The sequence below is a fragment of the Anguilla anguilla genome, chromosome 12 (assembly GCF_013347855.1).
Source record: "Anguilla anguilla isolate fAngAng1 chromosome 12, fAngAng1.pri, whole genome shotgun sequence".
Lineage (NCBI taxonomy): Eukaryota > Metazoa > Chordata > Actinopteri > Anguilliformes > Anguillidae > Anguilla > Anguilla anguilla.
This window is the reverse complement of record NC_049212.1, coordinates 2950055-3002500: the sequence shown is the minus strand read 5'-3', so window position 1 is coordinate 3002500 and position 52446 is coordinate 2950055. Positions and strand designations below refer to the sequence as shown.

The window sequence follows — 52446 nt, the reverse complement described above, 5'->3', positions numbered from 1 at the left end:
TGATGTGGTAGACAAGGAATGCTGGGATATATATATAGTACACATATATAAGGGCACATTCTCAGCTTTTTTTTGAAGGGTTTACTTATACACTTTGGCTTCAGCATGTAATGATGCACGTGGGGGTGACATAGCTCAGTAGGTAAGAGCGGTTGTCTGGCAGTCGGAGGGTTGCCGGTTCTGTCCCTGCCCTGGGCATGTCAAAGTGTCCCTCAGCAAGACACCCAACCCTTAACTGCTCTGGTGAATGAGAGGCATCAATTGTAAAGCGCTGTATAAATGCAGTCCATTTACTTTTTATACATATCTCCTATTTCATGCCACCATAATGTTTGCAACTTATAAATGAAAGTAGACATGTTTAGTACTTTGTTGCATATCCTTTGCATGAAATTACTACTTTAAGTTTGTGACCCATAGACATCACCAGGTGCTGAGTATCTTCTCTGGTGATGCTCTGCCAGGCTTATACTGCAGCCATCTTCAGCATTCTCTTGTTGAGTGCTAGTTCCCTTAAGTTTTCTCCTCATTTAAAAAATCCTGTTTGGGATCACTATCTTGCTGTAGGATGAAGCACTGTCCAATGCGTTTGGGGGCATTTGGTTGACCTTGAGCAAATAAGATGCTTCTGTACACTTCAGAATTAATTTGATGGTGCTACTAGCAATTACAACATCAAGGAAGAGAAGTGAGCCAGTACCTGTGACAGCCACACGTGCCCAAACCGTAACACTTCCCAGACCATATATCCAGTATATATATATATATATATATATATACTGGATATACATATATATACAAAATCTCCCATAGGTGTTCAGTTGGGTTGAGATCTGGTGACTGTGAAGGCCATAGCATATGATTCACATCCTTTTCATACTCATCAAACCATTCAGTGACCCCTCGTGCCCTGTGGATGGGGGCATTGTCATCCTGGAAGAGACCGCTACCATCAGGATAGAAATGTTTCATTATAGGATAAAAGTGATTACTCAGAATAACTTTGTATTGATTTGCAGTGACCCTTCCCTCTAAGGAGACAAATGGACCCAAACCATGCCAGGAAAATGCCCCCCGCAGCATAACAGAACCACCAGACACCCTCACTGTAGGGGTCAAGCATTCAGGTCTGTACCATTCTCTTGCTGTACGCCACACATTCACTCACCCACATGTCGAGAATATGGTGAAGGTGACTCATCTGACCATATCACTTTTTTCCACATCTCTGTAGACCAGTGCCTATGGCTTTTTGCACCACTGAACTCTCAAATGTGCATTTGTCTTTGTAATAAGGGGTTCATGCACTGCAACCCTACTATAATATCCCTCTCTATGTAGTTGCTGGCAAACTGTTCTTGCTGACACATTTTGCTCAGTCCTGCATTGACATTCTCAGTCACCTGAGGAAGAGTTTTTCCTTACATATCGCAGTAATGCGTATGCGTCACGGTCACTGAATGTACGCTTTCCACCACAATTTCCGACCCTATTTACTGATGTATTTCCCATAGATCTAAATGCAGATGCGACTTTAGTCAATGTTCCTTTTGAAACACTGGCCAGTTGAGCAGTTTTTGTGACTGAAGCTCCTGCCATTTGTGCCCCAATAATGAACCCTCTTTCAAAGTCATTTAGATCTTTTCCTCTTGCTATCTTGATCTAAAATCGATGTAAGCTGGGTCTGCTCAGAATTTTTATACATGCCACAGAGCTTGACAGCATGTTAATTGCTTAATTGTATCATGCAGTACACCTGTAGGGAAGCATCTGCATTCGTTATGTTTCACCACTCATTTATTCAGGTTTTTCCTTTAATTTGTCACCCGTCTGCTTATCGCCCATCCTTAGACTAGCCCTCCCTTCCCTGCCCTGTTAGCATTAGCACTGCCCTGTTAGCATTAGCACCTACCTGTTAGCATTAGCACTGTCCTGTTAGCATTAGCATTGCCCTGTTAGCATTAGCACTGTCCTGTTAGCATTAGCACTGGTCTGTTAGTATTAGCACTGCCCTGTTAGCATTAGCACTGCCCTGTTAGTATTAGCATTGGCCTGTTAGCATTAGCACTGCCCTGTTAGCATTAGCACTGGTCTGTTAGCATTAGCACTGCCCTGTTAGCATTAGCACTACCCTGTTAGCATTAGCACTGCCCTGTTAGAATCCCTGTCTCTTTGATGTCATATGCCCTAGGCTTACTGTGCAAGCAGGCTGAATACAAGCAATGTGCCCAGAAGCTTTTTCAATAATTAATAGCACCCCATGGTCACTAAGAAGCACTTTAATATCAGGCCAGGCAGATTTGATGAGGCTTATTAATAAAAGGGGCAGTATGACTGTCTCCTCCACATCTTAATGTACCTAGATGAAAGTGTACTCTATGTGTAAATTGTTTCAAATTCAGGTCACATATCAATTAAATTTAAAGTGCACTCAGTGTAATATTAAATTCATGTAATGGGGAATCAAGATGTGTGCATGTCATAATCTCAAAATAAAGAAATATACTGCCATTTAAACATATTTATCTTTCATGTAGATAGGCAATGATGTCAATCCATCAAGTTAATTTTATGTTGCAATGCATGTAGCTCTACCCAACTTTAAACTTCCTTCCTGGAGGACATAAAGGATTTAATGTGTCCCATAATCCTCTGCATCAGAAATAAGTAGATAATCCCAATAATAGGCATAAAAACTTGATTTTCAAGGGAGTCATTGTTCATTTGACTTAAAATGAGCCAGTGGATATGTGGTTCAAATAGATTTAATCTACTGGGTAATGTTTTGATAGTGTGTCCTCTTTATTTTGCCTTCTGCTGAATTGAGGAATTTCTTAGCTCCAACTCAGTCAGTTTAAATTTATCTGATTTATTGAAAAATGCTGTCAAACTGTTAGTTAAGTACAAACAGAATTTCATATATCCAGTAGCTGTTTGCTACTGTGAATTCCTAATGTGTGTGTGTGTGTGTGCGCGTGCGTGTCTGTCTGTTTGTGTGTGTGTGTGTGTGTGAGTGTGCATGTGTGTATCTGTGTGTGTCTGTGCGTGAGTGTGTGTGCGCGTGTGTGTGTGCCTGTGCGTGCGTGTGTATGTGTGTGCGTGTGTGTGTTGTATCTGTGTGTGTGTGTGTGTGCGTGTGTGTATCTGTGTGTGTATGCGCGTGTGTATGCTTGTGTATGCGTGTGTGTGTGTGCGTGTGTGTGCGTGCGTGTGTGTATATGCCTGAGGTATGCCTATGAGTAGAATTTGTGGGTAAGATTTACTGTATTTGTGAAGCCATCAGCCTGTTAAGCTCCCAGGCTATATGTTATTTTAAAATACTGAAAGATCATGAGAAACGAACAGTAAGGTTCTCAAGGCTTACCCGCGCTCTCACTTGTCCCATAAGGCACTTGTTGGAAATCAGTGAAGCCGTCGTCCCAGGACGGCTGTTCCCCTGCCTGTACGAAAAGCCCAAAGTCATCGTCCCCTTCCAGCTCCACATCGAGGAACCTCTGCCCGCTGGCCACCGCGCCACCCTGCTCGTCCCGGTGCTTCTGCTCCCCCAGCGATGGCGAGGACGCCCCATCCTGACGCCCGTCCAGGGGTGAAAGGGCTGTTGCCATGGCTCCTGGGGGAGCTGGATTAGGCGGCGCGTGAGTGTCCAGGCCTCGTGAGAGGGAATTATCCAGCTGCCAGATCGAGTCCCTGCTCTCGGCCTCCCTCCTCCGTCCCCCCGCCACGGGCCCGTCCCGACCCCCGTGATGCCCCCCACCCCAGACATCTGAGAGCCCGGACTCCTCCATTAAGCTCGCCCCAGGCCAGCTTTCACAGGAGTGCTCCACATACTCGGGAGGGTGAACGCTGGCAACAGTTTGGGTGCCTGCTCTGTCAGGTGACTCCACCGATGCCCCGGTGATCCGCACCCCCTCCCCAATCCCTGTGCCATCCAGGGGCCTGTCTTTCTGACCCCCCACCTCACCAGGACCAGCATCAGACAGCACAGACTGCCTCATCTGCTCTGGGATGTCCTCAACCTCGGCAAGGGAACCAGGGTTCCCCTTGGAGCCAGCAGAAAGGTGTGTACATGGGACCGTGGAACTGGCCAGTCCATCCTCTTCATAACTGTGACTCTGTGGACCCTCGGTAGCTATGTGTGCACGTGGCACCCCACCTCTCACTCCCCTCACCCCCCCCACACACCACACACTGTCCCCTCCCCCATTGCTTTCGGGGTCCTTATCAGGAGGACTTCCTGCCTCCTTCAGTGCTTTGGCACCCACTGTGAGGTCTGCCTCTGAGTTGTCGACGTTCCTCACGGCTCCGATGACCTCGCTCTTACTGCCGGCACCCAGACGGGGGCTTTTGTCCCCCAGCAGGTCCTGAAAGCGGCCGATCTTCTGCGGGGACGATTTGGGCCGCAGACCATCCTGCATTTCTGCACTGATGGGCCCCTCCTGGCTCGCTGGGCCGCAGCCTGTTTCTGGGTCGGTGGGATCTGGATCCAGGCGGCAGACAAAGGAGCCTGATACGGGCGAGGTCGTCTCCTGTTCTTCCACACCGCCGCTCGACCGGCCGCTATCTCCCAGCATCCCCCTGAGGCCAATCGCTGATCTGTCCCTCTCCCCTCTGCATTGTGTGCAGACCTGGGCGGTCCCATCCATCTCTGCAGCTGGGCTCTCCTGTCTGCTTGTCTGGGCATCCTGTGCTGGGGTCTGGGAAGCGAGCTGGGATCCGTTTTCCTGGCTTGGCCCCGGCACTGGGAACTCCCGGTCCTCGCAGTCCCAGGGGATTCCCTCCTTGACGGAGAGAGCCACCTCGCAGGATGTCCGCCATTTTCGGACAGGCTTTGGCTTGTCCTTCCCCTCCCTTTGTTTGCTACTCTTTCCGCTTTCGGGACGCTTCTCAGAGGAAGCGGCACCCCCCGGCCCCTGTACCGCTGGAGCGGGGGCCACCTCGGTGAAGGGTCCCGGGACAGCGGCCCTGCGCCCCCTGGCCGTGCAGAGGTAGCTCTGCCCCTTCGCCTGCAGGAGGAGGCACTGCGTCTGCGTCTGCCCGCCCCTCTCCGAGGCCTTCAGCGTTGCCACGGTGACCAGGGCGCCCAGGGTGCCTTGCCTGCTCCCGCAGCGTCTGTTCCAGGACCTGGCGTCAAGCTGGAGCCCCAGGCCGATGGCGGGCCGCCCGTGGGCCGGCCGGCCCGTCTGCGGGGGCAGGACTCCTGCCACGGGGGCCGCTGTGGCGTCGGGCCTCTTAAGGAAAGGCGCTGGGTTGGCGGGGGGCAGAGCAGCCCACCTCCGGCTCCTGGCGCACACGCCGCTCATCGCCCAGGCCCTGAAGCCTCTGACGGGGGCCCGGCGGCTGACGTCCCCCAGCTCAGGGAAAGAGCCCATCTCCAGGAGCCTGGCGAAGGGCAGAACGCCCCTTTCCTGCTCCTGAAGGGCCTCCCTGCTCTGGATCGCCCTCTCCAGGCACGAGTAGTTGTTGTTGTTGTTTTCCTGGAGCATTGCTGTTGCCTCTATGGGCTCAGCACAGCGAAGAGACGACATCAGTCCCGCGTCCGACCCAAAGTGCAGCCCATGCTCTCCGTGGTCCAAAACAGAGAAAAGAGAGATAATACAAGCAGAACTACTACTTTCCCTCAACGACCACACCCTGTTTCTTCTGTGATGCTTCTCAGTAGATTTGATCTCATCCTCCTTGCAAATGAGGTTTCTGTGAGCTATAATGCCACCCCGTTAGTCCAATGCCATGGGTCATCACTGCTGCACATTAAGGATTATGCCACAGCCATTCACCTGGAAACAAACAAAGGGGATAGTTTAAGTGAGTTTGAGTGTTTTTCTTCCCACTGGGGAGTTTTTTTTAATTTTATTTTATCTTTTTTTTACCTCGGTTGCTCACTTTTTGAAGGTTCAGGCCCAGATTTTTGCCCAATTTTCTTTTGTATTTCCACTGTAAAACAAGCTTGTGTAAAAAGCGCTATACGAATAAAGTTGGATTTAAATAAATCAAATCAATTAAGTGAGAGAATGCATTAATATTAATAACCACTATACCCAATTGTATAAATTAAACTTCATTTGCAGTAGTTGCACTAGTTGTTCAACTTATGTTCTGTAGGACCAAATTATATTTCTTACATATAGGGAAATACGTTTAATCTCCATCATTGTTATTTTCCAACATAATCATTTGTTCTGAATATTAACAGTGTTTCACCATCGAATAATAACAACAACCATAAAACATGTGATTATTCATATTAATATTAACTCAGAAACATGACAGATTGTAAGGTATTGGGCTTAACTAATTCGTGAACTAGTAAAATACGCAGAACTCTGAAAACGCTGAAAACTGACCCAAAATGACACGTTTTCGGTTAGAACGGCTCGTTTGGGAAGTCAATTGCACGCTGAATTTTAACTGTACTCCCGAACATCGAGTAGGCCAAGCTACTTAGATACTTAGCCACATGGAGTCCATTATTCCGTCTGTAATAGCATACAGTAGGCATTTGGTTTATGATAGGGTGACCAAAATAATGGCGATGATCTGGAAATATTTATCATCATTAGAGTCCAATTATGATAGCCAGCCATGTGTTTTGCAAATACACGGTTGCTGTGAATCCACGATAGGAACAACAGTATCTGTATATTACGAAATATACCGTCTATACAGTTTATAGTGTCCACTGCACGTATTTTACTGGCGTTTGAAAGGACAATACAAAGGACAATATAGCCTACATATCTCCTCGCTTCTTTTCCGTTAGACCCCGCAGCACGTTCCTCAAGCATACAAAATGTGCTACGCATTGAAAGATAATGTGCTGTATTTTAAAAATGTAACTGCCATAATCGATCGATTTCTATTTATTTTCACTTACCTCAGCAAATTCTCCGGCAGAAATTTATTTAACTGTTAAATTTGTATGTACCGTTTTGCTTTAACCTTGCTTAAATTCCCCTTTCCTTCCTGTACTGATGCTCGACTCGTTTTGTTGACCACTGATGAACACGATGACTGATTCTCATAGACGACATCCTAAATGTTTTTTGTTCGTCGAGAATGGTGCTGAATGGTCGCATGCTATTTAGACGTTGTCATTGAACTGTCTTATTCCCCCGTTCTCTCAGCCTTGGGCGGCGCGCTTGGAAAGACCTCCAAAGCCGTGAGCAGACGCATAACTGCTGCAATAGCGTGCGTGCGTTCAACAGCCGGGATACAGGCTGCCTATTTGACTTTCATCCCACACACTCAGCATTACTGTACGAGTGAACACGTTCTGTTTGGAAAACTCGCCGGCGTTATGTTGGTGAATTTCTGTTTAATTGACATTGACAGTTACCGAAAATAGTTTTTGATTGTTATTTTTGATGTGCTTTCATATTTTCAGCATGTTGTTTAAAATACTTTGGACCTCTCTCTCTCTCTCTCTCTCTCTCTCTCTCTATATATATATATATATATATATATGAAGGGGGGGGGGGGGGGGGGGGGGGGTCTGGCTGACTATTAACTACATCTGATGAAATATGAATCACTGTCTGATGGATAGGTACACACGTGAGGAATGCCAAAATCTCATGAGTCGTGACTGGTAAAATGACAGTCCATAGTTTACACCTGGCGCCATATTACATAGCATAACATAATGTAATGACGAGAACAGGCCATTCCTCCCAAGAATGCTTGCTATTTCCTACCACTAAAGAGTACCTACTAGTGCTCACCATTTACCTACAAACTAGATAGAATTTAGCACCGTTTCAGACCTGGTCTTGAAACACCCAGTTTCTGCCTCTACTAGATGGCCAGGCAAGGTATTCCGCACAGGGAATACTTGTTGTGTGAGGAACTACTTCCCGATGTATGTGTGGAATTTACCTGTAGCTAATTTCCATCTATGCCTCCTTGTTCTACTGACAAAACTCAACCTGAAGAGTCTCTTGTAGTTCACTTTCACATATTCCCCCTTGGTGTTCTTGAATAATGAAACTCACAAAACTAAAAAGTACAAAGCCATTACCCCTGCATGGCTTTAAATGAATATCTTTCTGTTGTCAGGACTATTCCATTGCATTTAAGAACATACCAAACAACAGCATAGAAGCATAATGTTTTGAGACTACCAACAAAATGTCTGAAGTGTATTTCTCTATAAAGACAAGAAAAAACAATGTGGCAGTTGGATGTTCCTGGCTTCTAAAGAACATGTACATTTAGCAAAACTTTTCAGACCACATGTCCAGATCATATATACTCCATAACATTTGGGACAATTACATATTTTTGGCTGGACCGCAACAGCGGGGACAGCCCTATAAACACGAATGTCTGTGACTGGGTGACTGAGTGATGAAGTTACACCATTGGATAGCCAAATTATCACACACCCATACACGGTCCAGCCATACACTAGGTTTTGACCTGGTCTTGTTATTTTTGATTTGGCTCTGTTCTCTACAATTTTTGATGCATATCAAATAATAAAAATTCTGAGCTTTTATTAAAGGGTATTTTTATTCATTTTGGTTTCATCATGTGGAAATTACCACACTTTTTATACATAGTCTCTCCCCCCAATATTCAGGGCACCATATTGTTTGGGACAAATGGCTTCACAGGTGTTTCTAATTAGCTTCCTTAGAGAGATTTCAGTATCTATTCTTTATTCTAGACTTTTGACCTGCTTTGTAGTCTGTTATTAGTGTTTGTCACCATGAGGACCAGTGCTGTGTCAAAGAAATGCAAGGAGGCCATTATGAGGCTGAGAAATAAGAAAAAAACAGTCAGAGACAGGGCAAACCTCAGGCTTCCCAAAATCAACTGTTTGGAGCATCATTAAGAAGAAAGAGAGCACTGGTGAACTCCGTAATCACAAACGGCCTGGTAGGCCAAGGAAGACCTCTATGGTTGATGACTGAAGAATTCTCACCATAATGAAGGAAAACCCTCGAAACACCTGTCTGACAGATCAGAAACACTCTTCAGTAGTCAGGCTGTGTCAGTGACTACTGTCCGCAGAAGACTTCACGAACAGAACTAAGGCTAGACTGTAAGATGCAAACCACTAGTTAACTGCAAAAACATGATTTGCTAAGAAGTACCTAAAAGAGCCTGCAGAGTTCTGAAAAAAGTCTTGTGGATAAATGAGACCAAGGTTCACATGTATCAGAGTAATGGCAAGAGCAAAGTACGGATGTCAAAAGCAACTGCCCAAGCTCTAAAACACCCCCTCATCTGTGGAACATGTTAAGTGAATCATCTTATCTGCTTGTGTTCAAACAAATGCCTTCCCACACATGCGACACGCTTCATCCTACAGCAAGACAAAGATCCTCAAAGCAACTGCTAAAGCAACAGGAGTTTTTCAAAGCCAAAAACTAGTTGACTGGCCAAGTCATTCACACAATCCACATCCAAATCAGCATGCGTTTCATATGCCGAAGAGAAAACTTATGGCAACCAGCCCCCGAAATAAGCAAGAGCTGAAGATGGCTGCAGTACAGCCCTGGCAGAGAAGATACTCGGCAGCTGGTGATGTCTATGGGTCTCAGACTTCCAGGCAGTCATTGCATGCAAAGGATATGTAGCAAAGTACTAAACATGACTATTTTCCTTTCCTTGACCTGAAATAAGGGGGCTATGTATAAAAAGTGCTGTCATTTCTACATGGTGAAATACCCTTGAATAAAAACAGAGGACGTGCACTTGTATGATTACAAATCTAAAATTATGGAGTTTGTCTTTGTCCCAAACATGATGTCACTCACTGTAAATACCTCTGAAGCCCTCTGCAAAATGCGAGGGTGTCATTTTTGGAATTAATGCTTGGTTGGCCATTAGGTGAGAATGAAAGGTGCAACAAAAGCTGTGACACAAATGTGGTTCACAGACCCAGCTGCAGAGTAACCAAGATCAAGTTTAATTTGGCAGATTTTCTTTCAGAAGAATGTTATGCACCAGTGGCTCCTGCTGGTGTTCAAGTGCCTCTTTCTCTCCCAGGTGTTTTGGAGCCCCAACTTGATGAGCTGCTGATGGCTGGATTGTCTCCTTCTGTCTGTGACCCTACATACTGTGAGCCCCATTGCAGTGGAAGAAGGGAAGTTTAATCTGTTGAACAGGCTTTTGTGGCTGAATCCTACCAGTTAATGCGGGTTGTTTAGGGTTCCTTGTTGCTTTGCTTGGTCAGGTAGTGTTTGCTTCTCATTTCTGTGCACATTTTTTGTTTTTGGTCAGAGTAGGAAGTCTGCGAAAGGTTCACCATTTTGTGTTTCCTTGGGAGGAAGATTACAGACTACTGATGATAGATAAGGGCTGTCCAAATCTGCCTCCTAACTACTGTGTCCTCAAAATATGTAATGTCTCCTAAGCACGCTACATTCTATTCAGTGTTATTAGTATTCAAGACAAAGATTTAGACAGAAGATTTAAACAGAATCCAGAAGTGGGCAGAAACCTGGCAAATGAAATGAAATATAACTAAATGTAATGTTCTACATGTGGGGAATAAAAACATAGGGCAGGATTACTTTATGGGTGGTACAAAATTAGAATGTGCATATGTAGAAAAAGACTTTGGAGTAATAGTTGATCAAAGCCTATCAAGGTCTGGTCAATGTGCTGTAGCAGTAAAAAAAAGCCTACAGGATGCTGGGATACATAGCCAGGAGTATTGAATATAATTCTAAGGAGATCATACTCACCTTATACAATACCCTTGTCAGACCACACTTAGAGTATTGTGTGCAGTTCTGGGGACCGTACTACAAGAGAGATATAGAGGCGCTGGAAAAGGTCCAAAGACGGGCAACCAGATTGATTCCGGGTGTAACAGATATGTCTTATGAGGAAAGGCTTGAGATGCTTGGACTTTTCAAGCTTAGTAAGAGGAGACTTAGGGGAGATTTGATTGAGGCATTTAAATTTATTAAAGGGATTAACAAAGTGAACTACAGGAAATTATTCAAGTTGAGTTCGGTTAGCAGAACGAGGGGGCATAAATGGAAACTGGCAAAGGGTAAATTTCACACAGACATTAGGAAATATTTTTTCACACAGAGAGTGGTCAATGTGTGGAATAGCTTGCCTGGACATGTAGTGGAGGCAGAAACACTGGGGGTATTCAAGGCCCTAACAACTTCTTTCGTTTTGGGCACATGGGACTTTGTTATGTCTAAACCATTGTTCCCCAGGTTAATATAGGTGGACTTTGGGACATCGCTGGGAGCAGAAGTAATCCCTTGTGTTCTCTTTTTGAGAGAGGCTGATAGAGTATGTATGCTTTGACTAGAAAAAACCTGCATAAAAATGGTCTCCACCTGAAAAAATATTTCATAGTTCATAAGCAAAGAAAGGACACAATACATTAAGAATATTAAGTTTTAATACTTTGTATTCTTTTTTTAATGTTATTTCAAAATGCCACTTAAATTACATATTGCTTCAAAAAGTGCCTTCCATGAAAAGCCAGTACACAAAAACGCTTTCAGAAACATGCTACTGAGCATGAAAGCACTTGTAATAATCTCTCTATACATACACATACTGTTAAACTGTGTTACTGAACTGCATGAAATCCATTCCCACAGTTGATCATACTATTTACTAAGTCAACGCTGATGTTCAGTTTCAGTGTAAGTGTTCAACAAGGTTAAGAGCGTTTGCTGACTGGAAGATGAAACAGGATTACAGAGCTTTCTCTTGCACGGTTCCACTCAGTAAAGATACTGATTATCCTGCAGTCTCCAAGTGAAAAAGGAAAAGAAGGCAGCTTGCGGCGTGATACAAACTGCATTTGAGTAAACAAAGTGTGCAAACTTTCTTTTTAAGTTCATCCTGCAGCCCCAAACATGTCCTACAAGACTCAAGAAATCTTTCATATTTGGCAAATTAGCCTTTTATATGAGACATTAAGAAGGCACAATACTGTATTTAAGCAAACACTTTACCATAGAGAAAAGACCAGTTGCATTTTTACAATAACAAATATGTTCCAAGACTCACTGTGTCCATGATGGCTTATAGATTGATGTTAATTCCAAAACAAATCACACCAGGGGTATCACAGTACAAAGCCTCGAAACTGCATGAAAACTGAAGTTGTGGCTCACCTCATGATATAATCACATGGAACCTTAAAAGGACTACTAAAATAGAACAGAATTTAAGAGACATCAAATAAATCAAAATCTTATCAAAATTACATGATAAAGCTCACATCATTGTCTATTTTCAGAGCAATGACCATGAAGACACACTGTTTATAGGTCTCTATGGATTTTCCTAGTATATTAAATTAAAGCACACACCACTATTGGTTAATGCCACAACATAACACTCCTTCAAAACTCATCTACTCATCACTTAATCACTGCATTTGAGTTTGGAGTTTATTCTGCTTATTTATATTTACAATTTAATGTATAAATCATCATCAAATTCATGTTTCCAAAGAAGCACATATAGTAAAGATCAGTAGCGGTCATAATAGGTGAGTGTGTATGTGTGTACATGCGTGCACGTATACGTGTGTGTGCATACATGTCTGTATAAAAGTATATGTGTGTGTACACACGTGTATGTATGCATGAGCATGTGTGTGCCCATACATGTATATATACATGAGTGTGTGTGTGTGTTTGTGTGTGCATACATGTATGCATGAGTGTGTGTGTGTGTGCATACATATATGTATGCATGAGCGTGTTAGTGTGTGTGTGTGTGTGCATACATATATGTATGCATGAGCGTGTTAGTGTGTGTGTGTGTGCATACATACATGTATGTATGTGTTAGTGTGTGTGTGTGCATACATGTATGTATGCATGAGTGTGTTAGTGTGTGTGTGTGCATACATGTATGTATGCATGAGTGTGTTAGTGTGTGTGTGTGTGTGCATACATATATGTATGCATGAGTGTGTTAGTGTGTGTGTGTGTGTGTGTGTGCATACATATATGTATGCATGAGTGTGTTAGTGTGTGTGTGTGTGTGTGCGTGCATACATATATGTATGCATGAGTGTGTTAGTGTGTGTGTGTGTGTGTGTGTGTGCATACATATATGTATGCATGAGTGTGTTAGTGTGTGTGTGTGTGTGCATACATATATGTATGCATGAGTGTGTTAGTGTGTGTGTGTGTGCATACATATATGTATGCATGAGTGTGTTAGTGTGTGTGTGTGTGTGTGTGTGTGTGTGTGTGTGTGTGTGTGTGTGTGCATACATGTATGTATGCATGAGTGTGTTAGTGTGTGTGTGTGTGTGTGTGTGTGTGCATACATATATGTATGCATGAGTGTGTTAGTGTGCCACAGGCTCCGTACAGTTTTTTTTTGTAAGATTGACATTGGCACAAGCGAGCAAACGGCAGCAAAACAGTACAAATTAAAATAGAAAAAACATGAGGAAAAAGAACAAAATAAAGTGGTCGCTTATTTTTTTTTTTTCAGAAAATGAGAGCATGTTATTGCTCATTTCTTCATATTCTCTTTTCAGAAATGCCAACGTGAAGGTGAACTTTCAGCTTGGCTAGTCCCAGGTTCCTTTTTTGTGTGTTTGGACGATTTTGTTAGCACCGCCACAGTGCCTTTCTTAGATGTGGGGGCAGCCTGTTCCTCAGAGGTGTGGGGGGAGGAGAACCCCACACTGGGCAACTGTATCCTGATTCCTGTGGAGGCTTCATCTTCCCCAGAGCACTGGAGGGAGGATTTGCTCCCCTGGGGTGAGCTTTCTGGAGTGATGTGCAGGATTCCTGTGGACAGAGGGCTCAAGCTGAACTTGGGGACCTTAAACTGCGGTGACTTTTTGCTATCAGTCTCCCTCCTGCTTCCACTCGTTCCATCCGCGTCAGCGCGCTCAGCCTTCGCCTGCCCTTTTAGTCTCCCAGAGACAAAGCCAATGGAGATCTTGGGAACAGGTGACTCTGAACCTTCTCGGTCTCGGAGCATCTCCATCCTGGCTTTGGAGGACACCACTTGATCTGGTTCCTCCTCCTCATTTTTCCCTGCCTTTTTCTTGAACCCGGGTAAAGCAATTGTGGATGATTTGTTCTTGCTTCCATTTTGCTCCTCATCAGTTCCCAAGGAATCATCCTTTTTGACTAGCTTCATGTTCATCTCAGTGTCGTCTTCTGCCCCGCTGTTTCTGGAGTACGGGGAGGTGAACTCAATCTTGGGGAGCTTGAGCTTCCCAAATTTGGTTTTGTCTTCCTTGGATCCATTCTGGAATGCAACATCTTTCTCACCATTGACACTGGGTCCAGCAGCCACATCAAAAGAGCCAGTCTTTCCTGAAGAGAAGGTTACTTTTGGCATTTTTATTTTGCCTCCCTTTGACTTCCCATCCTCATCTTCCTCTCCAATCATGGCTTTGTCCTTTGAGCGTGATTTTTCAAAACTTGGCTTCATTTTGATCTTTGGCACTCTCATTTCTTCTGGAAAGCTTACAGATATATCAGACTCATCTGTGTTTGGGTTTACCAAAACAAATACTGCTTTCTTCACTTTTGGCATTTTAGGACCTTCATATTCATTTTCATTTTCAGGTACTTTCATTTTAACAACAGGTCCTTTTACTTTTGTATCTGGCACTTTGATATTCGCTGTTGCCTCAGGTCCTGTGATGGTAGGCAGAGCAACCCCAAACTTTGGTATTTTAATTTTATTTTTCTTGTCCGCATCACCATCTGTATCTTCATCTTCAACTTGTGAGGGCCTGATGTCAAAGTCTAAAATCTTTGGGGTCATAATTTCAAGTTTTGGAAATGAAATCCCATCCTCTGAATCAGAATTAGGGGCTATCAATTCAGTTGAGCCAGATTTATCTTTGAACCCCACAGTTGGCAAGGAGATTTTGGGCATTTGAAGCCTAATCCGTTCTTTATCCTCTAGAGGGCCCAGGTCAATATCTGTACCTTTCATGTCAGTCTCTCCTTTTATCTTAGGACCTGAGATCTCCAAATCAGGTACTTTGAATTTGGGCAATTTCCCGCTTATTTCTGGACCATGTATTTCAGCTTTAGGTGTAGAAAAACCCACATCTGGAAGATTAATTTGTGGCATTTGGAATTTAGCTTCCCTGCCTTCCTTATCAAAATCTTCTCCAGGACTCTCAGCAGCCTTCATCTTTGGCATTCCAATTTTAAACTTCGTACCTTTAATCTTTGGACCTTTTATTTTACCATGGCTGGTAGATGTGTCCATGTCTAAATCAGGCAGTTCAATCTTTTTCCTTTGTTTTCCTCCATCAGCTTTTGGTAAGTTTATGTCTAACTCTAGATTGCCTTTTGGACCCTTTATGTCTATCAATGGCATTTTTATGCCTTGATGTTCTGCCTTCCCTTTTGCTAAGTCAATCTGAAGTTCACCCGATCCATCAGTATCAAGAAGCTTTCCTTTTGGAACGGATATATCTACCTTTGGCGTTTTAAATGTAGGCATTGTAAATTTGCCTCCATCTCCCTCAACTTCCATGTCTGGAACATTAATATGTCCAGATTGTCTTTTTGGAACTGATATATCTACCTCTGGCATTTTAATTTTTGGCATCTTAAATTTGCCACCATCTCCACCACCTTCAATGCTTGGAAAATCAATATTTCCAGAGTGTCTTTTTGGGACTGATATATCTACATCTGGCATTTTAATTTTTGGCATCTTAAATTTGCCGCCATCTGCCTCAGCATCCATGCTTGGAGCATCAATATCTCCAGATAGTCTTTTTGGAACTGATATATCTACCTCTGGTATTTTCATTTTTGGCATCTTAAATTTACCCCCATCACTCTCAGCATCAACATCTGGAACATTAATATCTCCAGCTTGTCCTTTTGGAACTGATATGTCTATTGTTGGCAGTTTAATTTTAGGCATCTTGAGTTTACTTTCATTGCCCTCAATATTTACATTTAGCACATCAGTTGAAACCTTTGGTTTTGAGACATCTATTTTTGGACCTTTTATTTTGATATCCTTTTCAAAATTATTTTCTTTGGATCCAGAGATGCTGACTGTAGGTAAAGTGACTTTGGGCATCTTCAGCTTGAAGTCAGGTTCATTAAATCCTCTTTCAGCTTCAGTGCCATGTGTTTTGGGAAGGGCTACATCAAGATCAATTTTTGGGACTGATATGTCAATAGTGGGCATTTTGGGGATTTTCAGATGACCTTCATAACCTTTAATATCAGCTTCAGACACATCTACTTCAGCTTTCGGGAGTAAAACCTCACCCTCGGGTAGCTTTGTTGTTGGCAGGGAAATCTCAACAGATGGCATTTTTACCTTCCCTTTGGTGTCCAATTCTGCATCAGGTGCACATATATCAAGGCCACCTTCCTTATTTCCAGATTTAGGCATAGAGAACTTCGGCATTTTGATCGTGACATCTGGAGCTTGAAGGCTACTTTTAAATTTGTATTTTGTTTTATCCTCTGGTAATTCAAAATCTATCTCTGGCTTTTTAATTTTCACCTTTTCATTGAGCTTAGCTTCTGGTACACTAATTGTGGCTTCTCCCTCTTTCTTCAATATCCCAAAACCTGGAATTTTCATTTTAGGCATCTTAACTCTACCTTTTACCTTTCCGTCAGACCCTATTTCAGCTGATGGTTCTCTGACTTCACTTTCTAGCCGCGGAGGGCTAATTCTAATGTCTGCTCTGGGACCTTGACCTTCTATGTCTAAATCTCCTTTCTTCAATTTGCCTCCAAATTTGGGAAGAGAAAACTTTGGCATTTTTAGGGAGACATCTGGAACTTCAAAACTTGCTCCAGAAGAGGGCCTGCTGCCTTCAGCTTTTAGCAATTCTATCTCTTCCCTGTCATCACCTTTAGATTTAGATAATCCAAAATCCAGGTTAACTTTAGGGGCAGTTATGTCTACTGTTGGAAGTTTCACAGTGGGTATCTTGAAATTTCTACCAGCACCATCAATGTCTACATTAGGTCCTTGTAATGTGATCTTCCCTTTGTGAGAATCCTTTAAATCCAAGTCTGGACTTTCAATGTCAAGTTCTGGAGATCTGAGCCTAATTTCATTTTCATTTCCAAATTTGGGAAGTTTTGGCATGTTAATTTCAAGACTTGGGCCTTTTGGAAATTTCAAATCTCCTTTGAGCTTGAGGTCATCTTCCACCTGCGTGTCTTTGCCTTTAAATCCAAAATCTGGCATGGAGATATGAGGCATTTTTAGATCAATGTCAGGAATGTCAAAATGACCCAATGGTTGGGAGGCACTCAATCCCTTTTCCAGGCTTGCATCTTGTTTGCCTTTTGGCAGGCTTAAATCAAGGTTGAACTTTGGCATATCAATATCAATCGTCGGCATCTTAACAGATGGAACGCTAAGTCTTGCATCAGTTGTGTCCTTATCCCCCATGTGAATCTTGACGCCTTTGATGTCAGGTCGCTCCAAGTCAATGTCTAAATCTGGTGACTTGATTTTGGGAAGAGAAATATCAAATGTGGGCATTTGAAATTTACCCCCTTTACCACCATGGCCATCAACATCAATTTCACCTTCTGGCATTTTTCCTTTTGGAAGTGAAAGATCAATTTTGGGCATGTGCATCTTGCCACCTTTGATGTCAGGTCCTTTCATGTCAATGTCTACATCTGGTGCCTTGATTTTGGGAAGGGAAATATCAAATGTGGGCATTTGAAATTTACCCCCTTTACCACCATGACCTTCAACATCAACTTCACCTTCTGGCATTTTTCCTTTTGGAAGTGAAAGGTCAATTTTGGGCATGTGCATCTTGCCACCTTTGATGTCAGGTCCTTTCATGTCAATGTCTACATCTGGTGCCTTGATTTTGGGAAGGGAGATATCAAATGTGGGCATTTGAAATTTACCCCCTTTACCACCATGGCCTTCAAAATCAACTTCACCTTCTGGCATTTTTCCTTTTGGAAGTGAAATATCAACTTTGGGCATGTGCATCTTGCCACCTTTGATGTCAGGTCCTTTCATGTCAATGTCTACATCTGGTGCCTTGATTTTGGGAAGGGAGATATCAAATGTGGGCATTTGAAATTTACCCCCTTTACCACCATGACCTTCAACATCAACTTCACCTTCTGGCATTTTTCCTTTTGGAAGTGAAAGGTCAATTTTGGGCATGTGCATCTTGCCACCTTTGATGTCAGGTCCTTTCATGTCAATGTCTACATCTGGTGCCTTGATTTTGGGAAGGGAAATATCAAATGTGGGCATGTGAAATTTACCCCCTTTACCACCATGACCTTCAACATCAACTTCACCTTCTGGCATTTTTCCTCTTGGAAGTGAAATATCAACTTTGGGCATGTGCATCTTGCCACCTTTGATGTCAGGTCCTTTCATGTCAATGTCTACATCTGGTGCCTTGATTTTGGGAAGAGAAATATCAAATGTGGGCATTTGAAATGTACCCCCTTTACCACCATGACCTTCAACATCAACTTCACTTTCTGGCATTTTTCCTTTTGGAAGTGAAAGGTCAATTTTGGGCATGTGCATCTTGCCACCTTTGATGTGAGGTCCTTCAAAGCCAATGTCTGCATCTGGTGCCTTGATTTTTGGAAGAGAAATATCAAATGTGGGCATCTGAAATTTGCCTCCTTTGCCCCCAAGTCCTTCAACATCAATTTCGGCTTCTGGTGTTTTTCCTTTTGGAAGTGAAATATCAACTTCGGGCATGTGCATCTTGCCACCTTTGAAGTCAGGTCCTTTCATGCCAATGTCTACATCTGGTGCCTTGATTTTGGGAAGGGAAATATCAAATGTGGGCATTTGAAATTTGCCTCCTTTGCCCCCATGTCCTTCAACATCAAATTCGGCTCCTGGCGTTTTTCCTTTTGGAAGTGAAATATCAACTTTGGGCATGTGCATCTTGCCACCTTTGATGTCAGGTCCTTTCATGTCAATGTCTATATCTGGTGCCTTGATTTTGGGAAGGGAAACATCAAATGTGGGCATTTGAAATTTACCCCCTTTACCACCATGACCTTCAACATCAACTTCACCTTCTGGCATTTTTCCTTTTGGAAGTGAAAGGTCAATTTTGGGCATGTGCATCTTGCCACCTTTGATGTGAGGTCCCTCAAAGCCAATGTCTGCATCTGGTGCCTTGATTTTTGGAAGAGAAATATCAAATGTGGGCATCTGAAATTTGCCTCCTTTGCCCCCAAGTCCTTCAACATCAATTTCGGCTTCTGGTGTTTTTCCTTTTGGAAGTGAAATATCAACTTCGGGCATGTGCATCTTGCCACCTTTGAAGTCAGGTCCTTTCATGCCAATGTCTACATCTGGTGCCTTGATTTTGGGAAGGGAAATATCAAATGTGGGCATTTGAAATTTGCCTCCTTTGCCCCCATGTCCTTCAACATCAAATTCGGCTCCTGGCATTTTTCCTTTTGGAAGTGAAATATCAACTTTGGGCATGTGCATCTTGCCACCTTTGATGTCAGGTCCTTTCATGTCAATGTCTACATCTGGTGCCTTGATTTTGGGAAGGGAAACATCAAATGTGGGCATTTGAAATTTACCCCCTTTACCACCATGACCTTCAACATCAACTTCACCTTCTGGCATTTTTCCTTTTGGAAGTGAAAGGTCAATTTTGGGCATGTGCATCTTGCCACCTTTGATGTCAGGTCTTTTCATGTCAATGTCTACATCTGGTGCCTTGATTTTGGGAAGGGAAATATCAAATGTGGGCATCTGAAATTTGCCTCCTTTGCCCCCAAGTCCTTCAACATCAATTTCGGCTTCTGGTGTTTTTCCTTTTGGAAGTGAAATATCAACTTCGGGCATGTGCATCTTGCCACCTTTGATGTCAGGTCCTTTCATGCCAATGTCTACATCTGGTGCCTTGAATTTGGGAAGGGAAATATCAAATGTGGGCATTTGAAATTTGCCTCCTTTGCCCCCATGTCCTTCAACATCAATTTTGGCTCCTGGCGTTTTTCCTTTTGGAAGTGAAATATCAACTTCGGGCATGTGCATCTTGCCACCTTTGATGTCAGGTCCTTTCATGTCAATGTCTACGTCTGGTGCCTTGATTTTGGGAAGGGAAATATCAAATGTGGGCATTTGAAATTTACCCCCTTTACCACCATGGCCTTCAACTTCAATTTCACCTTCTGGCATTTTTCCTTTTGGAAGTGAAAGGTCAATTTTGGGCATGTGCATCTTGCCACCTTTGATGTCAGGTCTTTTCATGTCAATGTCTACATCTGGTGCCTTGATTGTGGGAAGGGAAATATCAAATGTGGGCATCTGAAATTTGCCTCCTTTGCCCCCAAGTCCTTCAACATCAATTTCGGCTTCTGGTGTTTTTCCTTTTGGAAGTGAAATATCAACTTCGGGCATGTGCATCTGGCCGCCTTTGATGTCAGGTCCTTTCATGCCAATGTCTACATCTGGTGCCTTGAATTTGGGAAGGGAAATATCAAATGTGGGCATTTGAAATTTGCCTCCTTTGCCCCCATGTCCTTCAACATCAATTTTGGCTCCTGGCGTTTTTCCTTTTGGAAGTGAAATATCAACTTCGGGCATGTGCATCTTGCCACCTTTGATGTCAGGTCCTTTCATGTCAATGTCTACGTCTGGTGCCTTGATTTTGGGAAGGGAAATATCAAATGTGGGCATTTGAAATTTACCCCCTTTACCACCATGGCCTTCAACATCAACTTCACCTTCTGGCATTTTTCCTTTTGGAAGTGAAAGGTCAATTTTGGGCATGTGCATCTTGCCACCTTTGATGTCAGGCCCCTCAAAGTCAATGTCTGCATCTGGTGCCTTAATTTTTGGAAGAGAAATATCAAATGTGGGCATTTGAAATTTGCCTCCTTTGCCCCCAGGTACTTCAACATCAACTTCACCTTCTGGCATTTTTACTTTTGGAAGTGAAATATCAATTTTGGGCATGTGCATCTTGCCACCTTTTATGTCAGGGCCCTCAAAGCCAATGTCTGCATCTGGTGCCTTGATTTTGGGAAGAGAAATATCAAATGTGGGCATTTGAATTTTGCCTCCTTTGCCCCCATGTCCTTCAACATCAATTTCGGCTCCTGGCATTTTTCCTTTTGGAAGTGAAAGGTCAATTTTGGGCATGTGCATCTTGCCACCTTTGATGTCAGGTCCTTTCATGTCAATGTCTACATCTGGTGCTTTGATTTTGGGAAGGGAGATATCAAATGTGGGCATTTGAAATTTACCCCCTTTACCACCATGACCTTCAACATCAACTTCACCTTCTGGCATTTTTCCTTTTGGAAGTGAAAGGTCAATTTTGGGCATGTGCATCTTGCCACCTTTGATGTCAGGTCCTTTCATGTCAATGTCTACATCTGGTGCCTTGATTTTGGGAAGGGAGATATCAAATGTGGGCATTTGAAATTTGCCTCCTTTGCCCCCAAGTCCTTCAACATCAATTTCGGCTTCTGGTGTTTTTCCTTTTGGAAGGGAAAGGTCAACTTTGGGCATGTGCATCTTGCCACCTTTTATGTCAGGTGCTTTCATGTCAATGTCTACATCTGGTGCCTTGATTTTGGGAAGAGAAACATCAAATGTGGGCATTTGAAATTTGCCTCCTTTGCCCCCATGACCTTCAACATCAATTTCGGCTCCTGGTGTTTTCCCTTTTGGAAGTGAAATATCAACTTTGGGCATGTGCATCTTGCCACCTTTGATGTCAGGTCCTTTCATGTCAATGTCTACATCTGGTGCCTTGATTTTGGGAAGAGAAACATCAAATGTGGGCATTTGAAATTTGCCTCCTTTGCCCCCAAGTCCTTCAACATCAATTTCGGCTTCTGGCATTTTTCCTCTTGGAAGTGAAATATCAACTTTGGGCATGTGCATCTTGCCACCTTTGATGTCAGGTCCTTTCATGTCAATGTCTACATCTGGTGCCTTGATTTTGGGAAGGGAAACATCAAATGTGGGCATTTGAAATTTACCCCCTTTACCACCATGGCCTTCAACATCAACTTCACCTTCTGGCATTTTTCCTTTTGGAAGTGAAAGGTCAATTTTGGGCATGTGCATCTTGCCACCTTTCATGTCAGGTCCTTTCATGTCAATGTCTACATCTGGTGCCTTGATTTTGGGAAGGGAAATATCAAATGTGGGCATTTGAAATTTGCCTCCTTTGCCCCCATGTCCTTCAACATCAATTTTGCCTTCTGGTGTTTTTCCTTTTGGAAGTGAAATATCAACTTCGGGCATGTGCATCTTGCCACCTTTGATGTCAGGTCCTTTCATGTCAATGTCTACATCTGGTGCCTTGATTTTGGGAAGGGAAATATCAAGTGTGGGCATTTTGAATTTACCCCCTTTACCACCATGGCCTTCAACATCAACTTCACCTTCTGGCATTTTTCCTTTTGGAAGTGAAAGGTCAATTTTGGGCATGTGCATCTTGCCACCTTTGATGTCAGGTCCTTTCACGTCAATGTCTACATCTGGTGCCTTGATTTTGGGAAGGGAAATATCAAATGTGGGCATTTGAAATTTACCCCCTTTACCACCATGACCTTCAATATCAACTTCACCTTCTGGCATTTTTCCTTTTGGAAGTGAAAGGTCAATTTTGGGCATGTGCATCTTGCCACCTTTGATGTCAGGCCCCTCAAAGTCAATGTCTGCATCTGGTGCCTTAATTTTTGGAAGAGAAATATCAAATGTGGGCATTTGAAATTTGCCTCCTTTGCCCCCAAGTCCTTCAACATCAACTTCACCTTCTGGCATTTTTCCTTTTGGAAGTGAAAGGTCAATTTTGGGCATGTGCATCTTGCCACCTTTGATGTCAGGCCCTTTCATGTCAATGTCTACATCTGGTGCCTTAATTTTGGGAAGGGAAATATCAAATGTGGGCATTTGAAATTTACCCCCTTTACCACCATGGCCTTCGACATCAACTTCACCTTCTGGCATTTTTCCTTTTGGAAGTGAAATATCAATTTTGGGCATGTGCATCTTGCCACCTTTGATGTCAGGGCCCTCAAAGCCAATGTCTGCATCTGGTGCCTTGATTTTGGGAAGGGAAATATCAAATGTGGGCATCTGAATTTTGCCTCCTTTGCCCCCATGTCCTTCAACATCAATTTCGGCTCCTGGCATTTTTCCTTTTGGAAGTGAAAGGTCAATTTTGGGCATGTGCATCTTGCCACCTTTGATGTCAGGTCCTTTCATGTCAATGTCTACATCTGGTGCCTTGATTTTGGGAAGAGAAACATCAAATGTGGGCATTTGAAATTTGCCTCCTTTGCCCCCATGACCTTCAACATCAATTTCAGCTCCTGGTGTTTTCCCTTTTGGAAGTGAAATATCAACTTTGGGCATGTGCATCTTGCCACCTTTGATGTCAGGTCCTTTCATGTCAATGTCTACATCTGGTGCCTTGATTTTGGGAAGGGAAATATCAAGTGTGGGCATTTGAAATTTGCCTTCTTTGCCCCCAAGTCCTTCAACATCAACTTCACCTCCTGGCATTTTTCCTTTTGGAAGTGAAATATCAATTTTGGGCATGTGCATTTTGCCACCTTTGATGTCAGGGCCCTCAAAGCCAATGTCTGCATCTGGTGCCTTGATTTTGGGAAGGGAAATATCAAGTGTGGGCATTTGAATTTTGCCTCCTTTGCCCCCATGTCCTTCAACATCAATTTCGGCTCCTGGCGTTTTTCCTTTTGGAAGTGAAAGGTCAATTTTGGGCATGTGCATCTTGCCACCTTTGATGTCAGGTCCTTTCATGTCAATGTCTACATCTGGTGACTTGATTTTGGGAAGAGAAACATCAAATGTGGGCATTTGAAATTTGCCTCCTTTGCCCCCAAGTCCATCAACATCAATTGTGGCTTCTGGTGTTTTTCCTTTTGGAAGTGAAATATCAATTTTGGGCATGTGCATCTTGCCACCTTTTATGTCAGGGCCCTCAAAGCCAATGTCTGCATCTGGTGCCTTGATTTTGGGAAGGGAAATATCAAGTGTGGGCATTTGAATTTTGCCTCCTTTGCCCCCATGTCCTTCAACATCAATTTCGGCTCCTGGCGTTTTTCCTTTTGGAAGTGAAATATCAATTTTGGGCATGTGCATTTTGCCACCTTTGATGTCAGGGCCCTCAAAGCCAATGTCTGCATCTGGTGCTTTGATTTTGGGAAGAGAAATATCAAGTGTGGGCATTTGAATTTTGCCTCCTTTGCCCCCATGTCCTTCAACATCAATTTCGGCTCCTGGCGTTTTTCCTTTTGGAAGTGAAATATCAATTTTGGGCATGTGCACCTTGCCACCTTTGATGTCAGGCCCCTCAAAGCCAATGTCTGCATCTGGTGCCGTGATTTTGGGAAGAGAAATATCAAATGTGGGCATCTGAAATGTACCCCCTTTGCCACCACGGCCTTCAACATCAAATTCTGTCTCTGAAGTTTTTCCTTTTGGAAGTGTAATATCAACACTCGGCATGTGAAATTTGTCTCCCTTGATGTCCACTTTAGGTCCTTTGATCTCTCCTTTGCCCTTGCCTTCCATTTTAGAGTGAGGTAAGCTTGCTTCTCCTTTTCCAGTGGGCAGCCCTAAAGAAAATTCAACTTCAGGAGGTTTGAACCTCAACCCTTCTTTTTCCTTCACTTCCTTATCAGGCAAGTCTGCGTCCTTTCTTCCAGATGGAAAACCAAATTCTACTGAAGGTGGCCTAAATTTACCTTCGGGTGGCTCTATGTTCCCCTCTGGTGAAATTAAGTCCACTTTGGTTTTCTTGGTTTTTGGAAAGGTGATCCCAAACTTTGGGGCCTTCCCTCTGGCTTTGACATTGCTTATAGGCTCTTCCAGCCTAATCCCGCCCTCTGGTACTGTAACATCCACCTGCCCCTCTGAGGCATCCACACCAGCACTATCCTTCATCCTCATTCTGGGGAACCTAATCTTCCTCTTCTTCCTGCCTGCAGTTAACAATCCTCCTGACAACTCTGGCTCGGACAGTTTCAGCCCTCCTTCTGCTGAGGCCTTCCCACCCTTCTTCAACTTGTTGAATTTGGGGAAGGCAAACTCCACATCCACAGGACTGAGCTCTGTCTTGGCTGGGAAACCCTCTGCCTCCAACTCTGATCCAGCGCTTGCTTTCTTGTTTTCTTTCAGTCTCTTCAAGCCAAATCTACCACCTCTTTTTTTCTTCACCTTGAAGGGCTTGATGCTCTTGACGCTCTGCAAGACAAATTTCAGTATGTGTAAAACTTATACTACCTGAATCATGGATTGCAAGAACTTTGATGATACCCCCCATTTTTATCACTGTAAAACTCTGCTAATATACAGCATAATAAAACCTGGATATATATATATATATATGTACGTACGCACACAACATATACTGTGATCACACAATGCACCTATGGTAAAGTACAGATTCATAGCTTTTATTATCAGGTATTTTAATACATTTTGGTTTCACCAGGTCAAAATAACAGCACATGTTATACATAGCCCCCCCCCCCCTTCCCATTTCATCGTGCCATAATATTTGGGACAAATGGCTTCACAGGTGTTTCTGGTAAGTCAGATGTGTTCAATTGCTTCGTAGTGCAAGTTTAAGAGAGCTTTCAGTATCTAGTCTTGATTCTAGGCTTTTGATTGCCTTTGGAGTTTGTTATTAGTGGAAGAAATAACAGTAGACAAGGCTCAGATAAACATTAAGAGTACTGAACGTCTTCAAACACAGTGTTTCCATATTCTGTGCTAGTACTATGTGTGTATGTGTGTGTGTGTGTGTGTGCTTAATCTTTCATTTTATTTTATCTTCACTGAAAGTTCATGTGAAATAATTCAAATGTATTAAACAGTGGACTTAAAATTATTCTTACCATTTTAGGCATCTTGGGTTTGGGTCCTTTCAGCTCAAGGTTGGCAGTGCCCGGAGATACAGCAACATCAGTGCCTGCTACTGTCCTCTTCAGTAAGAAGGAAACCTTGTATGGTTCCGCACATTGTAGGATCTTCAGAGCATCCTCGTACTTCACGTTGTCAAAGTACACTCTGGCACTCAGTAACTGATCCCCTGAAAACATACGCACATCATTACAAAGAGTCAAAGGTTCCTACTTCATGTGTCAGAGGCATGTCACAAACATGTGGATGCAAACATGCATTATATTTGTACCAAAAATGCACCAATAAGCTAATTTCACTGTTATTTCCGGATCAACAGTGATTGGTCCATGGGACTGCTACCACATCCCCTGGATCAGGACCTGTAGTTCAAGGTAAGTCTGCCATGCAAGCTTTGTTGTTTGCTGGAACAAAATTCCATTCACGAGGCATAATGTAGAACATGTGGGCCTTGAGAAGTAAATGAAAAAAAAAGCCTGTACAAAACGTTTGAAATGTTTGTTAAAAATATTTACTCAAACTGTTTGTGAGAGTTTGCCTTGCACAAATAGGGTATATTGTATCTTTTGTATGAGTACAGAAGTCCATGTGCGCATTTGCTATTATCTTTGTTGTTTCCAATATGAAGTGAATGTACTATTCACCCCCTGCTCATCTCTAGCAGCTTTCTCTCACAGCTAGTCCATCACTGCAGTTCCACTGCTCTCGTACCTTTCTGCAGACTCAGGTGTTTGGCTGCAAGTGAGTCTTTCAGCACTTCTTTCACAAAAATGCCCCTCTGCCCCCCTCCTGTCACGCTGTAGCCACTGGCCCCAGCCTCCGCCTCCGTCTCCACGACAACCTCCACCAGTTCCTGCTGAAGACATGGCTGTTAGTAAGAGGCAGTGGACCAGACCAGTGGACTGCCATGTGTGGTGTCACTCCGTGTGCCAGCAGCTCAAGCAGTCAGTAGGGGGCGCTGTGTTCACAGTCCTTCAGAGCAGAAATTGCTGGGATCATGGGAATTATCAGATGGAAACTGGCCTGCGTTCGGTTCCACTGTCACACATTCTCTTCCCTTGCTCTCTTCCCTCCAGTGAGCTATTTTCTGAGTACATTTGTGATTTGCAACAAGTGAGTAAAACAGATGCACTGCAAGGGAGGATAGAGGAGGGACAAACCAAAATGGAACAGAATGGCCCTCGCAACCTATAAGTGCTACCCCATAGCAAAATCTGTGCCATGGGAAAATAATTTTCTTATATGATTACTTTTATTCGTAGGAACGTTTATGAATAATTCATAGCAACCTTACCCTAATTTATGTTGAGCGATGATTAAAACGCACCAGCTGGTCTTATAAAAATGCTATCACCTGTCTTTGTGGTGCCTGCAGTGATTTAGAAAACCTCACTCAAAAACATAAACACCAAAACATGTATGCTAAAAGATCTGACAAGGTTCAATTCACAATTCTTAATCCTCCCTCCCCTCCCCCAACATGAGCTCATTAATTATTCACAAACCTTCCAAACTCATCCTAAAAAAAATCACCTCCTCCATGCACACTGACTCATCCCCTCCTTTTCATGTGTGGAGCATTGCATTGTGGGATTCCCTTCTTCGCTGGAACCTTGCATTTTATACCTTTGGTGGGAGGGAGGAAAAATGAAGGATTGAGGGAATGTAATTGCTCCCTCCTCTTTCATAAATTGGAACTGAACACCACTTGGAGTGGCTGCCATATTTCATCCTGCCATTTTGGGGATTCCCTCCTTGAAGCAAGGGAAGGGAATTTCAAGAAGAAAAGATAAAACTCAGATCCAAATGCAGCCCAACCCTTTCTTTGTGTTCCCTACAGTGTTTGGCATTAATACTGTAGATATGTAAAGTGCATTTTAGTTTTTGGATGGTAAATAAATATTTTTATTGATGTCTAATATCCAAATATGAACAACGCTCCTGAATAGAAATATACATGGCTCCCTCTAAACCTCATCAGATCTGGTGACTAATTCGATAGGTTGACAACACTGAAAAGTCACATTGTGTTGATTGGAGAATATTAAATGCACTATGTGGGGACCTGGTTTCTGGGACTTTATGGGGTGTTGTTCTGATCCTAAATTCTAAGTGGCAAGGTAAACTGACACACTGCTGAAAACCAGCGTGAAAGCACTAAGGGAAGAGGGTTTCAGGCTGAGAAAAATATGTGAGCAATGTGCAAAAGAAAATGTGATCCACAATAAAACACATTTTTGTGTTGGTGTTTATAGAATGGCTGCCAGTGCTTCATACATGATTTGCAGTGTGGAGGTTTATATTCTGGGACCATTCCCTGGTCTTACCTGGGATCCAGTGCCCTGCGTTGGTGGATCCATGCTGCCTTCAGACGCCTCTCTTAGCTGGTTTCGTTTCAGGCGCAGAACCTGCTTCAGCTCAGCATGCAGCTTCTCCTTCTGCACCTGTCATGCAGATGAGCAGCACAGCAGTTAGCACTGTGAGCGCACTGATGACTCACTGTAACTAACTACCTGACATACACTACATTGCTAGAAGTATGTGGACACCTGAACATCACACCCATATATACCTGTTGAACATCCCATTCCGAAACCATAGCCATTAATATGGAGTTGGACCCCCCTCTGTGGCTGTAACAGCTTCCACTCTTACGGGAAGGCTTCCCAGTAGATTTTGGAACATGGCTGCTGGGATTCACTTCCATTCGGCCACAAGAGCATTAGTGAGGTTGGGCACTGATGTTAGGTGTAAGGCCTGGCTAGCAGTCGGCATTCCAATTCATTCATGGGATGAAACACCTTTGGGATGTATTTCATGTTTCAGAGTTCAGGAATCTGTAAAGGCCAGTCAAGTTCTTCCCCACCAAACACAACAGAACATTTCTTTATGGACCTTGCTTTGTCCATGGGGGCACTGTCATGCTGAAACAGGAAAGGACCTTCCCAAAACTGTTGCCACAAAGTTGGAAACGCATAATGCTCTAGAATGTCACTGTATTCTGTAGCATTAAGATTTCCCTTCACTGGAACTAAGAGGCCTAGCCCAAACCATGAAAAACAGCCCCCAAACGCCATCAAACTTTACAGTTGGCACTATCAATTCCGCCAAACTCAGATTCGTCCATCAGAATGGCAAATAGTGAAGCGTGATTCATTACTCGAGAAGGCGTGTCCACTGCTGAATAGATCAATGGCAGTGTGCTTTACACCACTCCAGCCAACGTTGGCATTGTGCATGGTGATATTAGGCTTGTCTACAACTGCTCAGGTATGAAAACCCATTTCATTAAGCTCTTGACAAAAATTTATTGTGTTCTGACATTGTTTCCAGAGGTAGTTTTGAACTCTGTAGTGAGTGTTGCAACCGAGGACAGATGATAGCCTATGTGCTACACCAGTGGCTCTCAAACTCGGTCCTGGGCGCCCCTGTGTATTCTGGTCTTTGTGCTAAACCACAATTGCAATCCCAGAATTTTAACAAGCTGTTAATTGTGGGTGTCTTTTGTTTCAACCAAGCAGTAAGACACCTGATTCTACTACTCAACAACTAGAGTCTTTGCTAAGCACCTTGATTGGTAGAATCAGGTGTGTTACTGCTTGGCTGAAACAAAAGCCAACACCCACACTGGCCCTTTCTGAAGGTGTACTTTTAAAAGCATATATTATCTTAAGTGTACGCTGTTTCACCCCATGCCATGTCCCTGTTGTAATGTAAGCTAGAGGAGTGTATAGCCTAAATAAAAGCGCTTAAGGGGATTAAAGGACCTCTAGGCCCGCATGGTCAGTCTTGGTATGGACTTCCTGATCCTAACTTATGATTGGCTAGTAAATGAAATCTTTGCATATGGTGATTAAATGAATCTCATAGGCTGGAACAACAGTTCTTCATCTCTGAAAACTAGGCTATATAAACTCATGTATTGGACTTTATATTTTTGAAGACTGTACTTTTGCCTCTTCCCTACCGGTCATATTATTAAATTATAAAAGGAGCTCCTGACTCTGTCGTTTGTTATCTTTATCTTCAACCCCATCATTTTTGTTAAGAAATTCCTACAGTATTCATTCATCAGTATTCAGACCTGTGCTTGTGCTGTCCTCGAAAGCATGTGATGTCAGCAGTGGTGGTAAAAGTACTCAAATATCATACTTGACTAAAAGTAAAGATACAACTAATAGTGCAAGTCACCTATTTTAACAAATACCTGAGTCAAAGTCTCCAAGTATCTGGGTTTTAATGTACTCACATTTTCAAAAGTACAATTTGAAAAAACATTTTGCAATAAAACAAAACCAGCCATTTTATACCATTCTAACATCTCTGTATAATGTAAAGAGGCAAGGTGTCACATTGCCAGTTGAAAAAAGGGGCAGGCATGTTTGAATTCTCTAGTGCCTTCTTTGTTTACCCCGAGATGGGAAATAAGTGCCTTCACTTACTGTAGTGGGTAATGCCCCAGGCTCTGCTCTCTATAGCTGCATGCGAGTAACAAATACACCAATACAAATGGATTGTATACGTAAGTATTCCTAATAAAAGTAAACTCAGTTTCCTAGCTTTTTTGTAAGGGGATTCTTATTTCAAAAAGGAAATAATCTAAACTCAATGATAAATAATTTAACAAGACAAACTCATCATAGCCAAATGAACTGGAATGACTGTCATATGCGGGTGCGAGCCAAGCCACTGACTGCACATTCACACTTCATGTGCCCCCAACAAGGTAAGGCGGGTTGTGACAACATTATGTTTCATTCCTTCATTAAGTCTACACAAACGTAACGTTAGCCTAATGTTAGCTAGCTAATGTTAGTTGAGATTGCCTGGTGTCCCCACAACCTTAACAAGTTAATGTTTGCACTACTGTAAGTTAAAAAAAACGTACGGTCATCAATGGATGTGCTGTACGTTAAAGGCAATCACCAGACTAACTTTAATTCTAATCAGCTTAATGTTTTGTAGCAAATATTTTCATGGTTATAGATAGCAGCAGCAAACACGTTTCTGCTTGGCTAATAACAGCAATCTAACGTTAGACTAGCTAGCTAGCTTAGTTAATCTTGGGTTGAATTAGCAGTTGCTGTAGCTAACGTTATTTAGCTTACCTCGGTGTGCTTCCTCAAATTTGATGGCACTTATTTCCCTGGGTTGTGGCAAACAAAGTAGATACTTCATCTTGCTTGAGTCGTTTTGTACACCACAAAAGGTAAACGTTTCTTTTAAATAAGGCCATGGATGGTCGTCAGTGCACTGGCACTGTAAATGGTGGGTTCATCGTCGCTCTCTGCAGCCATCTCCACTTCTGCCTTTTCGAAGTCCCTGACTACTGACTTTAGCGTATAGCTACAATCAGTGACTTCTAGCTGCTAAACCGACACACAATGAGATTTGCTAGCCAACGTTGGTGCTGTGTGTACTAGCTCACGTTGGCGCTGTGCAGCGTATGCCACTGAAAGTGAAATCAGTGTACACCATTTACAATTGGTGTACATGATGGCGCACAACCTCAATTTACCCCCTTTCCACCAACGCGAACCTACCGTTCTGGGCTGGTGCTAGTGCTGGTTCTTGCGAACCTTCTAAGAACGGATTTGCTTTTCCACGGGCTAGAGAGCCACGTTATTACATCACTGATATGCCTGTATACGTCTCCGCTTTCCCAGCAACATTGTTACCTATTAAAATGTAGGCTATGTCCTGTAAAAATACACATAATAAACTGTCTATGTAAAAAAAACGACTTCATACATATAGATTTAGTTATATTATTACAGCCTTATTTACTATATCAACTTAAGACAAGAAACACGCTCGGAATTATCTCATCGCGACCCATTAAATCCAATGGCGCAGACATTGCTTCATAATTTCAAACTGCTTTCCTAATGGCTATTTTGCATCCTGCAACTTGGGTTACAACAGTGAACATGTACGGATTCCTAGACGTGCTGATAGCGACCACCCTTTCTCATATTACCCTCAAATACGCAAGACAAATACGTTAAGGACACTTAAACAGTATGCTAGCAAATGTATGTCAATTTTCCATTCATTAAATATAGGGTGGTCGATACACGTTCCCTTAGCAACCAAAAACTAGCGCTGGACCACCACTGACTCATTTGCCTGCACATAAAAAAATTGTGAAACTACTGAAAAAATAACCACTGGAGGATAACAAGGACATTTTTTCTTACATAAGTAGGTACAGGTTGTTACCGATATTTCGCCTATTTCATATACAGTTGCAAATTAGTTTATGTTTTCCTGTCTGTCGAACGAAGGTGGTCGATAATAGGTGTTCTTACTCTACCTGCCGGTCACAATTTTAGTTGGTCTTGGTTGGTCACGATAATCCCGCCCCCAGCCCCTTATGTAAGCAGTTCTTGGTTCTAGACCAGCCAAGTGTTGGTGCCACTTTAGAACCAGATTTCCTGGTCGAGAGCCGGTTCTTTTGCTGTCGAAATGCGAAGAACTGGTTCGAGATTAGGCACCGACTCCGAACCGGCCCTCGAAATGCCTTGGTGGAAAAGGGGTAAATTAAGTCCTACTGGCACTACTTATTGTATACTAATACAATGCCCTGTAGATGGCGGTATCACACTTTATCAGCCACCAAATCATTTTTAAAAGGGGGGGAAATGACCATGCCAGACCATGGGATCCATCTACATACTGGAACAGAGCATTGGCAGATACCAGCCTGTGGGGCCCACCCGCACACTGAAACAGTGCCTTAACAGATAACAGACCATGAGGCCCATCCACACACTGGAACAGTGCCTTAACAGATACCAGACCATGGGGCCCATAAACACACTGGAACAGTGCCTTAACAGATACCAGACTGCGGGGCTCATACACACACTGGAACAGGGTGAACACACTCACTATTCGTTCCGGGCTCTCCTGCTCCTCCGCTGTGGCTCTGTGAGTAGGGTGTGGGGCGGCCGGGGGACTGTCCGAAGGCGGGGATCGCTTTTTGTCCTTTAGCTGATTGGTCATGGTTTGATTGGCCCAGTGGGACAGATACAGATTGAAATGTTTGGGAAAATGGCTGACACATTACTCACACTGGGTAAAATGGCTGACACATTACTCACACTGGGAAAATGGCTGACACATTACTCACACTGGGTAAAATGGCTGACACATTACTCACACTGGGTAAAATGGCTGACACATTACTCACACTGGGAAAATGGCTGACACATTACTCACACTGGGTAAAATGGCTGACACATTACTCACACTGGGTAAAATGGCTGACACATTACTCACACTGGGAAAATGGCTGACACTTTACTCACACTGGGAAAATGGCTGACACATTACTCACACTGGGTAAAATGGCTGACACATTACTCACACTGGGAAAATGGCCTTAACTGTGCTGCTCACTGAAGCACATCTCTGAAGAACATAATCAGTCAATTTATGTCTTTCTGTCAATGAGAGCTAACTAACTTCTCAATCGCACTGCCTATTGATTTCTGGCCATGCCTAAAATGAAATTCTGATTATACTGTATATATGACAAGAGTAAGTAATTACAAGTCCTAACTGTCTGCAGAATGGCAGTGATGTGGTGAAAAGTAAACAGTTTGTGTTCACTCACGGGTGGTTCTCTTCTATGGGAAAACACATGACTTTCCTCCGGTTCCCAGTCAGAGCCTGTGGAGAGAGAGGACCTGCATCAGCAGCTGTTCTAACACCAGGACAAAAAACAGGACAGATTCAGTGGTGGAGCGTGACTGGCATGGAGAGAAGAATCACAGGTGAACACCGCGCTTTTCATCTTAAATTTCTGCTGTATATAATCCATATGTGTTTATCAATGGCTGTAGTGGTGTGTGGGGGGGAAACCATTTGACAAATGGCACCAATTTTCCCCCAAACCATTTGGGGGAAAATGGCACCAAAGAATGCTACAGTATATTTTAACTGCATATGTTCGCTCTTCACATTGTCAGAAATGCATGCATGCGCACCTTAATTACCATAAGGCTGACTGCACGCTGTTTCACTCACGTCGACCCAAAAAAGGAAAATTTACGTGTGGTGAAATAAATTCAACAACATGTTTGTTTGTGTTCCATCAAAAGTGGGTTGGAATGTGCACTTGCACGGAATAAGGAGCACAATTTAAATAAAAATATATATTATACCGTATGTTGTGCCCGTGCATATTAGTTTCCCTCTTGGTTATTTTCTTTATTTGTTATTTTCAGTAGTAGTTAGGATAACACCTATTCGAGTGGTGCAGTTACGTGAAATGGAATTGGGAACATGCCCTTACGTTTGATTGGGGAATGACCACTGGGTGGAGAGACTACAGAAGCACAGAAGGAGATGGCGGTGTCTCCAAAACGGTTAAGAAGGTTCACACTGCTGCGTTGCACCTTTCTTGGGCCTAATCCGCACGCCCTATCTCGTTGCGTCCACCATTTTGCTTTCCAGCTTTCTCAATTTTGCACCAAACCGTACTTGAAGGCACTGATTTTAACCAAACTGAACTATATAGCGACACGACTGGGCTGTTCGCTACTGAGCCGGTGCTGGGGTTGATCGAGACCGGGCAGGTGGCGTATGGTAGTAAGTGCCCCAGTCTATTTGCTTGGGTGATTTCTATCTTGCAGCTGCTTCCAGAAGCACAGTCATAATCCCTAGACAGGTGAGCATTACATTTATGTTTCCACAGTGTTCATTTTAATACATATGTACAATAAAAAGTCATTTAGAATGTATTAAATAATTTTTTTTGCATAAATGTTTCCATAAATATATTATGTCCGTAATGTTTTGATCATTAGATTCAATTATCAGTGCATACCTAACGTTATACCCCTTGGGTTCATCTTGCATAATGAACCTTTACCAAAGAAGGATGGGCTACCAGTAATGGAAGTTCACCAATTTTGTAATATTAATCAAGCAATGAGAAACATTAGTAAAAACCTCCCCAAACACATCACCATAACCTGCTGTCCACTTAAGGAGTTAGCTAATATTAGGTTTGTCAATTTATGCTTGCTAGCTTCCTAACGTCATTTTCTAGCTGAAGCTAACTTGAACTTGGTTAAAAGTATACAGTGTGCAATCTCCACACTCTTCCTCACAGTAGGCCTACACAAGAATAATCCAGAATATGAAATAAGAATCAGTCCACCGTCCACATAATAATTAAGAAGGCCATGGTCCTTTCACTATGAAGATGACAACAGATACAAAAACGAAATAAAAATAGTTTGTGCAGTTTTGCACTCAGTGTAAGCCATTCAGTTCTTCTGTAGCTGAGAAAGATTGTGTCGATCTCTTATCTGCACAGTGTCAACGTTCAGCAGCCTGTAGCCTCTCATTGGTTTAACTGTAATTGTTGCTCAAATGGCATCTTAACAAAATATAACATTTTTCACAAAGTCATCTAAATCACCAACTTCAATTTTAAACATTAGTTAGTATCTCTGGCAAATTCTTATGTTGTTAGCTTGAAGGACATGCTAGTTGTTGCGCTTGAAGGAAAACAGGAGCACATATGGCATAATGCTATTCAGTGGTGCTAGCTTAGCATTTTACGACATGTTAGGATACAGATCCTAACTCACAGATACTCAGTGAACTGATAAAATGAAATTCCGTGTGTTGGGGTCTTCTGTGGTAAAAATGTTTCCATGCCAAAAGTGGATCATCTATCCATCCATTATATAATGCACATATTCGTGGTCAGGGTTGTGGGGGAGCTGGAGCTTATCCCAGCATGCATTGGGGGAGAGTCAGGAGTACACCCTGGAAAGGTCACAGATCCATCGCAGGGCCACAGGCCATTCACTCACACACCCATACCTAACTGTAATTTTTAGACTCTCCAACCAGTCTACCCTGCATGCCTTTGGACTGTGGCATGAAACCGGAGTGCACAGAGGAGACCCACGCAGACACGTGGAGAACATGAAAATGTGCTGCTCCATATCAAAAACACCCATTTCGGCTGGTGACAGGCTGAGCACAATACCCACTGTCCATAGTGTGGCCATTGGCAATGAATGGAATATTTGCTAATTGTTGCTGCCATTAATTTCCACAAGCATGATGGCTAATGCTAGCCTGACCAGTCTGCTTTAACTGTATCTGTTTTGGCATCATTTCAGGAGCGTAAAATCATGACTTCACAACTACTGCAATACTCTTTATGGGAACCACTCGGAGGCCTCTGAGTGGTTGGATTATTATTAAATTAATGGTACTGTTTTATTCCTGTATTATTTTGCAAAGACCAACAGTAATGCACTCTTAAACTGCATGGGTGGTGGATTTGTGATTTATCTGGTATTTTGTCGGGTAGATAAGACAGGATATTCAAATGTTTAATTTGTCACAGTCTGATCTCACATTGCTGGTCTGCGGTCTTTTGTGTTTTGTTTTTTGAGATTTTGGGAACCACTAGAAATAGTCTCATCCAATGATTTGGTATTAGTCATTATTTAGTCAAAGAAATGGGGTAAACAATGTAGGTTGAATGAAATTTCATTGTAAGGACATGAGGGGAGAATGAGAACCTATAGTTTTGAGGAAAGTTTCCACGGCAACATTCCATGTTAACCTTTAACTGAGGTAGCTCTCTGATGATTTCTCACAGGGAGCAAATTAAATTTTATAAGACAGCTTGGAGTTGCAAAGCAAAGCAAATGAAAACTGGATCGCAGTTAAACTTCTAATCCCAGAAGCAGGTCGATCAGTGCTCAAAAGTCACACTTGTGTCAAACCCTAGACTGCATCACACCAGCACAAGAGGGGTGTGGCCTCGGTCTAGTGCAGCTCAGCGGATTGGGCTCATTCCAATCGCTCATTTTCACTCCTTGCATCTCTTCACCGCATCCTTTAGCTCCACCCAAAGGAGAACAGTAGCAAAGAATGCTGGGAAAAGATACGAGGATGGAGGAATCAAGGCAACATCTATTAGGTAAATGGAACATCACTGTTCAGTCAACCATCAGTTTTAAGCCATGTCAGTTACAGACGTGGCAGATAGGAAGAAGTGATTCCACAGGTCGATCCTTTATACGTCACGCAATCTGAAAAAGTACTTTCGCAAAGGATGCACTTGTCGATCCTCACTGAAGCATCCTCTGGGACCCTCCTCTGGGAACCTCCTCTGGGAGCCTCCTCTGGGAGCATCCTCTGGGACCCTCCTCTGGGAGCCTCCTCTGGGAGCATCCTCTGGGACCCTCCTATGGGAGCCTCCTCTGGGAACCTTCTCTGGGAGCATCCTCTGGGAGCATCCTCTGGGAGCCTCCTCTGGGAGCCTCCTCTGGGAGAATTTAATGGATTAAAGACGGAGGGCCTCAATCAATTTTCGGGTCAGACGAGAACCATGTTGAGGCGGACGGATTAAATAAGCGAATGGAATGAGTCCCTTGACTCACTTTGGGGCTGCTCTTACAGCCTGCGGTCTTCTGCTTCAGACAGCAGTTAGCTTTTGTCCTAGGCAGCTGCTCAGCCTGGACTAATCATTTCCATGGTGACATCACCAGCAAGATAACACCAGCAGCAAGCCAAGGGGTTTGCAGCGACCACGTGCTGACCATGACATGTTGCGGTTTGTTTCAAAACGTTTTGCTGCAAGCGTCCTATTGAAAATAACAGAGGCTGTCACAATGACCATAGCCAATGACCATGGCCCCTTACCAGCCCTGCAACCAGCGGGACAGTAGACTATAACCAGTGTTAGGGAGTAGTTTAACTGCAAGTAGCTAAACTAGTACTTTCATTACATTATGAAGCAGTTTGCTGGTAGTTCAACTACATTCAAATTTGTGTTGCAGCTGAAGTAAATTCCTTTTTTGTCATTTTGAGGGGTAGCAATAGGAACTACTAAATACAATATTTTTCCAAACCCTTTTGACCAATTACTGCTATTCTCCCTCTAATCCTGACTGGTGGGAAGCACTCCACTTTACTATATAGTACTTGCCAATGGTCAACTGCCCATGGAACACCCATTGCTGATTCTCCCCTGTGCAAAAAGAAGGCATTGCTGACATGTGCATGATATCCGGGGAACATGATAATGATCTTTTTTTTATGATGTTTTCACAAAGTAGTTTTAACTACTTTTTGTCAATTATTGGGTTACTTTAGGGTAGCTTGGCTGTAGTTCAACTATTCTCAGTGTGAAGTAATTGGTAGTTTGTACTACTACACTTTCAGAGTAGTTTCCCCAACACTGACTATAATCATGCCCTATAGTGCAATAATGTTTGGACAAAGCCTGGCCAATGAGGAGCAGTCTTCTTCCCACTCAATCAGCGCTCGGTGGGCGTTTCCCTTTGTGTTAGGCACTGGGAGGTGGCCAGCAGCACTCGTCTGTCCTAATTTCAGCTGCGTGCGTGGTTGTCACTGGATGCATGCAAGGCCCGACACTCATAGCCAGTAGGCAAGACTACTCAGTGCCATGTCACATGTCCCTAAAACTCTCTGAGGCATGCAGATCCACACCCTGCTGGCTGGCGATCGAGTTTTGATCAGGCACGAGGGGACCTCGCGGTATTCTGTATCAGCATACTTTCCATTCTGGTGGACGTATTGAGTGTCACATCTGGTGACTACCAGACAACAGCCCAATCCGGCATTAAAGGACCCAATTTACTTTAAAAATGTCCAGCCAAAAAGTTTAAAGTCAATTTGTGAGCTCATACCCCCACATAACACTGGCTGTGCACCAAGTATTTCTACAGAATATATGCAAAAAGGCAATGCGTTATATTCATCATCCAATAATTTCTAAATATTTCTTAATATTTATTTATTTATCTATTTATTTATTCATTTATTCATTCATTCAATGCAATGGTTAAGGAAACTGATCAGAAGGTTATGAGGTCAAATCCCAGTTTTGGTACCGCTATCATACAGTTGGGTAACAAGCGTAAAGTCTGGCAAAGTCACTGGTTTTGTGTAGGTTTTACCTCAGCAGTTCTGATAAGGTTGCTTGCTCGGGTGCTCCACAGCACTTATAAGGAAGTCCTTGTACTGTAATCCAAACCGTCTGTTGATTTAAGCACGATGAGACATAACTAGCCTGGATTTATTCAACATGTATCCTTAACTTTAACTCAAAATTAAATGCAAGTTTTTTTCTTTCCAAGGACAGTTTGGTAAGTTGAATTTGGTGTTTGCTGAGCCCATCATATTTCCTGTGTGGGGAAAAATTTGCATTCATTTTTAATAGAAAATGAAATGTATATTTAATCCTGGCCTCAATCAACTCTGGAGAATCTATATGCTCTTTCATCCATATTTTCTCTCTCAGAAACAGACACCAGTGCTTGGCTGTGATCGAATGGCAACATTGAAAAGACCCGCATCCCAAGCAGGGTAAAATTCTTACAGCCTATTAAATCTAGGTTGCTTTTCTGTCTTGGTGTAACTATTGATTCAGATTTCTCCCTTCAGTGCCACATTCATAATATTTAGATTATATCTAATTTAAGGAAGAAGATGGATGCTGAAAAAACGGTTCATACGTTTGTGACCTCCCAGCTGGACTACTGTCATGCTTTAATGTATGCACCAGTTCAGTCCTGAAACATCTCCCCCTTTTCCTTTTCCTTGGGGCTTCAGACTGTAACCTGCCCAAACCTTTTAATTATTTGCTGTGATAGATGCCTCATTACATTTCTTACCATCCCTTATTTTATACCGGGCTGGCCAGTGGAGAATGGGCTCCCTCTCTGTAGTCAGGTTCCTCCCTAGATTTCTTCCCTTTGGGAGTTTATCTCAGCACCATTTGAGTGTTTTCTCCACATTGGAGAGTTTTGACCTCACCTGCTTGCTATTTGTGGGTTTAGGCCGGGTTTCTGCCTAATTATCCTTCTGTCTGTAAAATGTTGTTTATAACGGTTCTCTGTGAAAGGTGGTATTTGACCTAACCCCTTCACACACGTGCCGAATCTGGCCAATCCTTGTCCATTTAGGAGGTACTCCATATAAAGCTTTATAACTCCAGGTTTGAGCATCACAGAGACTTGAAAAATGGCTTAAATGAAGCAGGACATTTGTACCATGTACAATACTAACTTAGATTATTTCTTCCTAAATTATGAATATAAAACTAAAGTGCCACAAATGCAATTGTCTAGGCAAAAAAGCAAAAATGAATTTGCTCTTTTTTGGTTTGCAATGAAATACTGAGAGATTCCATATATAAAACAGGTTAAACTAGACATGTCCTGGATCAAAAGCTTGTTGAACACAATTGCATAAAATCTAATGGTGGATATGCAGAACTACTAAAGATCTATGAAGCAAAAGGTAAGCAGTGTCTCCAAATCTATCCAAAATCTATTCTAAATTATGCATTGCTGTAATTCACAACATAATCATGTATTTCACTACAAATCAACTGTTTGACTCAAGAAACTCACTGTTGTATCATTTTCATTAACTCTCGTATGTTTTTCTGTACTCTACAGTATGTAATGTTTTCTTGTATGGGGATGGGCCGACATTAAAACATTATTCAACCGTCCACCACGTTTTGGCAATGTTCCAGCTTTTAGGTCATAATGTCCGGTGCATGAAACACAAACACTAGTGAGCTACCAATGAACACTTACGTTAGAGTGTGAAATATTCTCCTCATAAAATACCACCTATTTAAAGACAATCAATTTCAAAAATAACGTATATAACCAAAATATTTTGAGCAGTAATACTTACATAGCGATGATGAAATGTTATGTGTTCAGTAGATAGAGACAGAGAATCAATGCTGTCATTCTCCTCTTCTGACTCACTCCAGAAAACAATGTCAGCTATGTCTATCAGCAAACATATGGCTTAGTCATGCTCAGAAGTCCTCAATAATAATAATATTTTTCAAGAAATTATGAAAATCATTGATAACATTTCGCTGGGTGCAGCGTCTTTCACTGCTACCATGTGTAAGGCGGTGATGATGATAGAAAATATTTGGTTACGCTGACCTATAAAACACTATTCTGAAAGCAAAATTAGGCATGTTATACATTGTTAGAAAGCTTATACACTCATAAAAAAGGTACCATTCAGTACCTAGAAAGGTACAATCGCTTGTCACTAGTACCTTTAGAGGTACAGTTTTGTACTTGTACAGAATTTGTACTCCTTGTACCCCTGTGTACCTTTATTTCTGAGAGTGTACTGTCACCTACTGAATAAATTGTCAGTCAAGCCAGACTGTATTAAAAAGGGCGACAACGCCGTAAACAACGTGTGGTATTACAGAAGGTACCCAGGCATCACAAATGCGCGTATATTTCACAAATTGATTGTCCAAGACACTATATGACCACACAGTCTCAAAAGGGACATACGCATAAAAAGAAAAATTAGGTAAGGTTGTATATTTATTCCTCATTTAGTTCCAGATATTGACAGTAGAATGACATGGTATAATTTTAGAAAAATTTGTCTTGTTTATTTTGTTATTCAGTGAGCAGTGTTTTCACTGCTGTATTGGCATATCTCTAAGAATATTTTTATGAATGCCCAAATAGACACTATTGTCCAGTGTGTCATCGTGGGTGGGGGGTGGGGGCGGGGGGGGGGGGGGGGGGGTGTAGTCGCAGATGAGACTGCAGGGAGGGGGTGCTTGTTAAATGAACGACCAGAGCAACAATGGTATGCTGCGAAACTCTGTATTCGGCATAGTTGTCGTGTATTGTCTACTAATAAAACTAGAACACAGAGTTTGTGTTTTCAACTCATAGTTTGATTGCAGGAGCACTGAATGTCTGAGTTCAGTAATCTCGGCATGCCAGCATGCTGACCAATTGCAGAAAGGGGCTAACTGAACTGAACTGAACTGAACTGAACTGAAAGTGTTTGTCTGCTTCATTTTTTTCTGTGTTCTTGTCTCTTGTAGACAGCCATCTACACGTGCAGATTTCACATACTGCATCTTCAGCAATGCTCAAAATCTCATAGCAATTCTGTGGGTATATAAAACCCAAAGTTTAAGTTGTTTATGTTGAGATTCCAGTCAGATATATGTTCACAGTGGTAACTATTATGGTAATTGCACTGAAACACCAAAAAATTATAAAAACAGAAAGAAATGTGTTCCTCCTCCTTTCTTTTCTTTTTTGAGTTTTCATTTGCTCCAGCTAAAACCTTGCTTGCGGAGAAGCACACTTTTGAAAAAGGCTTAATTGTAGTCTGTGTGGTATTTTGAAGAATGTATTCCAGTGCTTATGGGGGGCGGGGGGGGGGGGGGGGGGGGGGGGGTTGAGAGCACGAGGGTGATTCTGTGTGAGAGTCACATGATGTCTCCTGGGTAATGAATATCAGGACACTACTCAGCCAGAGACCAGCAGAGACACACACCACATACATGCAGGGCTCTTGCCAGCATTACAAAGTGCACTGGCCTGCTCTTTCTGTGCTAATGTCACATCCACATTCTACTGTGAAACACAGTCAGAGCTGAGGAAAGCACAATCCAGACTGCAGCGTCCACATTCTACTGTGAAACACAGTCAGGGCTGAGGAAAGCACAATCCAGACTGCAGCTCCCACATTAAAAGGAAAAAAGCTAAAAATGGCATTAAAGTGAGTGTAAAGGGGCTGAAACATAATCATGATTAACATAAAACCATAAATTATCACAGTTAAAATAACCATAAATTATCAGAGAAGGATGTATCCACTATATCTTGACCAAATATCTATTAATGTCAACAATTATAATAACACACCTTTCAAGTTAGACATAAAATCTTTATTGAAAAAAAACCTTAGGATTGTATGGGCGTGGTGTGGACCGCCTAAGCCCCCCCCCCCCCCCGCCCCCCAACTCTTCCAAAACGTACCACCCCACAAGTAAGTAAACAGCTTCAGGGCTGCAAGTGCAAAATGTTTCAGGGATTTGGCCAAGCCAAAAGGTCTCTGGATATTATTTTGAAAGCTGTCTGGTTTTGTGGAATTGCTACTGCACAAGCGGGTGTTTGAACTGTTGTGCCAGTGTAGCCATAGCGTTTCAAAAACATCACCCATTTCTTCTGAACTACGTCATTCTTATGCAACTGAAAAAATCACACCATAACATTACCCTTGACCTCATCCTCTGTGTTTATGCGACCAGTGAGGGCACATACACGGGGTAAATTCAGCATGCTGGCAATGCAAATAGAGCCTTGAATGATAATGAAACAAAATAATAACAATAACAAGAAGAAAACTATAGCTATGTAGCTCTAGAGGTAATACAAGTAGCATACAAAGCGGGTTGGAGAAGGAGGGAGAATGGGGGAAGGACAAGATTGGTAGAGGCATTAAGAGTGGAATAATAGCAAAATAACTATAGAAAAATAACTAAGAATTTCAAAACTATTGATTGTAAAAAGGAGTGTTTCATTCAGACTCAAAGAGACTGTTTAAGTAGCACAGAATACTATAATTTGCCTCAAAGTATGGAAGGAGATATGCAATGAGACTAAACATTTATTGACATCATGATGTCAGGAAGGACCTGGACCCAATAGCCCAGAGCCTGGTGATAAATTGAACTCCAACAATTTAATCTCCACATAGAAATAGATGGGAATGTTTATACTGATATAAATCGAAATTGCAATGCAATTGATTTCTCATACTGTTGCTGATGCTTAATACATACCATAATAGCCCCATACAAATAATCTGAAGCCATTCATGGATTTTCCTTTACAATCATTTTGAAGGTTTTACATTAAAAGTTTTTTTTCATCCTGTGCTGCAAGCTCCAAGGATTTTAGTTAGGATGGAGTTCACACACACACGCACGCACGCACACACACATATTTCCTATGTACACACACCATTCTCTCACACACTCATACCTATGGGCAATTAAGAGTGTCCAAATTAGCCTACCTGCATGTATTTGTATTGGAAACCGGAGCATCCGGAGGAAACCCACTAAGACATGAAGAGAACATGCAAACTCCACACAGAAAGGCCCACGCTGGATTCAAACCTAGAACCTTCTTGCTGTGAGGCGACAGTGCTACCCACTGCACCACCATGCCACCCCTTCTCCATTTTCCCTGACAATTCATTCCCACATAGCAAGTTTGGTCTTGCCAAGCGATGGCCTACATAACTTACACTACATGGCCAAAGGTGTGTGGACACTCAAACATCACACCCTTATGTGCTTGTTGAACATCTCATTCCAAAACCATGGACATTAAAATGGAGTTGGTCCCCCCTTTGCTGCTATTACAGCAGCTGCAGGTATTTGCTTCCATTCAGCCACAAGATCATTGGTGAGGTTGGGCACTTATGTTAGGCGTAAGGCCTGGCTCGCAGTCGGTGTTCCAATTCATCCCAAAGGTGTTCAACAGGTGTTCGGTGTGGTACAGGACAGGGCCCTGTGCAGGCCAGTCAAGTTCTTCCACACCAAACTCGGCAAACCATTTCTATATGGACCTTGCTTTGTGCACGGTGGCATTGTCATGCTGAAACAGAAAAAGACCTTCCCCAAACTGTTGCCACAAAGCTGGAAGTACAAAATTCTCTAGAATGTCATTGTATGCTGTACCATGAAGATTTCCCTTCCCTGTAACTAAGGGGCCTAGCCCAAACCATGAAAAACAGCACCAGTCCATTATTCCTCCTCCTTTACAGTTGGCACTATGCATTCGGGTAGATAGCGTTCTTCTGGCATTCGCCAAACCCAGATTTTTCCATCAGACTGCCAGATAGTTAAGCGTGATTCATCACTCTAGAGAATGTTTCCACTTGCGCATGGAGATCTTAGGCTTGTGTACGGCTGCTTGGCCATGGAAACCCATTTCATGAAGCTCCCGACAAACGCTTCTTGTGTTGACGTTGCTTCTAGAGACAGTCTGGAACTCGGTAGTGAGTGTTGCAACAAGGACAGGTGATTTTTACATGCTACGTGCTTCAGCACTTGGTGGTCCCATTCTGTAAGCGTGTGTGCCCTACCGCTTTGCAGCCAAGCCTTTTTTGGGACCATTTTTTGGGCCATGGCTTTGAATGAAAATGGCCCAAAAATTGGTCTGGATCTGGGCCACCCATAGACCACCATTCATGTCTGTAAGCGAGCCGAGGGAACGTGAGTTATGTGGGCCGTCACTGGGCCAGACCAAACTAGCTATGTGGACGGGAATTACAAGCTGCTTTATCTGTCTGTCGATATTCACAGGGGGCATTCCATAAGCATTTATGGATAACTGCAGAAGTTAATGGGGCAGGACACTCGGCTGGTGCACATACACACAATATCAGGTTGATTGTAATTTATAAATATTGCGTACAGTTGAGTGTACAGAGGGCTTTATAAATCAGGATATTTTTGACTTTATGCACTTTTCTGTGTATGTAACCTTTTGGTGTAGAACCTCCAAAAAGTTTTATAAATGAGGCCCCAGGTCTTGGCATTCAACCCTCAGACAGGAAGACAAAATCCTGGCAATCAAACCTCAGACAGGAAAACGTAATCTCATACACTGGCCTCAGTCCTTTCCACTTCAGCCTCTAAAACTCCTTCATCCCAAGTGCTCTTGCTCTGCACCTCAACCAGTAAGCCTTGACCAGCACAGATTAAGCTCACTCCTGTTTTTCCATCACAAACGGTTAATGCTGCAGAGCACGTGCGGTAGAGTAAGCCTTACACCTGAAGAGCACAACAACAAGTCCCCATGCCAACAGCCTTCTGGTGCGAGTCTAGCCATCGGGCCACCCCCCCCCCCCCCCCACTGCTGCCCTGGCGTGAGTGAGCGGGACAGCTGGCCTCCGCTATGCTACACCCAGAGGTGGGGGGGGGGGGGGGGGGGGGGCTGGATGTTCCACATATCTGAGCGTCCTTTCTTTATATAGACCCAGCCTTGACCCACATCTGCCCACTCACTGGCCTATAAGGCCTGGGCTTTCGGGCTGGATCCAGCAGAAGAGTGTATCCCCAAGAACTGGAATTTGGTCAGGGCTGTTACATGCCCACTAATCTCTAACTACTAATCTGGGCACTAATCAGGGCTCATTTTAATTTGTTGCAGGGGGTTGCAAGAGTGCTACTACATAACTCAGTCCCAGCTCAATGTGCTCCTGTGTCTGCTTTTCAGATCAGATGTGCTTTTATGGCTAGCTATACATTCACAACCTCACTGCGTGGTTGGAGTTTTGTATAAGAAAACCAAGTGACTCCATTTGGCCTAGGTAGAAATAGTATGCCATGTTCTCTTAAAAATTGTGATGGAAGATTTGGAACAATGCAGTGTTGATTGTAGACTGTCACCACACAAGGCTGAAAGTGAAAGTCAGATCAAAAATGCATTTCAATTTACTTTCAAACAAACATAGCCATAGACGGGTGCAATAATTAATCATTAATGGATGTTAGAATTAACCATTTGTGAAACACATTCTGTGCTAAAAGAAGGATCATTTTTGTTACTCCTATGGCACTCCTATGCTACTCCTACCATGGTCTATGGTAAAGTCAAAAGTACAACGGTAGTGAAAAAAACAGACCAAGATTTAGCTCACAAATATTCATAATTGTGTTGGATTTGAATGTTTACGAGGTCAGCGCAGTTTAGCGTTTTGTAGTCAGGGGGGTTTCGCTCCTCGTTTGGCGGAGTTTTGCTGTGGAAACCCGTGCAGAACTCCAGCCCACGGGAAACACTCTGCATCGCAGTGCCAAGACAGCTCACCGACCGCGTGTCTGCCCAATCAGACAGCAGAGAATGGCACAATTTTACTGTGTGTTTTGATTGGCCCAGACACTCTATGTGTGGAGTGAAGGATATTTTAGATTGCATAAGTTTGTGACAACATGCTGGCTGAATAATATGGTTTGTGCCTTAAAGCATTTCAAATAACTCCAAAGCAGCTGGTACAACCTATTTCTGACTCCAGGGGCTGTAATGTATGTGCATATACTTCCTGAGATTATTATAATTCTTCAGATTTCCAAAGGGACATGCAACCTGAGAGAGAAGTACCAGCAGGATATGAAAATTAATATTCATGTACAGTTGTGAATGAATGTTATAAAAATAATCGGTTCATTTGCATAGCCTCTGGAAACATAAAGTTGCTGTACAAGCTGCTTTGGAGGTACTTGAAGTGCATTGTCTTGTTTTAGACCACAAACCCTCAAATATCCCTAGCCACTGTAAAGTTGGCTGCTGGTTGTCATGTAGGCCTACCTCTGTAGGCTATGTATCTAAAATAATAAATAATAAAATGTATCAAAAACATACACTAAAACTGAAATAATCTTTTAACAAACTAGAAAGTGAATTAATATAGGGCTTTCAGACATATATGTTTTTATACAATACAAAAAATAGAAAATAGTTTGCGCTCTTGTCGAACAGTCCAAAAAAACTAAGTCTTTTGATCAATGCTCGCATATTGATATTAAACAAAGAAATGTCCACACTGAGGTTTAAGGATGCAAAAATCTTCTCAAATATTTAATGGTCCATAGTGCTGTACAAAACCAATGTGCCACCAAAAAGGTGTAGGGTGAGAAAACGGGCAGGGTTAACAATCACCAGATATTGCCTCAGTGTGTGGCCTGCCCTCTTTATGGCAGGCGGAAGAAGGTATCTTACCGAAACGTTACTTTCCTTCTTTTCTCACCCTACACCTTTCTGGTGGCACATTTGTTTTGTACAGCACTATGGACCATTAAATATTTGAGAAGATTTATACAATACAACCCATAAAATATTAACAAGTTTCTTTAACAGTAAGGCGTTCAGAAAGTCATCGCAAACCTCTAGAAAACTGTGATACAGGAATGCCCCTACACGTTTGTCCACTGAAAGAGAATTTCAACCCTTCTATTAAGCAGTCTGCCCTTAACTGTCCATAACCTTAATCTGTTTAAATGTTGTCTGCTCAATGTTGCCGCAAAAAAATATTTCGCAACAAGACTGAATCCCATCCAAATAACAAAATACCCTGAATCACGCATTGTTGAAAAAAAGAGAACAGCTTTTAACGGCATAAAAATAACTAATTCCCACGCCACAGTATAAAATCAACCCACGAGTAGCTCAGTAAAGGTCAACGCTGGATGTTGTCAATCCCTTGTTTATTAGAAGACAATGCAGGGAAAGCCCTCTCGCATTGCTAACATTCCCAGAAAAGGTCTGCGATTCCGTAATGCCCCGTGGGTAGACCTTGCCTGCGCGCATATCGTGTTTACCTCCGTACAAGTCTAGCAGCTGGTTGACATTCGATCGCCAACGCGTAACAGCGAGAGCTAACACCGCGACCGTCTCAAATGAAGACGGTTCCTTTCACACGGCTTTTCACGGGTGATTTTTCTCTGTAAGCATCCGACTCCTCCATTTCAATCACTTATGTGATATTGCCAGCAACAACTTTTATCTTTACTTTTCTGTTGGCGATTGCTTGCTCGTTAGATCGTGAGAGATGTCCCCGATTACAGTTTTGACATCACGTTCCGTGTGATAAGTTTGACTTAAATTGCGCACATTCTACTTGGTTCACCAGTAATCTGTAGCTGGTCTTTCCTGGGGCTACTCGAATGCAACACTCCTCCCAAAGAGACATTTGGCCGTAAGGATGTGGGTAATGCAAAATAAGTAAATTTTAAAAAATAAAAATAAAAACATTGAGATGTTTAGGTTTTTCAGTCGTAGTGTCACTAAATTAAAAAACGAACACAATTAAAAACAAGGAAATCTATCTTTGGCCAATAATAAATTAGCATGGACAACAACGAAAATGTTATATAAGGTACTGTAGTCTAGCCTATTGTTATGGTCCTTTTGGCCTACTGTAGCCTAAAGTAAGTTGCTTGTAAAACCTGCCCCTCCTGGGAAAGCTCATTTAGCTACAGAAAAACCGGCCGCACTACCAGACATGAATGAAAAATCAGGAAGTGATAGGAAATTTCAAAAGCAGTAAAAATTTTTAAAAGGATAAATGTAATGCACAGAAAAGACACAAATAACGCTTCCAAGTAACTCAAACTGACCTCTGTTATGTCAGCCTATTAAAGAGCACCTTTGTTTGCTGCTGAATTCGACTATTTAATGTCGGTATATATTAGATACAACCGGGAAATACTTTAAATTCTGCCAATTAAAAATGATCTGAATTAATTCAATGGACAGCTTTTATTGTTCCTTCCGACATCATGCAGCTAATAAGTTAAATTCATAAGCATGTTGAAGTCTTGTTTTGTATTGGTGGTACTGTTAGTGCCCGCCCCCCCCCCCCAAAATGTTTTTATTTATTTTTTTATTTTTTTATCTACATCCTTGCCTGAGGTCACTTCCACCTCCAAATCTTAGGCCAGCCTTGTGCATTGCTGTTTTCTTTTATTCCAAGTGAATGGAGCCAAAACCGCTGCACACGTTTCCAAAGAGCATTTCTACTGAGCGTGCGTTAGAGTAATGAAAGGAGGTCCTGCTTCAGTGCTGGCTGGAGTAATGCAGCAGTGGTTAATGAGCGCACACTACACACGTACACATTTCCAATTTATGATGTATATGTGATACTGTATCTTTCTTACATGTCTGTGTAATGTCCATATATACAGTGACATTATGTTTGCATAATGAGGGAATTACACCATAATGCCTCCTCTGGCTCAAACCCTTTATTTACGGCTGTACTAAAATGATCAGGGTTTTAAACCCTGTGGTACAGCAAGTACTCATCACTTGTAAAAGAGGTGATTCAGCGCTGATCCAGGGTCAGCTAACACAGACCTAACCTCATCCAAAACCATGTGCAAACTACTAGTGCTGACCTAGGGTCAGGTCCTTTTGGGCTCCGGCCTACCTGGATACCTCTGTGGACAGCTTGTAAAGAGACTTCCTCTCTGAGCAGGAAGTGAGCTCCTGGAGGATGGATGACAACAAAGGAATGTCCTCATGGCTCATTATTGTTTACAGGGACAGTTTGCAGGAGACAAACAAAACCATCCATCTACTCCTTCTCAGTGTCTGTTTCCGTACGATTTTCCAGGCTTCCTTTGGGCTGTCCATTTCCACTTCCTGTTGAAAGTGTCACACACCTCTCGCCATTTAAAGTAATGCAGAAGAACTGCTCCCTAAATGATAGCACTTATCAGTCTTTGAGACTGAGAAATCACATGTTGTACATGGTTGCAATGTTATCTTATTGATGACTATGGCCTTTGGCTTGTCTTTCTTTTCTGAATTTAGAGATGGCTTTGTATTCAACTTAGGAAGCAACATGAATACTCTGTGAGTTCATGGATTTGGATTTATAGAGCGTTTTCACTCTGTGCAGCCTAAAACAAACCTAACAGCCATTTCAGGGGAAAGAACAGATTGAATTTTACAGACGGCATATTGGCTTTCATCATTATTGCACATTTGACAACATTAGAACGCTATGTGCTTCAGTGCTGGTCCCTTATTTGTACCCATAATCCTCTGGCTTCTGTCAGCCCGAATACACAGCAGTGCGGGGCTCAGCGACTGGCCTCCTATTTGCAGCTGCAGGGCCGGCTTTGGGGAAACTCAGGCAGAGGACATTACTCCAGGGTCAGTGCTATCTATAGACACAGCACGTCTCCTTGCATGCGGCCGCTGTCATAAGGGACTGCGGTGCAGATCGGCTCCCTTCCATTGCCGCAGTTTGCCTCTCCTCCCATGAGCACGTACAAATACTCACAGGAACCCAACAGGGCTATGCAAGCAGAGCAGTGTCACGCACACGTCCAAAGGAACCCAACAGGGCCTTCAAGCACAGCAGCGTCACGCACACGTCCAAAGGAACCCAACAGGGCCCTGCAAGCAGAGCAGTGTCACGCACACGTCCAAAGGAACCCAGCAGGGCCCTGCAAGCAGAGCAGTGTCACGCACACGTCCAAAGGAACCCAACAGGGCCCTGCAAGCAGAGCAGTGTCACGCACACGTCCAAAGGAACCCAGCAGGGCCCTGCAAGCAGAGCAGTGTCACGCACACGTCCAAAGGAACCCAACAGGGCCCTGCAAGCAGAGCAGTGTCACGCACACGTCCAAAGGAACCCAACAGGGCCCTGCAAGCAGAGCAGTGTCACGCACACGTCCAAGGGAACCCAACAGGGCCCTGCAAGCAGAGCAGCATGCTCAGACCTGCTGTTTCTCATCAGAAAGCTTGCACAAATACACTGCATTCAACTTCTGCAGCAAAAACCAGCTTGAGTTGGTGTAAACTAGTCTTGGACACACATGCTGGTCAGTTATGATATGAAGGAGGACTGCCTTGCTTTAATAAGACACGCAGAAGGTGAAAGCCACTTAATGCTCCTGGAGTGAGAGGAGCTCATCTCACGGGAACATACACACGGTACCCTAGCAATACTGGGTTTGGGAAAACATCTATGGTGACACAAGACTAGTGGATGAGATCACATTTCTTAGATCAAACACACGTAAATGGATTTCAGAATGTTCTAAAACTATGGTAACTGTTTTAAATAAAACACCATGTGTTGCTGTGATCTGAAGAAAGGGATGTCTGTATGTCTCATATCTAAACTACAAGCAATTAACGTGATCCTCTATTTAAATGACAGAAATGCAGTTCGTAGTTATTCACACAATCCTCATTCTAAATAATAAATACTGTTTTCAGTGTTTCAAACCTAGTAATGGTAGAATAAGTGTCTGGGACACAGCTTTCAAATAAATCGCATTGAAAAGTTTGGATAAGAACATGTCCACCCTTCAGCTCAGAGTTCTGCTCTCCCTAAACTGGCAGCCCACCAGAAACATTCCGCAATCCTCCACAGAATTCCATAATTGTTTTCTTCCGTGGTCCAGATAAGAGCAAACTCATTTAACCCAGTGCGTTACCCGCTCTCACAGACACAAACAGTACGCACTGTGTGCTGCATCACAACCAGCCCCCACGTCACGCACACATTCTCCAGCAAATCCACGGCGCTGTGTCAGGGCCCAGCCTTTCAACACTTCCAAACTTTTGTGCAGCTCAGAGGCATCGCAGCGGGTTAAAACCCCATTTCCATTCAGCATAGCGCTAGAAAGCAAACGTTGACAAATATTGTCTCTCCACTCCCTTACAATAAAAAGCTGACGAGGGAGCAGAAGTTGGCTTTTCTTCGCCGTTTTAAAAGAACAGCATGATGAATGACCCCCTCCTGTTTGCCCTCGGCGTGCCCGTTCTCCCGACCGAGCGGAGCAGCTCGCCGCCGTGCCCGGGCCGTGCCCACCTCTGTGGCTGTTTCGTCAGCCCCGCTCATGCCAGGCCGCCCAGGCGTGGCACGGCGGCCCTGGAATGAGCGGCGCTCGGCGGGCAAGGTCCCATGACCCGCGAGCCGCAGCTGTCGCTGCCACGTAAAACCGAGAGGGGGTTTAAAATAAACGTGTCGCGCCTCCTGCGCCCGCCGCACGCCAGGGCGACCCGTGTAATCCACACTGCCAGCTCCGAGCACGCTGCTCTGAAACTGAGCAAAAGAGCAGCAAAAAAGAGCAAAGAATTCACAAACTATGCAGGTTTGGGATGCCTCGTCAGTGATTCGCTCATCGTTCTTAATCAGCTGCTCGCAAAAGGTAGTGGGATACAATGTGCTCACCGACCGAAA

The 52446-nt window shown here is 43.1% G+C and overlaps 2 protein-coding genes across 11 annotated transcripts in view; both read right to left on the bottom strand.

Annotated features, from left to right (window-relative positions):
- Positions 1-7217, bottom strand: part of si:ch211-14c7.2 — a 13448-nt gene extending 6231 nt beyond the window's left edge. Inside the window, exons 1-3 of one of the 3 annotated variants that reach the window (XM_035383905.1) lie at positions 6872-7215; positions 5868-5931; positions 3365-5774 (exon numbers count right to left, since the gene is read on the bottom strand). In XM_035383905.1, coding sequence (XP_035239796.1) covers positions 3365-5525 — 2161 coding nt within the window. In that variant the 5' untranslated portion in view covers positions 5526-5774; positions 5868-5931; positions 6872-7215. Of the gene's footprint in view, positions 1-3364; positions 5775-5867; positions 5932-6871 lie in introns of all 3 variants that reach the window. The other 2 variants (XM_035383906.1, XM_035383904.1) reach the window with 2 other exon arrangements.
- Positions 7218-13428: 6211 nt separating this feature from the next.
- On the bottom strand, positions 13429-32844 carry prx (periaxin). Of its 8 annotated transcripts, none has more exons than XM_035384971.1 (6): positions 32749-32844; positions 28182-28298; positions 26566-26710; positions 25830-26023; positions 19428-25173; positions 13429-19055 (listed from the first exon to the last, which is right to left on the bottom strand). In XM_035384971.1, exons 2-6 carry the CDS (start codon positions 28212-28214, stop codon positions 13486-13488), a joined length of 11688 nt encoding a protein of 3895 aa, XP_035240862.1. In that variant the 5' UTR covers positions 28215-28298; positions 32749-32844; the 3' UTR covers positions 13429-13485. The 8 variants fall into 8 exon arrangements, with proteins under 8 accessions (XP_035240862.1, XP_035240864.1, XP_035240861.1 ...); XM_035384973.1 differs by having other exon boundaries at positions 20172-25173; XM_035384970.1 differs by having other exon boundaries at positions 13429-20729; positions 21102-25173.
- Between the last annotated feature and the right edge of the window lie 19602 nt (positions 32845-52446).

Coding starts and splice junctions, on each gene's coding strand:
- prx (XM_035384965.1), bottom strand. CDS start 28,214: ATGGATCCACCAACGCAGGGCACTGGATCCCAG. Junction 26,708..28,181: donor CGCAGGGCACTGGATCCCAG/GTAAGACCAGGG, acceptor TGTCTTCAGCAG/GAACTGGTGGAGGTTGTCGT. Junction 25,174..25,829: donor AACCCAAGATGCCTAAAATG/GTAAGAATAATT, acceptor TTTGTCTTGCAG/AGCGTCAAGAGCATCAAGCC.